At 37.5% G+C, this 72,089-nt stretch overlaps 3 protein-coding genes and 1 pseudogene across 3 annotated transcripts; 3 read left to right on the forward strand and 1 right to left on the reverse strand.

Moving 5' to 3' along the window:
* Positions 1-5,926: 5,926 nt before the first annotated feature.
* On the reverse strand, positions 5,927-6,858 carry LOC122914213 (annotated as a pseudogene).
* Positions 6,859-22,987: 16,129 nt separating this feature from the next.
* On the forward strand, positions 22,988-23,977 carry LOC122914214 (putative olfactory receptor 52P1). Its single transcript, XM_044260844.1, has one exon. The coding sequence runs from the start codon at positions 22,988-22,990 to the stop codon at positions 23,975-23,977; it is 990 nt and encodes a 329-aa protein (XP_044116779.1).
* Positions 23,978-48,344: 24,367 nt separating this feature from the next.
* Positions 48,345-49,310, forward strand: LOC122913546 (olfactory receptor 52N4-like). The gene has a single exon (XM_044260236.1). The coding sequence runs from the start codon at positions 48,345-48,347 to the stop codon at positions 49,308-49,310; it is 966 nt and encodes a 321-aa protein (XP_044116171.1).
* An 8,613-nt stretch (positions 49,311-57,923) lies between these two features.
* LOC122913547 (olfactory receptor 56B1-like) lies at positions 57,924-58,907 on the forward strand. The gene has a single exon (XM_044260237.1). It carries the CDS (start codon positions 57,924-57,926, stop codon positions 58,905-58,907), a length of 984 nt encoding a protein of 327 aa, XP_044116172.1.
* Positions 58,908-72,089: the final 13,182 nt, after the last annotated feature.

Consider the following 72,089-nt stretch of genomic DNA (forward strand, 5'->3'; position numbering starts at 1 on the left):
AAGATAAACTAAATATGAAACTTATAGCCACGCAGAATATAGGAGAAAGGGAACTTAGAGTCATTTATCATTCGTGTAAAGGAAAATATACAAGTTAAATAAAAATTCAAAAAAAAAAAACCAAAACCCTGCAACAACGAATTCAAAGGGAACAGGCACACTGATGTTTATAGCAGCATTATCTACAATAACCAAATTATGGAAATAGCCCAAGTGTCTATTGAATGACAAATGAATAAAGAAGATGTTATCATCAATCTATCTATGTATATACACACACATACATACATATATATACACACATATACATATATACTTATATATTATATATTAAATATATAATGGAATATTACTCACTATAAAAAAGAATGAGATCTTGCCATTTTCAGTGATGTGGTTAGAGCCAGGGAGTAAAATGCTAAGCAAAATAAGTTAGTCAAGGAAAGTACATTATTTCATTCATATATGGAAATTAAGAAACAAAACAAATGAGCAAAGTTGGGGGGATGGGGAGAGACCCAAACCAAGAAACAGACTTCTAACTATAGGGAACAAACTGATGGTTACCAGAGATTAGGTGGGTGGGGGATGGGTGAAACATATGAGGGGATTAAGAGCGCACTTATCATGGTGAGTACTGAGTAATGTATAGAATTGTTGAATCATACATTGTACACCTGAAACTAATATAACACTGTATGCTAACTAACTTGTACTTAAATAAAAAACTTAAAACCAAAAACAAAGTAGGTCTCTTAAACAATTTTTTTCTCTCATAGTTTTGGAAGCTACAGGTCCAAAGTCAGGATGTCATTAGGGTGATATTTTGTCTGAAGATTGAAGGGGAGAGTCTTTCCTTGCCTCTCTTCTAGCTTCTGATGAGTGCTGGCAATTCCTGGTATTCTTTGGCTTGAAGACACATCACTCCAACCTCTGCCTCTTTCATCACATGGCTTTCTCCGTTCTGTTTCTTCATATCCTCTTCCCTTTGTGTTTGTCTGTGTCCATATTTTCTTCTTCTTAAGAAGGTCCCAGTCACTAGATTAGGTCCTACCCTAATCCAGTATAACCTTATCTTAATTTGATTACATCTGAAAAGACCCAAATAAAGTCATATTCTGAAGTTCTCAGTGAATATGAATTTGGGGGACACTATTCAACTAAGTAAAGCATGCATCTGTTCAGACCAATTCCTTATGTAAATAAAATTCTATATATTACTACCTACATAATTATAGAGAAATTACAAAGAAACTGAGCTTCTGTAACTTTATCTGAAAAATATTATTACACAACTTGAGTTAGAGTGGAAGTGGTTCCATGAGCTATTATATATAAAAATACCTAGAATAACTAGCATAGAGCCACTTCAACAGCTGGTATGTCTGCTGAAATTAGTAGGATGTCAGAAAGATAAGACTCTTCCATGCAGTCCTATTCTAGGACAGAACTACCTCAGTCTTATCCCTGGGCTACAAGGATGGTTCAACATTCGCAAATCAATCAATGTGATACAACAAATTAATATGAGAAGAGAGAAGAACCACATGGTCCTCTCAATTGATGCAGAAAAAGCATTTGACAAAATCCAACATCCGTTCCTGATTAAAACGCTTCAAAGTATAGCGATAGAGGGAACATTCCTGAACCTCATCAAATCTATCTATGAAAGACCCACAGCAAATATCATCCTCAATGGGAAAAAGCTTGCAGCCTTCCCATTGAGATCAGGAACAAGACAAGGATGCCCACTTTCACCACTCTTGTTCAACATAGTATTAGAAGTCCTAGCAACAGCAATCAGACAACAGAGAGAAATAAAAGGTATCCAAATTGGTATGAAGAAGTCAAACTCTCTCTCTTCGCAGATGACATGATTCTTTATATGGAAAACCCAAAAGACTCCACCCCCAAACTACTAGAACTCATACAGCAATTCAGCAACGTGGCAGGATACAAAGTCAATGTGCAGAAATCAGTGGCTTTCTTATACACTAACAATGAAAATACAGAAAGGGAAATTAGAGAATCGATTCCATTTATTATAGCACCAAGAACCATAAGATACCTGGGAATAAACCTAACCAAAGAGGTAAAGGATCTGTACTTGAGGAACTATAGAACACTCATGAAGGAAATTGAAGAAGACACAAAAAGATGGAAGACCATTCCATGCTCTTGGATCAGAAGAATAAACATTGTTAAAATGTCTATACTGCCTAGAGCAATCTATACTTTTCATGCCATTCCGATCAAAATTCCACTGGCATTCTTCAAAGAGCTGGAGCAAATAATCCTAAAATTTGTATGGAATCAGAAGAGACCCCGAATCGCTAAGGAAATGTTGAAAAACAAAAATAAAGCTGGCGGCATCACGTTACCTGATTTCAAGCTTTATTACAAAGCTGTGATCACCAAGACAGCATGGTACTGGCATAAAAACAGACACATAGACCAGTGGAACAGAGTAGAGAGCCCTGATATGGACCCTCAACTCTATGGTCAATTAATCTTTGACAAAACAGGAAAAAATATACAGTGGAAAAAAGACAGTCTCTTCAATAAATGGTGCTGGGAAAACTGGACAGCTATATGTAGAAGAATGAAACTCGACCATTCTCTTACACCGTACACAAAGATCAACTCTAAATGGATAAAAGACCTCAACGTGAGACAGGAATCCATCAGAATCTTAGAGGAGAACCTAGGCAGTAATCTCTTTGATATCAGCAACAGCAACTTCTTTCAAGATACGTCTCCAAAGGCAAAGGAAACAAAAGCGAAAATAAACTTCTGGGACTTCATCAAAATCAAAAGCTTCTGCACAGCAAAGGAAACAGTCAAGAAAACAAAGAGGCAACCCACGAAATGGGAGAAGATATTTGCAAATGACAGTACAGACAAAAGGTTGATATCCAGGATCTATAATGAACTCCTCAAACACAACCCACACGAAACAGACAAACACATCAAAAAATGGGCAGAAGATATGAACAGACACTTCTCCAATCAAGACATACAAATGGCTATCAGACACATGAAAAAATGCTCATCATCATTAGCCCTCAGGGAGATTCAAATTAAAACCACATTGAGATATCACCTTACACCAGTTAGAATGACCTTACACTGTTGGTGGGAATGCAAGTTGGTGCAGCCTCTTTGGAGAACAGTGTGGAGATTCCTCAAGAAATTAAAAATAGAGCTTCCCTATGACCCTGCAATTGCACTCCTGGATATTTATCCCAAAGATACAGATGTCGTGAAAAGAAGGGCCATCTGTACCCCAATGTTTATAGCAGCAATGGCCACAGTCGCCAAACTATGGAAAGAACCAAGATGCCCTTCAACGGATGAATGGATAAGGAAGATGTGGTCCATATACACTATGGAGTATTATGCCTCCATCAGAAAGGATGAATACCCAACTTTTGTAGCAACATGGACGGGACTGGAAGAGATTATGCTGAGTGAAATAAGTCAAGCAGAGAGAATCAATTATGATATGGTTTCACTTATTTGTGGAGCATAACCAATAGCATGGAGGACAAGGGGCGTTAGAGAGGAGTAGGGAATTTGGGTAAATTGGAAGGGGAGGTGAACCATGAGAGACTATGGACTCTGAAAAACAGTGTGAGGGGTTTGAAGTGGCGGGGGGTGGGAGGTTGGGGTACCAGGTGGTGGGTATTATAGAGGGCACGGCTTGCATGGAGCACTGGGTGTGGTGAAAAAATTATGAATACTGTTTTTCTGAAAATAAATAAATTGGAAAAACAAACAAACAAACAAAAAAAAAACAACCTCAGTCTTAGCTATTGCCCCGAACTTTATGGTTTCTTACTATCCAGTATCCTCACATGTTTATCCAAGGATTAAATGTTATCATTCTTCTCTATCATTCATATTATGCTGATAACAGTAGAATACTCATTCCTTTATTTGCTTAGTTTTTTTTTGAACTCTGACATGCCAATCGTTATGATGGGCAAAAGTCAGTGCCAGGCCTAAATTCTCTATGTTCCACCCAGCAGTGGGAAATCTGTGTTAAATCTGGTTTATGAAGTACACAGAGGCATAGGGAAGCCACCATAGATTGATTATATGACTCTACTCTGTTTCCTTCCCACAGAACAAACTTTCTCCAACACATCCTTCATAAGAATAACATCTTTATAGTTAAGAATGAATTAGGAAATTTGTTTACTAAGAGACATAAATGGCAGAATAGATGGAAGATAATGATTTATTTCTTTTATTATAGGGGTGATATGATTATCCCCCCTGTTTTGTAAGCATCTTCCTACTCTGCAGGCTAGGACAGACCATGGAAAACTAAAGGAAAAGGAATATTTAGGACTGAGGGCTCTCTCAGTCAAGGTAACATGAAGTGAAGATGTTCTTAAGATCTATAGATGAGCGAGCAGAACAGGGTACAGAGGAGATCAGGAGTGGTTAGAAGTCCTTGTTAGGTTTAAAAAGTACATACACAGCTCTTATCCCCAATGTCATATATTTTTAAGAATCTCAAGCACAGGGATAGAGATTTAAGAAGGATTTAGAAATTTAGGATTCTTTTTCCTGATTTCGCAGTCAATAATCACAATTGTTTAAGACTGTGCTAAAACTGTGACTATCTTTTTTTAGATTATTTATTTATTTATTTATTTGTCAGAGAGAGAGAGAGAGAGGGAGAATGGGAGGAAGAGAGGGAGAGAGAAAAAGCTGGGGAAGCAGCAGGCAAAGGGAGAATCACGCTTCCCACTGAGGAAGGAGCCTGACGCGCGGCTCTATCCCAGGAACCTGAGCCAAAGGCAGACACTTAACTGATTGAGCCCCCAGTGGTCCCCAAACTGGGACTATCTTATTTTTTAGTATTTCTTACCCTATGAAGTCATTTTAACTTTTAGAAATAGAGTTACAAATGGGGTAATTCCTGCCTAACTATCCAATCTTTTATTTGGCTTACTACATTATGCAATCGACCCTATGATAACTATGTATTTAAAAATGATTGGATAGAAATCACTACAATGCTTTAAGTATTTCAGCATAGCAAATTTTATTATATAAGTTGGTCTTTGTGGATGATCTAAGTCATAGTGGAGTATCACTTGAGGAACAGGTAGTTTCCTGTTAACTTATGCTTTTTTTTTTTTTTTTTTTTTTAAGGATAAGTTCCTGGTCTCAGAACTTCTGAATTAGTCATCTGGTTACATGTTTTCCCTTGCAATGAAACCTTCTGTGATATGCATTTCAATAGTCCCCATACTCTGAGTCTGTAGATATTTTTCAAGCTCCTTCATTTTTGTTATAAGCATCCACATCATGGCAATCATCCAATTGGTATTGTGAACATGTTTCTTTGCCATTGAATTAAAAACAAATCTTATTGAAAAGATCAGTTTCCTAAAGAGTTATTACACGTTAAGGTGGTATCCAAATATAATGAGTATATCAGGTCTCTTTCAGTACTAAGATATTCTTTAGAAACAGAATTAAAAAAAAAAATAGAAAATAGAAAACCAAAGCAAATACAAACTTTCCACCTAGACAAGGAAAGATGACCTTGGCTCATTTACAGAAAAAGCTTGTGTGTAGCTTATGAACATGAACACAGATGTGAAAGTCATCAGGAGACCCATGCTGCAAGAGGACTCTTATTGAACAGACATAGAAAGAGCCATCTTGGCCTCTTCCATTTTAGTTCTTAGTTCAATGAAAGCACAAACATATTGGTTCTTTATTCAAACCAGAACAGAACATGCCAGAACATAAGAAACCACCCTACACAAACACTCTTTCAGGTCTATTTGTTTCACAGCTTATTTAGAGATACAACTAGGTCTTAGATATTTGGGCAAAGGCAATGTCAGTGGTCCTCACTGTTAGTTAATTTACTCTTGGGTATATTTTTTATGCTCACAGCCTATGCAGGTCCTCTGCAAAGGCATTTGGCCACCTTGTGCCTTATTTCCTTCATTTTTATGCCATAGATGATAGGGTTGAGTACTGAGGGTAAAAGAAGTTATAGATTGGCAAGGAGAACATGAGCAAGAGGTGGGATATTGTGATCTATGCAGCGGGTAAGAGATGAAAAGAGTGCAGACGCATAAGTGACAAGAATAACAAAGAAGTGGGCTGAACAGGTGTTGAGGGCTTTGCAGATAACATCTAGAGAGTTGAGATGTACCACAGCCTGTAGGATGAGTCTGTAAGAGAAGCTGATGAGCAGCAAATCAAGTCCCACCATGAGCAGAATCACAAAGAACCCATAAATATGTTTAGGTCTGGTATGGCCACAGGCCATTTTCACCACAGCCATGCGGTCACAGTAGGTATGAGGAAGACCATGTGGCAGAATGTCAACCCTTGAAATAGAAGAAGCATGGGCAGAATAAGAATCACAACTTTGACTAGGACCACCAGTCCCAGGCGTCCAACTAAGGTATGATTCCAAATTGTGTTGTAGCATAATGGCTCACACACAGCCATGAAGTGGTCAAAGGCCATTGCATCAAGTAGGGCTGATCGTACTACAGATACTTCATGGATGAAAAACATGTGGGTGAAACAGGCATTGGCAGGTATGTCCTGATCATTGAACTAGAAGAGGTAGAGGAGCTTGGGCAACAGAGCCAGGGTAGTTATGAGGTCAGTCACCATCAAGGCTAGGAACAGGTACATGGGGCTGTGAAGTCTGGGCTCTGTGACAGGCAGAAAGAGAATAGCACCATTGCCAATGAGAATAGCCAAAAGCATTGAGGAGAAAGGAAGAGATAACCACAAGTGGTGTGACTCTAAGCCTGGTATGCCCATCAGAATGAAGGTCAGAAAGCTGGAATGGTTGAATATTAGCATGGTATAAACTGTTGGTGGTTGTTAAAGCAAGTCTAGATGTCTACCTGTCAATGAGATATCTATGGTGTTTTGTTTATACGAGTTTGGCTTTTCATGACTTGCTGAGATGGCACTTAGAGAAAGATGGAAAAATACCTCTGGGGTCATGGAATCTGCAATCTGGTTTCATGTATATCTGTAAGCAACTCTATTGTTTTCACACTCATTTCTTTTTGAGCTGAGCTTTAGGATTCTTTTCTATATAGAGGGTGTTGTAGTGGACCTTTACTCTTATCTGTCCTGGTTCAGCAATTCTACACTTCAAAATTTTTTTCTAGAGTCCTAAGTAAGAATAGAAGATGGAAAAATCTGATACATGATCCATGATCTTCTCATTGGGAAGCTTCCCAATTAGAGAAGAAATATGCTTACTTACCCTTTGTTGCAGAAGAGCTGAGCTCTTGGGGGAAATTTGCCTCGAGTTTTTTTTTTCTTGCTTTTTATGTGTTGTCCCTCTTTTGGGGATCCACACTCTCTGGTCATGAACCTGTTTCTCCTTCTGGGGTCCTCTGCTTTTCAGACAATATATGAAAGATATATTGTCTACATAAGGACACCATCAGATGGCTGCTTCCCACTAGCTCTCAAGTATTTATGCATTCAGTGAACAGTCCTTTGAAGTTTTTTGCATGAATTGTGCATCTTTCTTTCATTTACAACTGGCCCTCATTCATGTATATGTTGAATTGCCTTTATTTTAAGATTTTACTTATTTATTTGACAGAGATCACAAGTAGGCAGAGAGGCAGGCAGAGAGAAAGTTGGAAGCAGGCTTCCTGCTGAGCCGAGAGCCCAATGTGGGGCTCGATCCCAGGACCCTGGGATCATTACCTGAGCCAAAGGCAGAGTATTTAACCCACTGAGCCACCCAGGTGCCCCTATTGAATTGCCTTTGATCCTGAGGCATTTACTTCAAATTAGAGCCCACTGGCTCTTTTATTCTTCAGTTACTATCATGAATTAGTAGAATTTCTCTTTCCTTCCAAAGACCTGTAGACACTCTAAGCAATAAAGCAAAAACCCTTTCCACAAACACCTACCTGTGTTGTATCTATTTTTTTCATCTCCCACATGTTGTCCATTTCATCTATTTTTTAGGCTATGTATCCAATTTGTGCCTATAGCCTCTACTCACAGTCTCACATTTTAGGGAACTTAACATAATCATGTAAAATTATATTTAGAAAGTCCCTTGAGCTGTTGTAGTCATGGAGATGATTAGTGATTCCTATAGGAAGTAAGTATGCCTATATTTGCATTAAGATGGAAATTTGTATTGGGGCGCCTGGGTGGCTCAGTGGTTAAGCCGCTGCCTTCGGCTCAGGTCATGATCTCAGGGTCCTGGGATCGAGCCCCGCATCAGGCTCTCTGCTCAGCAGGGAGCCTGCTTCCTCCTCTCTCTCTGCCTGCCTCTCTGCCTGCTTGTGCTCTCTCTGTCAAATAAATAAATAAAATCTTAAAAAAAAAGATGGAAATTTGTATTAAACTTAGGCATCTAAAAGGAAGATAATCTTTTTAATAAAGTTCATGTGGGGGCAGGGAGGAAACCGGGACCAATAACATAAAGAGACTTTTTGCCCAAATGAAGTTAACACTGTCACTAGCATTTTGTAGAATATAGTAGATGGAACAATTCTCCTCAGAGAGTAGTCATAAAAGGTGCACTTTTTTTTTTTTAAAAGAGGGTGGATGGGTAAAGGGAAAGGGAGAAAGAGAATCTTAAGCAGTCCTATGTGGGGCTTTGTGCTCAGCGAGGAGTCTGCTTGAGTTTCTGTCTCCCTCTCCCTTGCCCCTCCTCCCACTCCCTCTGTCAAAATAAACAAACAAATAAATAAAATCGTTAAAAAGCCTGATTATACTAAATATTTTGCGTATGATTTGAAAAACTATAGCCCTGTCTCATTCTAGTTCTTGTCCAAAATTTTGAGTTCATTCATTACTATTACTCTTGTTTTTATACAATCCCTCATTAAAGACAATCCCTGATTAAAGTTTTCCTTTGCTTTTCATATAGGTGTCGACCACTAATTGACTAAAAACCTGTTCCCGCAATTATACTACTCTCTAGTCCAACTGACTTTACCTTTTCCAGTGAGACTTCTCATTTACACCACCACCATTCTAGCCAATACACATTTTGTTTTTACTTGTACCACTAAAATAATCTCCTCACTGATCTTTCTACTTCTCTTTGGCCTACATATTGCTTATTGCCTGTAGGGTGGCCCTATTATCTTTAAAAACATAAGTTACATGATATTATAATCTTCAAAAGACTTCCTATTATATAAGGAATAAAATAAAAAATCTTTGTCTTGATGTATTAGGCACTCTGAAGTACTTCGATCATGAATACTCACGATACTCATGGTACGCAAAGTGTCCTTTGGCCTCAGCTCACCCCTGCAGCTCCAAGCTTCTACCACTCTCTCCTCTGGATCACTTCACTCTTGACAATTTTGCTCTTCTTAAATAAGCATGCTAAGTTTGCTCCTGCCTTAGAATGTTTCCCCTTGCTGTTCCATCTCCCCACATGCCTTCATTTCACCCACTCCCTGCCTTTATGTGTGTCTGTGAAGATATAATTGCTTCATATATACTATGGAGTATTATGCCTCCATCAGAAAGGATGAATACCCAACTTTTGTAGCAACATGGACAGGACTGGAAGAGATTATGCTGAGTGAAATAAGTCAAGCAGAGAGTCAATTGTCATATGGTTTCACTTATTTGTGGAGCATAACAAAGAGCATGGAGGACAAGGGAGATGGAGAGGAGAAGGGAGTTGAGGGAAATTGGAAGGGGAGGTGAACCATGAGAGACTATGGACTCTGAAAAACAATCTGAGGGGTTTGAAGGGGTAGGGGGTAGGAGGTTGGGGGAACCAGGTGGTGGGTATTAGAGAGGGCACGGATTGCATGGAGCACTGGGTGTGGTGCAAAAACAATGAATACTGTTATGCTGAAAAAAATAAATTAATTAAAAAAAGATATAATTGCTTCTCAAGCTTCTATTTTTAATCATGCTAAACCACATATATCCTGAAACAACCATTTTTCTTTTTCTCCCTGCTATATTCATACTTTATAATCAAAAGAATGGATCACAGTCCTGGCTACATATTAGAAACATCTGAGGGATTTAAAATTTGCCAATACTTAGAAAGCTTAGGGTTATTTAAGTAACAGTGAGAAATCCAATGTGACCTTGATGTCAAGTGCATGGAATTCTGGAGACCTGTCCAAAGTAGACCCATGACTAACAGTTCCTTTTGCCTAAATGCCTTTCCTAAAGCCTAAAATGCTTTTCATATTCCCTTCTTCTTTTCTTGACAAACGCATATCCTCACTTCTCTGCTCTTGCCCATATCTGTGTTCTGTTGTATAGTACTTCAGCTAAATTTCCTTTCTTGAGGCAATTCTTCTCATTTAACTTGCATTTATTAAGTACTCACTGTGAGCCAGGTTAACTTACCGACAGCAGGGACTGACAACAGGGACAGCTTTTTGGAATGCTTTTACCTTAAAAAGCCAAAGAATCCCTAGAATATTTATTTTGCAATTAAACTATTTTCCTCTTTGAAAAAGATACTAAGTAATATTATTTTCATTTTGAAATAATGAAGTCATGGTTGTAATTTTTGGTGGAAATCTTGAAGGTGTGGAGAAGATGCTGTCCTTTTTGTATTAATGTGCACTTTACTCTAGGGTAATGGCTCTATCCCTCTGAATCTGAATATTTCCTTAAGCAATTCTTAATTATGAATTTACATGCATATCCTCTTAATAGACCTAAAATCTGTATAATGTCTCAGTTGTAATACAAAGGATAAAAATAAATTGCAATAGATGTAACAATTGTATATATGTAATACATACATATAGTGATAAGCATATGCATAATACACACAAGTATGTATAATACATATATGTAATAAAGATAAATGTCTTTTAATATGCAATATTAAAATTAAATATAATTAGGCATGACGAGAAACAGAAATCTAGTGAAGTTAGAAGTTAGTCTCTGTAAATTGGACAGTTGTGTGGGGGAGAAAAATAATTTTCCCTTCACCATATTGGGTTCTTGGCTGAGGCATCCCTGAAATAAAAAGATTCACAGGAGAAAAAGAGAAGTTTGATAACATGTTTATCTCCTCTATACATGGGATAGACTGAGGGAGACTGAGGGAGCTGATTAATTCTCTGAAGTGAACCACCCACTGTCTAAAATAATATATTCAGTGAAAGACAAAAGAGGTTGTTGGTGGGTTGGGGAGGAGAGAAGCAGTTATGGGAGGTTATTAGGGAAAGCATAGTAAACAAGAGCAAGGTTTTGGGGGTTTTTGTGTTTTGTTTTGTTTTAAGAAAACTCTGCACCCAACATGGGGCTCAAACTCATGATCTTGATATTGAGTCAGATGATCTACTGACTGAGCCAGCCAGGCTCCCCAAAGAAGGTAAGGTTCTTAATGGAGATTTAAACCATTGTCTTCTCCACTGATAAGAATGTCCAGTGATGTAGAGTCTTCCTCTTCCTGAAACAGAAAGGGAGACCCCAAAATGATGGAGATTTTCCCTTATAAGTGTAAATGTCTCTTGCAAAAGGGTAACTTCCATTCATTTTTTTAGATCTTTTCTTCTGTATGCTGTTTCTTAAAAATAATCAATATAAAATAATTCCTAGGATAAAGAAGCGTGTTTTGGAGTTCTGTTCCCCTTCAGTTGCAAATACAGATTGATAGAGGTTAGTGGTGGAAGGAAATCAAATACAACATGCTTTATTATTGTCACTAATGACTTTACAGTTCTTGGTAAAGTCCTGAATAAATTAAGGTAGAACCAATTTCCTATTACTTCTCAGAGAAATTTAAATTTTGTGTTTGTGTGGTTGGACTTGGCTCTCTATGTGCATCTATTTCTGAGAAAAGCACTCCCCCAGATGGCTTCTATCTCCTTAGCCTGGGTTATATGATGAAAACACTTGGAGTTACCATGACTTCACATGAATTCAGCCTGAATACTGAAACCAAGCTAATACAACTTGCCTCATGTACAGAGCCATCCAGCTGTACCACTTTAGAATTTGTCTAACTGAAGTAGAACTGAAACAAAATTCATGTTGCTCTAAACTGTGCTCATTTCCTACTGCTACCATAGAAGAAGGCTAGTAGGCTCAAGACAACATAAATCTGTTGCTTTATAATTACAGTGGTCAGGAGTCCAGAAGGATCTCAGCGGGTGAAATCAAAATGTCATCAGGGAAACCTTCTGGAGGATCTAGGAGAGAATCGGTTTCCTTGATTTCTCCAGATTCGAGGGCACTCTCATTTCTTTGCTTTTAGTTGTCTTCCTCCATCTTCAAACCCAGCGAGAGAGAGTAGGTCCTTCTTCCCTGTAATCTCTCTGGTTCTCTCCCTTTGGCTTTTTTTTTCACTTATAAAGTCCCTTTTGTTACATTGAGCCCATTTGGATAATCCAGAATAATCTCCTCATTTCAAGGTCAGCTGTTGATCAACCTTATTTCCACTTACAACTTTAATTGCCCTTTGCTCTGAAACCTAAACTATTCCAAGGATTAGGACTTAGACATTTTTTAAGGGTTTGGGAGCATTATTCTGCTTAAACCATTAAGTTTTGGGTTGCTTTGTTGTACAGCATTATCATGACAAAAGATATCTAAAGCTAATATACTTTGTTTAGTATTTAAATTTTGGCATAGATAATAATCAAGAGATTTTAGAGTTTCTCACTGTGTAGAACTTTATCATCTCTGCCTTCTGTCCACTAAATGCCAGAAGGGCACAATCCTCATTCTCACTTGAGACTCAATTAATGACGTAAATTTAGCATATATTTTTCTTACACACTTTGTTTCTTTAATAATTATGAATGAGCTATTAAAATATATTGTCTGACTTTATATATGTGTTTAAACATAGAAGGCTTACCGTATAATGTTTTCATGCAGCATTTTGCATAATTTAGCTCTATATTTTATCTGTAACACAATAGTCCATCCTTTTAATATAATGCAACTTTTAAAAAATTTTCATGTGAGTGTTTTTTTTTTTTTTTTCAGGAAACAAAGTGCTCCTCTTTTTTTTTTTTTTTTTTTTTAAAGATTTTATTTATTTATTTGACAGAGAGAGACAAGTAGTCAGAGAGGCAGGCAGAGAGAGAGAGGAGGAAGCAGGCTCCGGGCTGAGCAGAGAGCTCAATGCAGCACTCCATCCCAGGACCCTGAGACCATGACCCGAGCCGAAGGCAGCGGCTCAACCCAGTGAGCACCCAGGCGCCCCCAGAATGCTCCTTTTAATGTACATTTCAGTATTATCAATGAGTACAGATGTTGTGCATTTAGACAATTTCTTTTTTTTAATTTTAATATTTTGTTTAACTGAATCTATCTAAAATTGTATCATTTCGATGTGTTATCAATTTACAAATTTTTTCTTTTTTCTTTTTTTTAATTTTCAGCATAACAGTATTCCTTGTTTTTGCACTACACCCAGTGCTCCATGCAATCCGTGCCCTCTCTAATACCCACCACCTGGTGCCCCCAACCTCCCACCCACCCCCCCGCCCCTTCAAACCCCTCAAATTGTTTTTCAGAGTCCATAGTCTCTCATGGTTCACCTCCCCTTCCAATTTCCCCCAAATCTCTTCTCCTCTCTAACTCTCCTAGTCCTCCATGTTATTTGTTATGCTCCACAAATAAGTGAAACCATATGATAATTGACTCTCTCTGCTTGAATTATTTCACTCAGCATAATCTCTTCGAGTCCCATCCATGTTGCTACAAAAGTTGGGTATTCATCCTAAACGCCATAGTGTATATGGACCACATCTTTCTTATCCATTCGTCCACTGAAGGGCATCTTGGTTCTTTCCACAGTTTGGCAACCGTGGACATTGCTGCTATAAACATTGGGGTACAGATGGCCCTTCTTTTCACTACATCTGTATCTTTGGGGGTAAATACCCAGGAGTGCAATTGCAAGGTCATAGGGAAGCTCTATTTTTAATTTCTTGAGGAATCTCCACACTGTTCTCCAAAGAAGAACTCAACACACACAAAACAGATAATCATATCAAATAATGGGCAGAAGATATGAACAGACACTTCTCCAATGAAGACATACAAATGGCTATCAGACACATGAAAAAAGGTTCATCATCATTAGCCATCAGGGAGATTCAAATTAAAACCACATCGAGATATCACCTTACACGAGTTAGAATGGCCAAAATTAGCAAGACAGGAAACAACATGTGTTGGAGAGGATGTGGAGAAAGGGGAACCCTCTTACACTGTTGGTGGGAATGCAAGTTGGTGCAGCCACTTTGGAGAACAGTGTGGAGATTCCTCATGTGAGTGTTTTAACTTTTGCTAACACAGATAAAGAACAACCTTTTACTGTCTCCTTTTACAAGAGGTTTTCTGCATTAGTGTCTTAATCAACATGCTATAATATACCTTTTGTGATAATAAATGAGTTACAGTTGTGCTGAGTTATTGATCTCAGTCCTTATGCCAGCTGGGAGTGCGGTATGGGTGGGAGTGGGGTAGGAATAAGGGGCTTAGGATTGGGGTTGTGGGTAGGAATGGAACACTATCATAGAGGTTGCTCTGCCTCCAATTTTGAGGAGCCTCATTTTTTATACCGTAGTGTTGTAATTTTTCTTTTCTTTGACATTCCATGGTATTACAATGTTGGCAATATCGAACAATGTAATATATACAAAGAAACAGTGTTACTTTACTCAAGTATATGCATACTTTCACCTTTACTACATCCTCTTAAATTTCTCTCCAAAATATTTCTGTCATTTTGCACATTCATCCACAATATTTGAGTGTTCACTTCTCTGTATTCTTACTAGCACTTAGTGTGGTTTATTTTTGTTATTCTGATGCATGTGAAATGGCATCTAATTAGTATTTACAGTTGCATTTTTCTGCTAAAAATTTATTAAACACATGAGCTTTGTTTCTGTGTATTTTTCCTGTTTTCTTAAGTGGTTATTAGTCTCTTTAAAAATTGATTTGGAGTTATTTTTATTTTATGTTTATGAACATATTACCCCACATATTTTTCAATATTTTTCAATACTTTTCTTTTAACCTATTGAATGTTACTATTCCATATCATGCTAACATAAATTATGAAAAAGTGAACTGTATCAATTGTTTTGTAGGCCCAAGGCAGGTTGTCCCCAAGATGTGCCATTTCAGCATGCAGATTATGCAGATCTGAAAAAAATGAAAGCCTGGAAAACTCAAGAAGAAACTTTGACCACCCCTACAACTGCCTAGAAGAATTTAGGTAGAAGACCTGCTTCAGAGAGAGATATCACCATAATTAAATTTGATTTCTCCTGTTAACCTGTCTCATGTCAATTTGATTCTTAGTCCAGCTGTAAAAATCCTGGAAGGCAAAGTAATTTATTCTTCTCCCTGCCCAGTGTCATTTATGATATGTGCATTTTTGTCTTACTTTTCTTAATTGCCCAGGATCATCAAGATGTAAGCCTGCACTATTTTAAGAAGTTAAACCATTAGAATGTTTTTTGTCTATGGATCCTGAAATGATCATGTCATTATGTTTTAAAATACATTTTTTTTATTAAAAAGATTATTTATTTGAGAGAGAGAAAAAACAAGCAAGCAAACAAACATGAGCAGGAAGGAAAGGCAGAGGAGAAGCAGACTCCTCACTGAGCAGGAAGCCCATTGTGGGGTCAAATCCCAGTACTGGAAGTCATGACCTGAGCTGAAGGCAAAGGCTTAACCAACTGAGCTACCCAGGATTTCCAGTTTAAAATATATAAATACCCAACTCCAACTACTGATGAGTAATCCTATCCTTTCTGATTAATGGCATATATGCCAAATAAATGTGTGGGTCTCTTTCTGGGCTTTTCATTATTTTACAGTTGTTATTTAATAATTTGTTATATCCAATAGATCAAGTCTCTTCACCATGTTATTGCAAACTTGGTTATTAAATTTTTATTTTTTCATGTAAATGTCAGTGTGTGACAAGTTCTATAGAATTCCCTTTGGAATTTTAACTAGGCTTACATGTAATTTATGTATCCATTTGAGGAGATTAGACATCTTTAGGGTGTCAAGGCTTTCATCCAAGATCGTGGCATGGTATTCTCTTTAATCACATATAAGTAAAATATAAATATATAGTAACAAATATAAAATTCATTAATAATCTCTTACATTGCTCCATAATTTAAAACATTTTTCCATCTATGCTGATTTTGTTTATGACAATTTTGTTGCACTCTCAATAGGCTACAAATTTTCTATAGAGTCTCTTAATTTCTACACATATACGAATACTTGCACTTCTTATTCTGTTTATATTTTTAATATTTTATTTATTTATTTGAGAGAGAGAGAGAGAGAGCACAAGCCAGGGAGAGAGGCTGAGGGAGATAGAAAGGGAGAAGCTGACTCCCTGTTGAACAGGAAGCCTGCCATGGGGCTCAGTCCTGGGACCTGGGATCCTCAGCCAAAGGCAGGTGCTTCACTGACTGAGCCACATACTTTTATTATTAGTTTTCTTTCTGATTGCTTGGTTGTGACCTCCAGGACAGTGTTCATTATGGAAGAAATAGGGATACTAGTGGACTTCTTAGTAATTTTTCTTTAGAAGCACTTACAAATGGTTCCAAATTTTCATGATTTATTGTATACGTCTAATTGGTTTGCCATTACCTGACACCACTTGCTTCTCATTATATTTTATTGAAAAGTGCATAGTTGGTCTAAAATTTCATGCCTATTTTCATTAGGTTTTTGTAGTAACATCATCTAATACTTTTTTATATTTGCTATATGTGATCTATGTCTTGTTTTCCATTTCTAATATTTATTTTATTTTTCTTTTCCCAACACTCCAAATTCCTGGAAGATATGCATCAATAACACAATGAAATAATAAAACACATTAGTTTCTGTATTAGTCAAGTTTCAATCAGAAAAATGTAACTGAAAACAGAAACAGAAAAACATAGTGAAATTATAAATGTAGATATAGATGTAGATACTGATATAGTTCTATTCAGGAGAATGGCTATTACAGTGCTTTTTTGGTCACAGTAGGCAAGAGCCGCCCCAGGCATGGACTGAAGTTGTTTTCAACAGTGCAAGTCTCTCTTTCTCCTTGGAAGGTCCAAGCCCTCTTTAAGGCTGTCCAAGTGATTAAGAAAGGCCCACTCGGGTTAATTCCCCTAACTTAGAGTCAACTGATTGGGATGTGTTGGTATATCTATGAAATCCCTTTACAGTAGCACCTATATGAGTGTTTGAATCACCAAGAGGTGCACGTGTGACACAACGTGGCTGCTGCTTCCTTCCTACCTTTTTACCTTCGCTAAAGACTACTCCATATGGAACATGCTAGAATGGGAATTCAGGGAAATGTAGCTTAGCCTGCCCAAGCTGACATACCACAATGCTATCATAGGTTCCACAGAATGTACCACCTGGGACTTTCCCCAGAACTTGCCGACTTGTTTTTATTTTTATTTTTTCCTTTTACCTATAGGAGTGTGATGAATCGAAGGCTTCCTGGAGGCACTTTAAGCTGTAGACAAATAAGATGTTTCAGGGAATGTTTCTGTAAGAGGAACACTGCTGCAAGCCTGCACTGCTCTAGGTTTTTAAGGTGACTTATTAAAGATGTTTGTGGTAGTTGCACTGTCTGATAGAACCCACCAGGAGTGCAGACCACATAGCAATTTCAGGAGAAACACCCCATTGAAATTTAAAACAAAAATTTTAATATTCTGTTTCTTAGAGGAATGATTCTTAAAATGGGATCTCGTGGCCAGTTGCATCAGCATTAATTGGAAATCCATCTGCTCCAAATTAATTGAATCAGAAATTCTGGGGGTGTGGACTAGCAAGTTATGTTTTAATGAGAGCTACAGGTAATTCTGAATCACACTGAAGTTCAAATATTGCTGGCTTAGAGAGTCTCGGGAGCTAGGATCAATAGTATGCAGCTGACCAGAATTTAGATCTGGTCCAGTTGTGGGGATTGCCCACAGGAAGGATAGGTCCATTTCAATACAGTGTGATTAGCGGAGAAAATGACCAGAGGAGTATTTAAGAAGGTGACAAGAAGACCAAGTCCTGCAGTAAATTGTGAACAGAGACTATAATTTTGCAAAGACAATTTTTGGAAGTCTTCCTGCATAATCTGGGGTCCTAGATCATAGCTGGGGCTGGTTTTCTGGGAAGTGGTATTTAAGATACTTGTTCATGATCTGAAAGAGGTTTCTGATACATGATGGAGTAAAGTATATGAGGGTTGAGGCTATACCAAATAAACTCTCTGTATTTGGAAGTCTTGGCCAAGAGTGAATTAGACCCAGAAAAAACTAGGTTATGGATTTAATGCAAAGAAACTCTCTGACAACAGAGTTTACTGAGATAAACACAATGAATATAGATTCTCAGCAAAGAACACCAGGAGATATAGGTTTGGTAATATTTAATGTATAAGTCTTCTTAATATAATTACCTCATTTGGTAAAGAAATGCCTTTGGTAATACACATCTTCTACCCATAAGTGCAATTTCCTATTGAGTTCCATTACCAACTTGCTACATCTTGCATGGATAATACAAAAAAAAAAAAAATGACAAGACATCTTACAAAGCCAGTTGTTCTGCATCTGCATAACAATCGTCAGTCTAGGGACATATACAGTAATAGTGGAGTCCCATGAAGGAGTAAACATAGCAGACAGGCCAGGGATAATCACGGAGGGTAAGAAGGAAAGCATGTCCCAAGGTCCCTGGGGAATGGCACTGCATTGGTAACAGAGAGGGATTCAGATCAGATACCCACAGTCCCTATAGCCTCAGTGCTTCTAAAATGTTAGGCACCCTTGGATAAATAGTGCCAGCACTAAGATGTCAAAACAAAACAAAGAGAAAGTGCTCCAAGAGAGTAGACTGCAAATATTTTTTCCTGCCTCTTTAACAAAAGCCTCTGCCCTCACTTCTACATTCTCATCTTGTCAACCAAAAGACAAAAGCTTAGCTGCTCAATTTCCTAGGGAACATAAAGGCTCCCTGGATGACTCCAGGCATAAATCCAGGGCAACCCACTGAAATCTCTGGGGTTCCTTTAAGATAGGTTTCATCATTATAACAACTTCTCAGCTCAACATTCAGATAGTTGAGGGTGGAAGATTAGTAATGCTCTTTCAGACTTCTGACGATGCTTCCAAACTGCTGTGCCTTCTCATTTCTGCTGTCCTGGAGGCAGGTGAGTTTGGGCTAAGGAAAAAATCTGAAAAGATATTTCTTAGCCCTCAAGAGAACTCTGTCTGTGAAATTGGTAGATCGGAAGTTTACTTCAAAGCAGGGAGGATATTTAAAGACCAGGAAAGGGGATTCTGCTGAATAACATCCTTGTGTGGTTTGAATTAGAGTTGTAGTTAACAATCTTCCTATAATAGAAGTGTTAGTTTTGCATTAGGCCAAAGAGAAAGAGGAATGAAGTAGGGAGATGCCAGCAAAGGAAGAAGCAAGTAATATATTAGCCAGACCAGGGAAATGGGAGGTGTTGTGGAGAAAGTTCAAGACATTTACTATGATATTCCTAAAATCACTAATAAGAAATAATTACCCACTAAACATTTGAGAGAAATGTGTGTACCTAGTGAAATAGACAGACAATGTATCAATACCAAGAAATTGGACAGAGGAATCATTGGGACTTTAATGATTACCTTAAATGTGTTCATGGTCAAGTGTTCTAAAATGATTGCTTTGGGCTTTTTCATGGCCCAGTGTTCTCACTAGGAAGAAGTAGGCATGTTTATCTGTGCTCTTCTGCAGACCAAGTGACAGCTTTTGGTCTGTGGTGCAGTTTCAGATGTGGAAAGTCTTCTCTATCCCCAGTTTTCTCCCCAAATTGTGACGTTCGAATTTTTATCTTACTGAGAGCATTGGCTTTAATGACACAGTAAAAACTGGTTTAGAGACTAAGTCAGAGGAACAGGTTCACATTGAAGTGTGAGTAACAATGGTCATACATATTTATCAACATCATAAACTATTTAATACAAGAGATGCTGTGAGACTACAGACTCATTCCTGTGAATTGGATGGGGCGATGAAGAACCTGGGTTAGTTATTAAGAGTGCAGAGCCCTGTGAAGGGGTTGGTGTGCATAAAGTTAGAATCCCTTAGAAAGAAACCACAAAAACTGCAAGTAATGTTCACTTACATCCAGCCATTTAGGAGTCAATCTAATCAAGTGATATGTGGTAATCTGTGTTCAGTCCAGGTTCTACAAGAAAAAAAATCCATAAAGCATAGAGTCTGATACCTAACTAACACACAGAAAACAACCTCACTGAAGAATCATTAAGTTAAACCTTCTGGCTATGCGTGAGTGAATTTGTGAGGCAGTTGAAAACTGTAGGGATGTCTGGCAAAAACTAAGTTTGCTGGGTGGTGTGGTGAGCAAGGCTTTGCTGCTTGTGCATCTGACTCCAGCTCCATTATCTATGTTGAGCCATTCAGCTTAGCCAAAATCCACATTAGCTCATCAAGCAAATCTGTGTCATAAAAAACAGTGCTGGGTATGTCCAGGTTAGCCAAACGCAGCCAGGAGAGCTATTTTCCAATCTCCTAATGATTGCCATGTGAACTCAGAGGGCACACAGAAAAAATTATAAAGAACATTTATTTTATCAGCAAGCTTGCTCTGCAACTGAACAGTTCTCATGACATAAATGTTCATGCGAGGACTAGATTTGGATGGCTTAGGAATCAGTGTGAGGATTCTATATTGGATAGGAGATCATTTTTGTCTGAAAATAAAGGCAATGATAATAGTAAATGACATTTATTGATATCTTCTATGGGCCACAAACTGTTTCAAGGTACTTTTAAAGTTTTTCATCAACCTTACAAACTATTATTATTATTATTATTATAAAAAGAGGTCAAAAATTTATAGGATCTTAGAGGAAAATTAATTAGTCCAAGGCAGCACTGACAGTAAGAGGCAAATACAAGGATTTGTTTCCAGTTTCATGGATTCCAATGTCTACACTTTTTTTTTTAACCACCACAACTTTCTGCTTTAAAAACTCCAAGTTCCTGTGCTTCCAAAATATCCTACCTCTTCAAAGAATATGCCAAGACAAGCATGAGGTCTCAAAGTATTCTTGCCTAATATTAGGTGGAGAAATAACACAAATCACATCAATAATAGTCATATTTTTAGATAAGCTCAAACTTTCACCTTGATATGTTTTTCCTTAGGGACGATAAGGCCCTTGGTCAAATTGATCAGAAATTTAGATCTTTGCAATCTTGGCCCTTTTAGGCATAAGCTCACAGAACCCTGTGACCAATGAGACTCTTGTATGCACCTGCTCATAAAACTATGTTTATATCCCTTCTGTGGAAGTTATGTGGTTTATTGGCCCCGAACTGTGATTAGCATAGCATTTGTCACCAACCTCCCCTCCTTCTGTTAGTCTTTATTTCTGAAAACAAATAGTTGATTTTGTTTACTAACAGGTTTGGCTTATCTGGTGGTATCTTTTTCTTTCTCTTTTTTTTTCTCTTAAACCTAGCTAAATGGTAATGAAGCATCTTCTGTGCAGAAGATGAAACTTCCCTGATTTTTTTCTCCAGTAATTATGCTCTTACAGTATCTGGTCCATTAAGGAATAGGAGAGTTTACTTCTGTTCTCTTCTGACATATACACAACAGGAGCAAGAAAGAGTTGTAACAAGGACTCAATTCCCATGTGATAATTGTTTTCTAACTACTCAAATATCCTAGAATCAGTGGCTCTTTTGGTATTGATTATTCCAGTACCGGTTATACAGTTTCTAGAATAGGGATCATTAAAGATGAGGCTCACATTAAATATTTGTGGTTGAATATATAGAACAAATTTCTGGGCAGTAAAGTTCTTATTCCTGTTTTGAAAACTTCTAGTTAAAGTGCTTTCTCATCTTTTGTCTTAATGACAAGATTTTTGTTTTTATCTCATTACCATCATGATTTCAAATGTTCTGCATGGTTTCTCCAACTTAAGTACTCCCCACAATAGGCTGTATCCTCTTAGGGAGGGGAGGTATGGGGAATGTGGGAGAAAGAGTAGTAAAAGATTTACTTCAACTGAAGATGAGACATCGCCATCTAGGCATGAGTCAAAGTAGTTACAAAATCACTTCTTGTGATTGGTGGAAGAGTGAAATTGAGGATTTGGCTACATCCTTTCTTTGACATCACCAAGAACCACAGTCAGAGTGTGAATGAAGGTTTAACCCAAGAAGGACTGTAAGAAGTTGGAAGTTTCTGTTTCAGAAATAGGATGAAGTCCAAAAAGGGTTTACTTGAGCATCCTGGGAGGTGGAAACTAGACGTGTGAAGGTGGATGGATTATCTTACAGAATTGCAAGTGTAGGTTGATCAGGAATATGTGAAAATTTCTCTTGATTAGTGGAAGGTATAGAAACAGCCATGATAATAATATCAGAAACAATTTCCAAGTACTGGGTCCCAAACCAGAATCCATTCTAGGTTGAAAAACAAGAAAAATATCCAACTCCACCCAGTGAACTGTGTGGGCAGATTGTGTTTTGGACTAACAGTCCCACCATATCTTTTCCTGTACTTCAGAAGAGTATGAGTGACTGAGTGTGTGTGTGTGTGTGTGTGTGTGTTATATTACTGGGAAGAATGGATGAAGTTCATACCTTTCTTTGACAACAGTAGACTTCAGCTAGAAGACAATTTTGATTTCTTTAAATGCCTGTTTGAATCTTTTTTTTCACATTAATGTATTTTATTTAACAAGTATTATGTATAAAGTACTATTCAAAGGTCTGTACAAATATTAACCAATATAATTCTCTTAACAGTTCTAAAGGACTTTATTTTTATTATCCTAATTTACAGTTGATAACATTTGCCTAACATTTATATCTAGTAAGTGTCACTCAAGGCTCATTCATGTCCCTGTCCTGTGTTGTCTCTTCAGGTAGTGTGAGACTGTGTGGGGGTTTCTGACCAGAGAAGATGCTCAGAGCCTTTGTCCAGTCCATGGAGTCTCCTAATCATACTAATCTGGACCCTTCTGTTTTCTTCCTCCTGGGCATCCCAGGTCTGGAACAATTTCACTTGTGGCTCTCACTCCCAGTGTGCTGCCTGGGTACAGCCACAATTGTGGGCAACATCACCATCCTGATTGTTGTTGCCACTGAACCAGCATTGCACAAGCCTGTGTACTTGTTCTTATGCATGCTCTCAACCATTGACTTGGCTGCCTCCTTCTCCACAGTTCCCAAGCTCCTGGCCATCCTATGGTGTGGATCCGGACACATCTCTGCCTCTGCCTGCCTGGCACAGATGTTCTTCATTCATGCCTTCTGCATGATGGAGTCTACTGTGCTGCTCGCCATGGCCTTTGATCGCTATGTGGCCATTTGTCATCCACTTCGCTATGCTACTATCCTCACTGACACCGTCATTGCCCGAATTGGAGTGGTAGCTATGGTGCGGGGCTCCATGCTCATGCTTCCATGTCCCTTCCTCATTGGGCGTTTGAGCTTCTGCCAAAGCCATGTGATCCCCCACACATACTGTGAGCACATGGCTGTTGTGAAGCTAGCATGTGGAGACACCAGGCCTAACCGTGTGTATGGGCTGACAGCAGCACTGTTGGTCATTGGGGTTGACTTATTTTGCATTGGTCTTTCCTATGTTTTTATTGCACGAGCTGTCCTTCGTCTTTCATCCCGTGAAGCTCGGTCCAAGGCCCTGGGGACCTGTGGTTCTCATGTTTGTGTCATCCTAATCTCTTATACACCAGCCCTCTTCTCTTTTTTTACCCATCGCTTTGGCCACCATGTTCCACTCCATATTCACATTCTTTTGGCCAATGTTTATCTGCTCTTTCCACCTGCTCTTAATCCTATGGTATATGGAGTTAAGACCAAAGAAATTCGGGAAAGGGTTGTGAGAGTGTTTCAAAGAGGGCAGGGAACTGGGGTCAAGGTATCTGAGTGATCAAGAGGTATAGGAAGAACTTAGTCCAAAAAAGATTTTCAAGATTAAATAATCCTCAGTATTCGAGACTGGAAAGAGGTTTTAGTCTTGCACTAATGTCCTTCACAGTACCTCCTAGACTATTTCCAGGAATAATAAATCACAGAGGAGGTCAAATTAGTTAAGCATCCTTAACTTCCATCCCAGGAAGTATAGGTTAGAAGAGACTCTGCGTAGTCATAGGAACTTCTCTCACTCTCTGACACTCTCCTAATCCAACAGGTATGGGTTTCTAAACTCATACTTCACAATATAGCTGTTGTGTTACCATCTGCAAGGATCAGGAGATAGGACATAGAGCCACAAGTTAAAGAAAGTAGACCTGCCAGGTACTTACATGCTTTTGGATAAAGGTTGTATTTTCTCCATTAGCACTTGAAACCAAAAGAGGAGAAGGACTCACCAATACCCACAATATTAGCAAATGGGAGAGCTAGGGTTTGAAACCTAAAATCCTCTGGTACAAAATAATAAGACATCTACAGATGAGAGTATAGGATAGGTCAGGAATAGCCCTTCATTTCTAAATTTGGAATATTCATCCTATAGATATATTCTTGTCTCTACACTCTAGGGAATGAACTTAATTCCAGATGACCTGGATATTATTCCCTGAAAAGCAATGTCCAAATATTCTTACACATTCTTACAAGGGCCTCTCAGAGGTCATTGACTTCTATCTCTAAACTTACAAAGGACAGTCACTTACACAAACCAATAGATGAGGCCATGCATTCATCCATTTATTTAGAAGGAAAAGAGAGTCACCCCATAATGCCAGGGAAAGGAGATACAAAACCCCCTGCTGGAAATTCATAGACCCTTTCTCTCTTGAAGAGTATCAGTCCTGAAGGTTGAACATCGAAGACCAGCTTTTTAAAGCTTTCCTCCCAAGAATATGAATGTTTTGACTGTGATACTTCACAGAGGTGGGGATAAATAATTTTGAAATATTACAATTGAATAAAATATGCTGAATATTGTCTGTTTTTCTTTTTTTTTAATTTTTTAAATTTTTTTTATTTATTTTTTTTAATATTTTATTTATTTATTTGACAGAGAGAGATCACAAGTAGACAGAGAGGCAGGCAGAGAGAGAGGGAGAGGGAAGCAGGATCCCTGCCGAGCAGAGAGCTCGATGTGGGACTCGATCCCAGGACCCTGAGATCATGACCTGAGCCGAAGGCAGCGGCTTAACCCACTGAGCCACCCAGGCGTCCCTATTGTCTGTTTTTCAAAGGAAAGAAAATCAATATGGTGTTCTCTAGGAGGATTGTCAGTGTGGGTGGTACTGATTTAATTAATTTTTCATTCTAGTCCTCGAATTGAGATATTTGTAACAGATTTTTAAGAATTTAGGCAATTCTAAATACTGTAGTTTATCAGCTGACTTTCAGTTTTATACTTCAAACTTATAATCTTGCCAGCATACAAACCCTACACCCCAACTCTGGGAAACTTCTGTACTTCTGTGTTTTGAGTTCCTATACTCAGTGTGGAGCAGTTCTGAAGAAAAAATATAAAGACATGCAGACTCCAAACACTGTTTGCTCACAGTTTTGGATATTAAGTAGGAACCTGTTGCTACATAGCTATACTTTTACCTGTTGCATGGTTTGAAATAGTTAATGTTTATCATTTTCAATTTTCTTTTTTTAAATTAATTAATTTATTTTCAGCATAACAGTACTCTATTTTTTCACCACACCCAGTGCTCCATGCAATCTGTGCCCTCTATAAAACCCACCACCTGGTACCCCAACCTCCCACCCCCCCGCCACTTCAAACCCCTCAGCTTGTTTTCATTTTCAATTTTCTTATATACTTCTGCCCCTCATGGTTGCCAGAGTCCATTCATTTCTATTCTGTAAAGGAAAATGACACTATGAGAAGTATACACCTCAAATTCTAATCCTCCTGTTAACTTTTGACATATATAGGCATTGTTTCCTCCTTTATTACTGTACATATTTATTATTAATTATTTTTTTCTGATCAAGCAAGCTTCATAAAATATACTCTAGGGAGCTCAGACCATCACTCACTTCTTCTAGTTCTTATTTCCACAAGTGTTCAAATTTATATGCACATTGATCCAACAACAAAATTTCTTTTGACCTTTTTTATGCAAGTTTCTGAAAAATAATTTTGGAACTAATTACTTCTGTTTCCTTGACTCCAATCCCTTCCTACATTATAATCTGATTTCACCATAAGTTAAAGTTTCCAGTGAAACATTGGCCACCAAAGCCACAGGTAATCTTTTCTAACCAGACTTCCTTACAACACATTGTATTATTGACCATACATCCTTCTCCAGAATCTCTCCTCTGTGACACTGTCATACCACCCAATCCTAGCTTTTCTTCCATGTCAATAATGTTTTCCAAGAAATTATATTAGGTTAAAAAGGAAGCTTCAGTGAGGTCCATAAGGAAGAAATAATTTTAAAAATTCAAGACTGAGGGCAATGAGGCTAGAAATTAAAAAAATAAAAGTCAGTATCTTTAGCTAGTCAGCACCTATAAATTCAAATGTCATTGACATATCCATTTCTTCAATAAAATAAGTGCAAAGGTCCTGAACATAAAGTTGTCCTTGGCATGACAGAATGAAAACTCTATGTGAATTAAATAAATAATAATAGAGTGTCATAGCTGATTTATGAGCAATTATATTTATTGTAGTATTTTTATTAAATAAAAAAGACCTGGATATCAAATGAAAGAAAAAATATTTAACTAAATTCTATACAGCTATTTAAAATATTTTAGAGTCTTAAAAACCTTCTTTTGGAAAAACATTTAATATGCTAGTATCCATTCTTTTTTTTTTTTTTTTAGACGTTACTTGAAGATTTTTTATAATATATTCAATGCATAGTTTTTTGTTTTTTTTAAATTAAATTTATTTATTTTCAGCATAACAGTATTCATCATTTTTTCACCACACCCAGTGCTCCATGCAATCCGTGCCCTCTGTAATACCCACCACCTGGTACCCTAACCTCCCACCCCCCCGCCACTTCAAACCACACAGATTGTTTTTCAGAGTCCATAGTCTCTCATGATTCAACTCCCCTTCCAATTTCCTCCAACTCCCTTCTCCTCTCTAACTCCCCATGTCCTCCATGCTATTTGTTATGCTCCACAAATAAGTGAAACCATATGATAATTGACTCTCTCTGCTTGACTTATTTCACTCAGCATAATCTCTTCCAGTCCCGTCCATGTTGCTACAAAAGTTGGGTATTCATCCTTTCTGATGGAGGCATAAAACTCCATAGTGTATATGGACCACATCTTCCTTATCCATTCGTCCGTTGAAGGGCATCTTGGTTCTTTCCATAGTTTAGCGACCGTGGCCATTGCTGCTATAAACATTGGGGTATAGATGGCCCTTCTTTTCACGACATCTGTATCTTTGAGGTAAATACCCAGGAGTGCAATTGCAGGGTCATAGGGAAGTTCTATTTTTAATTACTTGAGGAATCTCCACACTGTTCTCCAAAGAGGCTGCACCAACATGCATTCCCACCAACAGTGTAAGAGGGTTCCCCTTTCTCCACATCCTCTCCAACACATGTTGTTTCCTGTTTTGTTAATTTTGGCCATCCTAACTGGTGTAAGGTGATATCTCAATGTGGTTTTAATTTAAATCTCCCTGAGGGCTAGTGATGATGAACATTTTTTTCATGTGTCTGATAGCCATTTGTATGTCTTGATTGGAGAAGTGTCTGTTCATATCTTCTGCCCATTTTTTTTTTATATGATTGCCTGTTTTGTGTGCATTGAGTTTGAGGAGTTCATTATAGATCCTGGATATCAACCTTTTGTCTGTACTGTCATTTGCAAATATCTTCTCCCATTCCGTGGGTTGCCTCTTTGTTTTTTTGACTGTTTCCTTTGCTGTGCAGAAGCTTTTGATTTTGATGAAGTCCCAGAAGTTTATTTTCGCTTTTGTTTCCTTTGCCTTTGGAGACATATCTTGAAAGAAGTTGCTGTGGCTGATATCAAAAATGATTGCTGCCTATGTTCTCCTCTAGGATTCTGATGGATTCCTGTCTCATGTTGAGGTCTTTTATCCATTTTGAGTTTATCTTTTTGTACGGTGTAAGAGAATGGTTGAGTTTCATTCTTCTACATATAGCTGCCCAGTTTTCCCAGCACCATTTATTGAAGAGACTGTCTTTTTTCCACTGTATATTTTTTCCTGTTTTGTCGAAGATTAATTGACCATAGAGTTGAGGGTCCATACCTGGGCTCTCTACTCTGTTCCACTGGTCTATGTGTCTGTTTTTATGACAGTACCATGCTGTCTTGGTGATCACAGCTTTGTAATAAAGCTTGAAATCAGGTAACATGATGCCCCCAGTTCTATTTTTGTTTTCAACATTTCCTTAGCGATTCGGGGTCTCTTCTGATTCCATACAAATTTTAGGATTATTTGCTCCAGCTCTTTGAAGAATGCCGGTGGAATTTTGATCGGAATGGCATTAAAAGTATAGATTGCTCTAGGCAGTATATACATTTTAACAATGTTTATTCTTCCGATCCAAGAGCATGGAATGGTTTTCCATATTTTTGTGTCTTCTTCAATTTCCTTCATGAGTGTTCTGTAGATCCTCAAGTACAGATCCCTTTACCTCTTTGGTTAGGTTTATTCCCAGGTATCTTATGGTTCTTGGTGCTATAGTCAATGGAATCGATTCTCTAATTTCCCTTTCTGTATTTTCATTGTTAGTGTATAAGAAAGCCACTGATTTCTGCACATTGACTTTGTATCCTGCCACATTGCTGAATTGCTGTATGAGTTCTAGTAGTTTGGGGGTGGAGTCTTTTGGGTTTTCCATGTAAAGAATCATGTAATCTGCAAAGAGAGAGAGTTTGACTTCTTCATTGCCAATTTGGATACCTTTTATTTCTCTTTGTTGTCTGATTGCTGCTGCTAGGACTTCTAATACTATGTTGAACAAGATTGGTGAACGTGGGCATACTTGTCTTGTTCCTGATCTCAACGGGAATGCTGCAAGCTTTTTCCCATTGAGGATGATATTTGCTGTGGGTCTTTCATAGATAGATTTGATGAAGTTCAGGAATGTTCCCTCTATCCCTATACTTTGAAGCATTTTAATCAGTAACGGATGCCGGATTTTGTCAAATGCTTTTTCTGCATCAATTGAGAGGACCATGTGGTTCTTCTCTCTTCTCTTATTAATTTGTTGTATCACGTTGATTGATTTGCAAATGTTGAACCATCCTTGTAGCCCAGGGATGAATACACCTGGTCATGGTGGATAATCTTTTTAATGTGCTATTGGATCCTGTTTGAGAATCTTAGCATCCATATTCATCAGTGATATTGGTTTGAAATTCTCCTTTTTGGTAGAGTCTTTGCCTGATTTGGGGATCAGGGTAATACTGGCTTCATAGAAAGAGTCTGGAAGTTTTCCTTCTGCTTCAATTTTTTGAAACAGCTTCAGGAGAATAGGTGTTATTTCTTCTTTGAAGGTTTGGTAGAATTCCCCAGGGAATCCATTGGGTCCTGGGCTCTTGTTTTTTGGGAGGTTTTTGATCACTGCTTCAATCTCGTTACTAGATATCGGTCTATTCAGGTTGTCGATTTCATCCTGGTTCAGTTTTAGGAGTTTATAGTTTTCCAGGAATGCATCCATTTCATCAAGGTTGCTAAGCTTATTGGCATATAACTGTTCATAATAACTTCTGATGATTGTTTCTACTTCCTTGCTGTTGTGATCTCTCCCTTTTCATTCATAATTTTATGAATTTGGCTTTCTCTCTTTTCTTTTGGATTAGTGTGGCCAGTGGCTTATCAATCTTATTGTTTCTTTCAAAAACCAATTTCTAGTTTCATTGATACATTCTACTGTACCTTTGGTTTCTACCTCATTGATCTCAGCTCTAATCTTGATGATTTCCCTTCGTATGTGTGGAGTTGGTTTGATTTTTTTTGTTGATTCTCCAGTTCTTTAAGGTGTAGAGAAAGCTGCTGTGTTCTGGATTTTTCAAAATTTTTTTCCAATTTATTTATTTTCAGAAAAACAGTATTCATTATTTTTTCACCACACCCAGTGCTCCATGCAAGCCGTGCCCTCTATAATACCCACCACATGGTACCCCAACCTCCCACCCCCCCCGCCACTTCAAACCCCTCAGATTGTTTTTCAGAGTCTATAGTCTCTCATGGTTCGCCTCCCCTTCTAATTTACCCCAAAGCACATACCCTCCCCAGTGTCCATAATCTTACCCCCCTTCTCCCAACCCCCCTCCCCCCAGCAACCCACAGTTTGTTTCATGAGATTAAGAGTCACTTATGGTTTGTCTTCCTCCCTATCCCATCTTGTTTCATGGATTCTTCTCCTACCCACTTAAGCCCCCATGTTGCATCACCACTTCCTCATATCAGGGAGATCATATGATAGTTGTCTTTCTCTGCTTGACTTATTTCGCTAAGCATGATAGGCTCTAGTTCCATCCATGTCGCAAATGGCAAGATTTCGTTTCTTTTGATGGCTGCATAGTATTCCATTGTGTATATATACCACATCTTCTTGATCCATTCATCTGTTGATGGACATCTAGGTTCTTTCCATAGTTTGGCTATTGTGGACATCGCTGCTATAAACATTCGGGTTCACGTGCCCCTTTGGATCACTACGTTTGTATCTTTAGGGTAAATACCCAGTAGTGCAATTGCTGGGTCATAGGGCAGTTCTATTTTCAACATTTTGAGGAACCACCATGCTGTTTTCCAGAGTGGTTGCACCAGCTTGCATTCCCACCAATAGTGTAGGAGGGTTCCCCTTTCTCCGCATCCTCGCCAGCATCTGTCATTTCCTGACTTGTTGATTTTAGCCATTCTGACTGGTGTGAGGTGATATCTCATTTTTTTTTTTTTTGAAGTTAAGGTTTTTATTCCAAGAATTAAAGTTTGGTTTAACATTGTAAAATCAATCACTATAATTTATCACATTAATAAAGGGCAGAAACCACGTGATCACATTAAAAAGATCAGTTAAGGTAGCAAAAAGATTTAATTAGTACATTATAAAATATGCATGTTCACGAATGCTCGTGCACACGCACACGACTCATCAATCCTTTATTTCCTGTGTGAATTTTCAAAGTTTTAGCAAAAAGAAAATCTGGACCCTAAAATTTGTATCCCCTTGCCAGAACAGAGTGGATGATGTTGGGGGCAAGGTATTTAGTTAAACTTTGGAAAAACTGCCACTTTTGATATGATCAAAAAGAAAATTCCAAGTGAAACGATGCCTGTTTCCTCAGATAAATCCCAGGAAAGTGATCAAATCCAGAACAGAAATGGCAGCAGGCACGTGTGTGCAGGCAGCTGTGAAAGAGTCTCAGAGTTTTTCTACCAAAGGAAACTTCCAGTGAAGGAAAACATCCCTCTGCCCCGGGAGTCACATGACCATGGTCCAAGGCCAGTTTTTCAAAGCTGGTGTGGTGTGGTCACAGGTGCCGTTTCTCCTGTACCCTGAAAGGCAGCACAGCCAGCTGAGGGAGAGCTGCACAGTGAGACAGGAAACCAGAAACTGTAGTCCTCTGTGCGGACTGACAACCAAAAACCAAACACAGTCACTAAGTCTGAGCATGGGCACCATGGATACAATTAGCTTAGACAAGTCACTCGCCATCCCCCCCCTAAAATCTTTGGAAACCTAGACATAACTTCGAGCTAGGGTGGTGGGCATCCCTGAATTGACTGTTATCTCTTCAACTCCAAACCTGTTATGTCTCCAACTCCAACCACGCCTCATTAGAGAAAAAAACAATTAAAGGGAAAGCTGTGTATTTCATCTACCTAAGTTGATGAACTGCTAAGTGAGCATTCTGGGACCAAGAATTTTGATAGGGTAAGGGGCCCGAGTTATGGAAGTCCCTATAGAACTTCAGTCTTCAGTCTTTTTTTTTTTCAATTTATTTATTTTCAGAAAAACAGTATTCATTATTTTTTCACCACACCCAGTGCTCCATGCAAGCCGTGCCCTCTATAATAGCATGGAGGACAAGGGGCGTTAGAGAGGAGTAGGGAATTTGGGTGAATTGGAAGGGGAGGTGAACCATGAGAGACTATGGACTCTGAAAAACAGTGTGAGGGGTTTGAAGTGGTAGTGGGGTGGGAGGTAGGGGTACCAGGTGGAGGTGATATCTCATTGTGGTTTTGATTTGTATTTCCCTGATGCCGAGTGATAGGGAGCACTTTTTCATGTGTCTGTTGGCCATCTGGATGTCTTCTTTGCAGAAACGTCTGTTCATGTCCTCTGCCCATTTCTTGATTGGATTATTTGTTCTTTGGGTGTTGAGTTTGTTAAGTTCTTTATAGATTTTGGACACTAGTCCTTTATCTGATATGTCGTTTGCAAATATCTTCTCCCATTCTGTCAGTTGTCTTTTGATTTTGTTAACTGTTTCCTTTGCTGTGCAAAAGCTTTTGATCTTGATGAAACCCCAATAGTTCATTTTTGCCTTTGCTTCCCTTGCCTTTGGCGATGTTCCTAGGAAGATGTTGCTGCGGCTGAGGTCGAAGAGGTTGCTGCCTGTGTTCTCCTCAAGGATTTTGATGGATTCCTTTCTCACATTGAGGTCCTTCATTCATTTTGAGTCTATTTTTGTGTGTGGTGTAGGGAATGGTCCAATTTCATTTTTCTGCACGTGGCTGTCCAATTTTCCCAACACCATTTATTAAAGAGGCTGTCTTTTTTCCATTGGACATTCTTTCCTGCTTTGTCAAAGATTAGTTGACCATAGAGTTGAGGGTCTATTTCTGGGCTCTCTATTTTGTTCCATTGATCTATGTGTCTGTTTTTGTGCCAGTACCATGCTGTCTTGATGATGACAGCTTTGTAATAGAGCTTGAAGTCCGGAATTGTGATGCCACCAACTTTGGTTTTCTTTTTCAATATCCCTTTGGCTATTCAAGGTCTTTTCTGGTTCCATATAAATTTTAAAATTATTTGTTCCATTTCTTTGAAAAAGATGGATGGTACTTTGATAGGAATTGCATTAAATGTGTAGATTGCTTTAGGTAGCATAGACATTTTCACAATATTTATTCTTCCAATCTAGGAGCATGGAACATTTTTCCATTTCTTTGTGTCTTCCTCAATTTCTTACATGAGTACTTTATAGTTTTCTGAGTATTAGATTCTTAGCCTCTTTGGTTAGGTTTATTCCTAGGTATCTTATGGTTTGGGGTGCAATTGTAAATGGATGGACTCCTTAATTTCTCTTTCTTCTTCTGTCTTGTTGTTGGTGTAGAGAAATGCAACTGATTTCTGTGCATTGATCTTATATCCTGACACTTTACTGAATTCCTGTACAAGTTCTAGCAGTTTTGGAGTGGAGTCTTTTGGGTTTTCCACATAGAGTATCGTATCATCTGCCAAGAGCGATAATTTGACTTCTTCTTTGCCGATTTGGATGCCTTTAATTTCCTTTTGTTGTCTGATTGCTGAGGCTAGGGCTTCTAGAACTATGTTGAATAGCAGTGGTGATAATGGACATCCCTGCCATGTTCCTGACCTTAGTGGAAAAGCTTTCAGTTTTTCTCCATTGAGAATGATATTTGCGGTCGGTTTTCATAGATGGCTTTGATGATATTGAGGTATGTGCCCTCTATCCCTACACTTTGAAGAGTTTTGATCAGGAAGGGATGCTGTACTTTGTCAAATGCTTTTTCAGCATCTATTGAGAGTATCATATGGTTCTTGTTCTTTCTTTTATTGATGTGTTGTATCACATTGACTGACTTGCGGATGTTGAACCAACCTTGCAGCCCTGGGATAAATCCCACTTGGTCGTGGTGAATAATCCTTTTAATGTACTGTTGAATCCTATTGGCTAGTATTTTGGCGAGAATTTTCACATCTGTGTTCATCAAGGATATTGGTCTATAGCTCTCTTTTTTGATGGGATCCTTGTCTGGTTTTGGGATCAAGGTGATGCTGGCCTCATAAAATGAGTTTGGAAGTTTTCCTTCCATTTCTATTTTTTGGAACAGTTTCAGGAGAATAGGAATTAGTTCTTCTTTAAATGTGTGGTAGAATTCCCCCGGGAAGCCGTCTGGCCCTGGGCTTTTGTTTGTTTGGAGATTTTTAATGACTGTTTCAATCTCCTTACTGGTTATGGGTCTGTTCAGGCTTTCTATTTCTTCCTGGTTCAATTTTGGTAGTTTATATGTTTCTAGGAATGCATCCATTTCTTCCAGATTGTCAAAATTGTTGGCGTAGAGTTGCTCATAGTATGTTCTTATAATAGTTTGTATTTCTTTGGTGTTAGTTGTGATCTCTCCTCTTTCACTCATGATTTTATTTATTTGGGTCCTTTCTCTTTTCTTTTTGATAAGTCTGGCCAGGGGGTTATCAATTTTATTAATTCTTTCAAAGAACCAGCTCCTAGTTTCGTTGATTGGTTCTATTGTTTTTTTGGTTTCTATTTCATTGATTTCTGCTCTGATCTTTATGATTTCTCTTCTCCTGCTGGGCTTAGGGTTTCTTTCTTGTTCTTTCTCTAGCTCCTTTAGGTGTAGGGTTAGGTTGTGTACCTGAGACCTTTCTTGTTTCTTGAGAAAAGCTTGTACCGCTATATATTTTCCTCTCAGGACTGCCTTTGTTGTGTCCCACAGATTTTGAATGGTTGTATTTTCATTATCATTTGTTTCCATGATTTTTTTCAATTCTTCTTTAATTTCCCGGTTGACCCATTCATTCTTTAGAAGGATGCTGTTTAGTCTCCATGTATTTGTGTTCTTTCCAAACTTCCTCTTGTGGTTGAGTTCTAGCTTCAGAGCATTGTGGTCTGAAAATATGCAGGGAATGATCCCAATCTTTTGATACCGGTTGAGTCCTGATTTAGGACCGAGGATGTGATCTATTCTGGAGAATGTTCCATGTGCACTAGAGAAGAATGTGTATTCTGTTGCTTTGGGATGAAATGTTCTGAATATATCTGTGATGTCCATCTCATCCAGTGTATCATTTAAGGCCTTTATTTCCCTGTTGATCTTTTGCTTGGATGATCTATCCATTTCAGTGAGGGGAGTGTTCAAGTCCCCTGCTATTATTGTATTATTGTTGATGTGTTTCTTTGATTTTGTTATTAATTGGTTTATATAGTTGGCTGCTCCCACGTTGGGGGCATAGATATTTAAAATTGTTAGATCTTCTTGTTGGACAGACCCTTTGAGTATGATGTAGTGTCCTTCCTCATCTCTTATTATAATCTTTGGCTTAAAATCTAATTGATCTGATATAAGGATTGCCACTCCTGCTTTTTTCTGATGTCCATTAGCATGGTAAATTCTTTTCCACCCCCTCACTTTAAATCTGGAGGTGTCTTCGGGCTTAAAATGAGTTCTTTGGAGGCAACATATAGATGGGTTTTGTTTTTTTATCCATTCTGATACCCTGTGTCTTTTGATTGGGGCATTTAGCCCATTCACATTCAGAGTAACTATTGAGAGATATGATTTTAGTGCCATTGTATTGCCTGTAAGGTGACTCTTACTGTATATTGTCTCTGTTCCTTTCTGATCTACCACTTGTAGGCTCTCTCTTTGCTTAGAGGACCCCTTTCAGTATTTCCTGTAGAGCTGGTTTGGTGTTTGCAAATTCTTTCAGTTTTTGTTTGTCCTGGAAACTTTTAATCTCTCCTTCTATTTTCAATGATAGCCTAGCTGGATATAGTATTCTTGGCTGCATGTTTTTCTCGTTTAGTGCTCTGAATATATCATGCCAGCTCTTTCTGGCCCACCAGGTCTGTGGATAAGTCAGCTGCCAATCTAATACTTTTACCAATGTATGTTACAGACTTCTTTTCCCGGGCTGCTTTCAGGATTTTCTCTTTGTCACTAAGACTTGTAAATTTTACTCTTAGGTGATGGGGTGTGGGCCTATTCTTATTGATTTTGAGGGGCGTTCTCTGAACCTCCTGAATTTTGATGCTCGTTCCCTTTGCCATATTGGGGAAATTCTCCCCAATAATTCTCTCCAGTATACCTTCTGCTCCCCTCTCTCTTTCTTCTTCTTCTGGAATCCCAATTATTCTAATGTTGTTTCATCTTATGGTGTCACTTATCTCTCGAATTCTCCCCTCATGGTCCAGTAGCTGTTTGTCCCTCTTTTGCTCAGCTTCTTTATTCTCTGTCATTTGGTCTTCTATATCACTAATTCTTTCTGCTGCCTCATTTATCCTAGCAGTGAGAGCCTCCATTTTTGATTGAACCTCATTAATAGCTTTTTTTATTTCTACTTGGTTAGATTTTAGTTCTTTTATTTCTCCAGAAAGGACTTTTATATCTCTGGAGAGCGTTTCTCTAATATCTTCCATCCCTTTTTCAAGCCCGGCTAGAACCTTGAGAATTGTCATTTTGAACTCTAGATCTGACATATTACCAATGTCTGTATTGATTAGGTCCCTAGCCTTCGGTACTGCCTCTTGTTCTTTTTTTTTGTTGTGAATTTTTCCGCCTTGTCATTTTGTCCAGCTAAGAGTATATGAAGGAGGAAGTAAAATACTAAAAGGGTGGCAACAATCCCAGGAAAATATGCTTTAAACAAATCAGAAGAGATCCCAAATCGTGAGGGGGGATTTCTCCCCACTCACGATTGGGTGAGGGATCTCCTCTGATTGGGATCTCCTCTGATTGGGATCTCCTCTGATACGGATCTCCCAATCTCTTCTGATTGGGATCTCTTCTGATTTGGGGATAAAAAGAGGTTCAAAAAGAAAGAAAGAAAAAAAAGAAAGAAAAAAGAATTAAAAAAAAAAGAGATTGAATTAAAAATTCAATCAAGAATTAAAAAAAGAGATTGAAGAGATTGGGATCTCTTCCGATTTGGGGATAAAAAGAGATTCAAAAATAAAGAAAGAAAAAAAAGAAAAAAAAGAATTAAAAAAAAGAAAACGAATAAAAAAAGTATAAAAAAGAAAAATATATATATATTAGATAAACTAGTTAAAAAACATTAAAAAAGAAAAGGGTAAAAGTTAAAAGAAATTTTAGCAGAAGAAGAAAAAAAAATGAAAAAGAAAAAAATTAAATTTACTGCAAGACTAAAAAATCACAGGGAGAAAGCCATGAGTTCCGTGCTTTGTTTTCTGTTCCTCTGGAATTCTGGTGCTCTCCTTGGTATTGAAACCGCACTCCTTGGTAGGTGAACTTGGTCTTGGCTGGATTACTTGTTGATCTTCTGGGGGAGGGGCCTGTTGTAGTGATTCTCAAGTGTCTTTGCCCCAGGCGGAATTGCACCGCCCTTACCAGGGGTCTGGCTGAGTGATCCTCTCGGCTTTGCTTTCAGGAGCTTTTGTTCCCTGAGCGCTTTCCGTAGAGTTCCGGAGGACGGGAATACAAATGGCGGCCTCCTTGTCTCTAGCCCGGAGGAGCCGAGAGCCCGGGGCCCCACTCCTCAGTGCGCCCTTAGAGAACAAGCGCCCAGTAACTCCCGTCTGCCTGACCTCCAGCCATGGTCGGAGCCACCGAGCCTGCGACCGGTTCAAGGCAACACCGAGCTGTGAGCTTACTGTGGGCTCTGTCTCTGTAGCTGGCTTTCCCGTTCCAATATCTGCAAGCTCTGCAGTACTTAGACACCCCTGATCCTTCTGTGACCCTGCGAGACCTGAGGCCACGCCGACCCCATGTGGGCTTCACCCCAGTTTAGCCTCTGGAGCGATTTCCCTCAGCGGAACAGACTTTTAAAAGTCCTGATTTTGTGCTCCGTTGCTCCGCCGCTTGCCGGGAGCCGGCCCCTCCCCCCGGGGTCTATCTTCCTGTCGGTTTGGATTCACTTCTCCGCCAGTCCTACCTTTCAGAAAGTGGTTGTTTTTCTGTTTCTAGAATTGCTGTTCTTCTTCTCTTCGATCTGCCGATGGATTTGCAGGTGTTTGCAATCTTTAGATAAGCTCTCTAGCTGATCTCCTGCTAGCTGAAGTAGTCTCAGCCTGCTACTTCTCCGCCATCTTGACTCCTCCCTGGATTTTTCAAATTTTTTGAGGGAGGCTTGGATGGCTATGTATTTCCCCCTTAGGACAGCCTTTGCTGTATCCCATAGGTTTTGGACCAAAGTGTTTCATTCTCATTGGTTTCCATGAATTGTTTCAGTTCTTAATTTATCTCCTGGTTGATCCAAGTATTCTTAAGCAAGGGGGGCCTTTGGCTTCAAGGTGTTTGAGTTCCTTCTGAACTTTTCCTTGTGATTAAGCTCCAGTTTCAAAGCATTGTGATATGAGAATATACAGGGAATAATCTCAGTCTTTTGGTATCGGTTGATTACTGATTTGTAACCCAGTATGTGATCTATTCTTGAGAAGGTTCCATGTGCACTTGAGAAGAATGAGTATTCTGTTGTTTTAGGGTGGAATGTTCTGTATATATCTATGAGGTCCATTTGTTCCAATGTGTCATTCAATGCTCTTGTTTCTTTATTGATTTTCCGCTTCGATGATCTGTCTATTTCTGAGAGAGGCATGTTAAGATCTCCAACGATTAGTGTATTCATATCAATATGACTCTTTATCTTGATTAACAGTTTTTTATGTAATTGGCTGATGCCATATTGGGGTATAGATATTTACTATTGTTAGATCATCTTGGTGGATAATCCCTTTAAGGATTATGTAATATCCTTCTGTATCTCTGACTACAGTCTTTAGTTTAAAATCTAATTTATCTGATATGAGAATCACTACCCCAGCCTTCTTTTGAGGCCCATTGGCATGAAAAATACTTCTCCATCCCTTCACTTTCAGTCTGGGTGTATCTTTAGGTTCAAAATGGGTCTCTTGTAGACAACATATGGATGGGTCCTGTCGTTTTATCCAATCTGCAACCCTGTGCCATTTTATGGGTGCATTTAGACCATTCACATTGAGAGTGATTATTGATTGATATGTTTTTATTGACATCGAGTTACCTTTGAAGTCTTTCTTTCTGTAGATTGTCTCTATATTTCTGTTCAATGCTATTCTTGGGATTTTTCCTCTTTTATAGAACCCCCCTTAATATTTCCTGCAGTGTCGGCTTGGTGGTTGCATAGTCTTTTAAACCTTGCCGGTCTTGGAAACTCTTTATCTCTCCATCCATTTTGAATGTCAGTCTTCCTGGATAAAGTATTCTTGGCTGCATGTTCTTCTCATTTACTGCCCTGAATATATCTTGCCAGCCTTTTCTGGCTTGCCAGGTCTCTGTAGACAGGTCTGATGTTATTCTGATGGGCTTTCCTCTGTAAGTAAGGAGCCTCTTTGCCCTAGCAGCTTTCAAGAGATTATACCTACAATTATAATTCCTCAATTTGACTATCAGGTGTCATGATTTTTTTTGGAATGTATAATCTTGGGTGGAGACTGTTCAGCCTCTAGTACATGAACACTGGTTCCATTCGTGAGATTGGGAAAATTTTCATGAAGAACTTGTTCCACTATATCTTCTAGACTTCTTTCTTTTTCCTCCTCTTCAGGGATTCCAACAATTCTGATTTTGGAACGCTTCGTGGCATCATTTATTTCCCTGATTCTGTTTCGTGGTTTCCAAGCTGTTTGTTCCAGGCTTCCTCCTGATCCTTCCTCTCTATCTTCTGTCTCAGTTACCCTAGCTTTGAGAGAGTTTAGATTAGATTGGAACTCATTGAGAGCATCGTGAACCTCCTCCCTGTTAGCTTTAAGCTCTGCCCTAACATTGTGAACATCCTGTCTGGTCGCTCTCAGCTTGGCCCTAATCACTTCTGTTTGGTCATCCATGGCTTTCTCCAACCTAGCTATTGCCTGGATAATTGTTAGCCTGAATTCTCTTTCCGACATATTGTCTATGTTGATATCCGTTAGCTCTCTTGCAGAAGGTCCATCCTCTGTATTTTTCTTCTGTTGGGCATTCCTCCTCCTAGTCATTTTGGTGGGAGATGACTGAACAGATGTAGCTGGATGTATTAACCATGGTGCAGTCAGGGTGCACCCTGGAAGACTTCTGAGCAATCAGGATTCCCCACCCAAACGAGAGACAAAAGAAAAGGAAAATAAAAAAATAAAAAATAAAAAAAGAGAGAGAGAGAGAGAGACAGGAAAGAAAGAGAAGATGAAAGAGAAGGTTTAGCCCAAATGGGCCCCAATGTAAGATTTATGAAGTAGACAAACAAAAACAGACAAACAAAAAGACTGATATAAGTATATGACAAGAGAAGAAAATATATATATGCAAATAAAGGAAGAACCTCGTCAAAAAGAACCCCAAGTGTAAGATTTATATACTATCAGGACAAACACAAAAACACAGAAACATTTGTGGAAGAAAAAGATGGGAGAGTTGTTATAAATTCTCATTGTGGGCGAGGAAGGTTGTTTTGATTCTTCCTGGATGTATCTTGATATCTTTGTTAAGGGACTCAACTTTCCTAAGATAAAGGGAGATTAAAAATTAGTTTACCTATAGGGGTAGTATTGATTGGGGAAAGGGGATTACTTTGAAGTTTAACTCTATATGAATATTAGAAGATAAAAAGAAAAAGGAATAAACTAGACTAAACTAAACTAAAATTTTAAAAAAGAAGGAATTCAAAAAATAGAAATGGAAAAGAAAAACATAGGTGTAGGTATCAAAAAGTTCAGGTTAGAAGGTTATTACGGAATTTGATGTACTGTACAGCTCGCTGTGATAGTTATTAGGTTAAAAAACTTATATATATATATAAAAAGATGAACCAGAATAGTGGGAATGAATGAAAAATAAAAGTTTTCCTATGAAGTAGTGGTTGTTCTCTTGTAGTCCTTTTTTTTTTTTTACTCTTTTTTTTTTTTTTTCTTTCTTGGTTTGTTTTCTGGGGGAGGGGCCTGCCACATGGGTTTTCAGTCAATGATGTTCCCTGACTTAAGACCTCCCTCCCTCCTCAAGGGGGTGGGCTCTGAGGAAACTGTTGCTGTTTTTTTTTCTTTTTCAGGCTTTTGTTCTCTGGCGGTTTTTATGTTTGTTTTCTCTCACTTACGTTTTTTTTTTTCTCACTTTGACCGCTTTTCATGGTTTTTGTAGTTTTAGAGGAAAACAAACCGCACCCTGATCTCCCTCTCAGAGAGAGGCCTCATTTTGGCTGCGCAGCCTAAATAAGTTACCCCTTGGCCGCTGGCAGAGCAGGTTTCAAGTTGCAGTCCCTGGGGGCGCAGGATCTTTTGCTTGTACCCAAAACCAAGGCAGTGGCAGCTATCTGGGCAGCTCTAGACCACCAGAGAGGTTCCAAGCAGCAATCGCACACTGAGATTGTCCCGCTGGCCTGGGGTTGGGAGTGCCTGGTCTTTCTGGGTCTAAGAGCGCCCGGCTTGTGCGCACCAATTTCAGGGAAGGCTGAGGTTCACGCGTGGGTCTCAGGCTCTGAGAATGGGGTGCAGGTCCGAGACCACCAGGCTGGGCTTTCGTGCACCTCTCTGGGGGGAGATTTTGGTGCAGGCTCTGAAACAATTGCACGTATCAAAGGGCACCTGCTGGGCCTTTATATGTCTCTCAGGGGAGTATCTCAGGCTCTATAGTAGTGCTCTCACGTTCTGCTGCCAGGCGTGGCTCCCATCCCCTCACAGTAAACGGACCCCACGCGTTCTCGGGCGTGCTGTTCGCTTAGGGACCAAGAGCTGGTTTCTCTGCTGAACTCGCTCTGCCTCAGCGCCAGGGGAGGCTGTCCTGGGACCGGGGACTTAAGCCCCTGTCCCTAGCCGTCCCGATTTCCACAATTTCCCCCCGCGATCCTTTGCTCTTTTGGAGTGCTTTCAACCAGTCTCCAAGTTAATGCTGGTCCCCAGACGCAGGGCACTCTCACTTGTATTAGGGGTATTACTTTCCAACTGGTCACCTCTGGTGGATCCCTCCCCCTTTTGTTTATCTTCCGATATCAGTCGCCGTTCCCACTCCACTTTACCTGCCCACTGGCATCTTCTCCCCCTGTAGAGATCCAGACGTGTATAATTCTTGTCTCAGGCTGATTTCATGGGTGATTGGAGTTCTTTGGTAGGTAATCAGCTCACTTTGGGGTACAAGTTGAAAAGGCGCCTCCTCCTACTTCCCCGCCATCTTGTCTCCCCCCACTAGTATCCATTCTTAATTTTAAAAACAACTATATATGTGTAATAATATAATACTCCATTTTTATTAAAGCAATACCTGGGTATATATCCATGTTAATAAATTTAAAAATATATACTGGTAAATGTTACTTCAATGGAGAGACAAACAAATATATCTTAAAAGGTAATTTTATAAGAGTACTTTAATGAAAATGTGAGTAAATCACTCACATAATTCACATAATATCCAACTTGGTTCCCTTGGGGTTTTTGCAAAACTTCATAGAGAAAGGAGCCAAACTTCTGAGGTAATGAAATCATTAGGTTCTATTAAAATATCTCATTTCTGATCTATATCCAGATATCTATCTTCATGCACACACACACATATATTCACATATCTATCTATCTATATACATATATATAATATGCATACATATATATGCACATATAAATTCATATATATATACAAATACATATTTAGGTATTTGTCAATCACCATTTGGGACCCTGGAGGATAGCTTGATTTCAATACCAGCTTATATCTCTGAAGCTCTGAAATGTTCCCTCGGGATATTTTGGGGTATATAACATTTCCTATCAGGCTCAAGTCAACAGTCTTCATATCAAGAAGTTAAGAACTTGCCCAGAGACTGTGATGTTCAGACAACCAAATTCCTGGAAAATTGGACCAGATATATTTTATCTCCTTGTTTTTACTTCCCAAAACTAAGGTATTTAACTAGAACAATATAGGGTTCAGTGACAAGATAATTTCTATTTTAGACATAGAGGTAAAGAGGAAGAAGGATTTAAGGTTGGTACTAACTGCTTTTTTCCACCCCACAAAGGTAAATGTTTTATTCTATTTACCTAGGCTTAAGTCAGAAAGTGATGTAAGACAATGATGCAGGGGCTGTTGGAAATATTTATTCCCCACTTTTGGCATAAAAAATACATTTAGATGTTCATAATGTTCATAACGTTCATAATCTTTATATCTATATAAAGAACTGAATAGGAATATGTGCATTGGGAGTGATGGCAACCAAGAATGGACCAATCCTATGTTAGGGAGTAATGGGAAATACATAAGAACAATCCTAGGTCATGAGAGTCCATATTCAAATTTCTCTTGCTGCCTACCTGCCTTCCCTTTTTTTCTTTAAGTGTCTGATTTTACTTGAGTTAAACTCTGGAGATCCTTCCTTACACCAAAATATATTTTATGTCAATACATATGATGTGGCTTTACTTACCAGGAGGAACCTATTGTCATGTCATAAGAATTCAGAATGGTTTAGTGGAAGGAGGTAGTATGATTCCTGACAGTTGATCTTTGTAATGCAAGGGCCTGATTTATGTTTTGATTGCCAAGGTATCCATTTCAGACAGGCACCTGTTTCAAAGATGCTCTTAGATAAACAACACATTACCAGCCACAGAGCTAACTAGATAATACCCACACTTCCTTTGTTTTACAGATCTCTGGTGATTCTGATAATTGACCATTTGGTTTCTTTTTCTTGCTGTGCTTTAAATTCCCAATCTTACATTTTAAATTCATTTATATAAAGAGTGATCCTGAGATATCCTAGGCTCCACCCTCAAGCTCAATAAAAGCAGAACCGCAGGCCCCCACATACTCCCCTGTCTTCACTTCTCTGTGTGGTCCCATTTGCCATATGATTTCCAGGACTCATAAGTAATAAACTTTTTTCTCTTTCAAAGTTTTCTGATGGTTTCTGCTGAAGGCAGCTTGCAAGTCATCACAAGAATCACAAGGACCAGTCCAACCACAACACTGGTTATCCACAGGCTGAAACCAGCTCACAAGGTGGGGTGTGGGTATGGGGAACAGATCACTGCCAATAGATTTTGGAAATGAGGATTGACAGTGAGTGGTATATAAGGCTGTACTTTATGAAAGATGGGAGAGGTATAGCAATATCCAGAAACACTAACTCTACTCCTGGAACAGAATATCATTAAATTTCTCCAGAAAGATATATTGAATTAGACTGTGGGAAATAATTTAAAATTTTTTAAAGAACAGATTAAATTTGTGATTAATATTGTGTCACTTTGATTTAAACTTCTATCACTAGCAGGGCATTTGTCAAATGAATTGAATCTCTACAGAACCTAAAAATTATTGTAAGAATAAAGCCATTCCTAAATGATTAATATAATCTTTATGAAAAAAGAGCATACAGAAGATTATTTTATAGTAGTTACTATACGGGAAATATTAAGACCTGGAATTAAGCATTGTTCAAACTGTCAACATTGGCTTACATTAAAGATGAAGCTGCAAATGGGAGTAAATATTTAGAACACAGGGAGTTACAAACTGAGGGAGACAGGTGATCATAACAGTTTATAAGTTAACAGACTAAATATATATTTTTTAAAGAGAGAATAATAGTACAGAAGTGCTAGAAGTTCTTTTAAAACATGACCTCTAAGGTTTATATTCCTATAATTGTAATATATTTATCTGTGCTATATATTTAAATTTATATTTTTGTAAATGATATGTGACAGTTCTTTGGAGTGTGTAATGTTGTAAACTCATTTGCAAACAATTTTTAAGTGTATTTAAAACACTGAAGAGGGGTGACTTGGTGGCTCAGTGGGTTAAAACTTCTGCCTTTGGCTCATGTCATGATCTCAGTGTCCTGGGATCCAGCCCCACATTGGGCTCTCTGCCAGCAGGAAGCCTGCTTCCCCCTCTCTCTCTGCCTGCCTCTCTGCCTACTTGTGATCTCTCTGTCTGTCAAATAAAAAAATAAAATCTTAAAAAATAACAAAACACTGATGAACTCAGGATTGCAGTTTTGGTCCTACAGGGGACCTAGTGTTGTGCCCAAATTTTGAGACCCCCCAAAGACGACCACCAGAGTCCAGAGTCAAAGCCAAACAGCAAGGGTCGTTTATTACCAGTTCGAACCCGGACCTCCGTGCACTCGTTGCCGATGACGCTAAGAGGTCCCGAGCTCAGAATCACAACACGTTTTATACACTATTTTTGGGGAGGCAGGGACTTAGCATACATCATAGTATCTTGTAACAAATTGCCACATACCATGGGAAAATCAAAAAGGAACTCTATAATATGGCTGGCGTGCTACAAAGCTGGAAAAGGCTGGGAATGAATTATTGGTTAAGGCAAAGGGCTCTTCAGACAAAGGGTCATTCTTCAAACTAAGTTGGCGCTGCTAGGGTATGTGTCACCTCAGGATTGACCGGGGTCTTCCTGTCAAGCTGCGGGGCACCAGATGGTTGTTATCTCTTGGCCCAGAGCTGGATGGGGGGTCCGAGAGCAGTCATTCTGTTACATCCAATTCTGGTTTCTCTGGCATCAGATGGCTGTTATCTCTTGGCCCAGAGCTGGGGGAGGGGTCCGGGGGCAGCCATTCTGTCAGGTTCAATTCTGGGAGGGGGATGTGTGGTTACAGAGTGTCTATAGAAAGTCTGCTGGTATTTTTCCATCTCCTCATGGGCTAGCAAGCGAAGGTACAGAAGCAGAAATAGCGGTAATGGTTATAATTTAGGCATCTCACTAGATGTCCTAGTCTCCACATAATCCAGACTACCATATTTTGATGATTTGTCTAAATTGAAGATTAATAACAAGTCAGATATGTTAGCTTAAAATCAAATCATTGGCAATAATTTGAAAATGGGAGCTTTCATCAGATTTTAGTGTCAATTTGGAAAGTCTTAATGTAAATACCTACTGTATACTAACAAGTTACATAAGAGGATTTCTGTGTTTCTCATGATTTAGGTTATCAGTATATTATCAAAGATAGAGCAGAATTATCATTGTTAAAACAATCGACTTTAATTTAATCAACTTTAAAGTCATCCTATAACTTTTACCTAGAATTTCTCAAAAAAAAAAAAATTCTGGCCCAATTTTTTTTTCTTTAATTTCTACTTCATCTGAAATTAATATGTCTGCTCCAAATTTTATGTGTGTTTTCTCTGAGGATTGTATATTATTTAACTTTGTTCTTTCGTTTTCTTTATGATATGGACCTCTATACCATACATACATTTTTATAAAATTAACAGATTTATTTCTACTTATATAGGGCCATTTACATAATTTATCCTAATAGCCCAATCAGTGTATTTTATCTGCCTTTTGTCAGTTTAACATTTTATTGATTTATTTAGGAATCCTTTGGTTTCTCTGTTTTATTGATACCGTTTTATTTAATATTTTTATAGTGATTTATGCATTTACATTATTTTTATTTTTAGAGGTTCCTTTTGTGTTTTCCAAATAATAGTAATTAAATGATATTTCAATATTTTTAAAATATTCTGACAGAGGTACTTGTCAGTATGCTATCTGAGAAACATGATGTCCCTATCTCAGGCTATTATTTCCTTAGAAGAATCCTGCTATTCAGAGATTGATGAAGTGTGTCATGATTGGTTCCTATTTTTAGCCCTATCCTCAACTTCCTAAAGCCCACATGCAAAACACATTACTATATTTTTTCTCAAGATATGATATATTTAAAGTTCCATGGTTTTTCATGTTTGTTTTTCTGGAATATGTGTATAGTTATTAATATTTAAGTAATATTGTTTAATAAAAATAGCTTCAGAAAAATAATAACCAACTTTGTCTTTTATAAATGGACACCATTTATCTATTAAAGAACTAGGTGAGTATTAAGCACTAAAAAGAATTTGTTGTCTACATTGATAAATGAATGAATAAAAATACACATATAAAATAATCTATTTGGTTTAAACAATATTTATACTCAAATTCCCTGGAAGTCAGAAAAAATTGTGTTTTTTTTGGCCATTGAAATGTACCTTGAAGAAAAAGGGCAAAAGAAATTAAGACAGGGGAACCCTCTTACACTGTTGGTGGGAATGCAAGTTGGTGCAGCCTCTTTGGAGAACAGTGTGGAGATTCCTCAAGAAATTAAAAATAGAGCTTCCCTACGACCCTGCAATTGCACTCCTGGGTATTTACCCCAAAGATACAGATGTCGTGAAAAGAAGGGCCATCTGTACCCCAATGTTTATAGCAGCAATGGCCACAGTCGCCAAACTATGGAAAGAACCAAGATGCCCTTCAATGGATGAATGGATAAGGAAGATGTGGTGCATATACACTATGGAGTATTATGCCTCCATCAGAAAGGATGAATACCCAACTTTTGTAGCAACATGGACGGGACTGGAAGAGATTATGCTGAGTGAAATAAGTCAAGCAGAGAGAATCAATTATCATATGGTTTCACTTATTTGTGGAGCATAACCAATAGCATGGAGGACAAGGGGCGTTAGAGAGGAGTAGGGGATTTGGGTAAATTGGAAGGGGAGGTCAACCATGAGAGACTATGGACTCTGAAAAACAGTCTGAGGGGTTTGAAGTGGCGGGGGGGTGGGAAGTTGGGGTACCAGGTGGTGGGTATTATAGAGGGCATGGCTTGCATGGAGCACTGGGTGTGGTGAAAAAATAATGAATACTGTTTTTCTGAAAATAAATAAATTGGAAAAAAAAATTAGATGCAAGCAAAGTCATAGGCTAAGAAGAATGGGGAAACTGTACAAGAAGGTAGTAATGGAAACAGATTTTCACACACCCATTTCTGATATATTTACACGAATGTGTAGTTCTTAAAGTGAAAAGAGTGGTACCAATTTTAAATTCTCACTTTTTAGATAAAGAAACTTAAAGATGGCAATTTCATATTCTTTGAAAGAGGCATCTTAAGTGCCAAAGTGCTTGACTAAACTAAGTACAAAATAAGTATTTTTTGTAAAAAACTGGGGGGAGTAAGTTAAGACTTCTTTTTCCAACTTTGAGATAAAGAGACACTCATTTGAGAAACCCTACACTACAATGACTAAAAAGAACTTTGTGTTCTTTCAAATACTGGACGGAATAAAGCAAAATGTAGCATAATCTTTATCTTTATCAATAAAGATGCAATCAAAAATAAAAAGAAAGCAACATAAAAAAAAAAAGAAAAGAAATTAAGACAGTGACTATGACCAAGACATTTTCTCTTTTATCTCTATCTAGGAGGACCCACACATTCTCTAAGATGATTAATGATCATCCTAGCTTGATGATGTTAATGCTAAACCCTTGAAGAAAAAGGGCAAAAGAAATTAAGACAGTGACTATGACCAAGACATTTTCTCTTTTATCTCTATCTAGGAGGACCCACACATTCTCTAAGATGATTAATGATCATCCTAGCTTGATGATGTTAATGCTAAACCAAACAGACCTGACTCCAGCCTCATTCATCCTTAATGGGATCCCAGGACTGGAGGACATGCACATGTGGATTTCCTTCCCATTCTGCTCCATGTATGCTGTGGCTGTGGTAGGGAATTGTGGGCTCCTCTACCTCATCCTCTATGAGGACTCCCTGCACAGGCCGATGTACTATTTTTTAGCTATGCTTTCCCTAACTGACCTTTTTATATGCTCTAGTACAATTCCTAAAGCTCTCTGCATCTTCTGGTTCCATTTCAAGGAAATCAGCTTTGATGGATGTCTGGTCCAGATGTTTTTTGTCCATACCTTCACAGGGATGGAGTCTGGGGTGCTCATGCTTATGGCCCTGGACCGCTATGTGGCTATCTGTTACCCTTTGCACTACTCTACTTTTCTCACCAATTCTGTTATTGCAAAGGCTGGGCTTTCTACCTTTCTCAGAGGAGTGTTACTCATCATTCCCTTCACTGTCCTCACCAAGCACCTGCCCTACTGCAGAGGGAATATAATTCCCCACACCTACTGTGACCACATGTCTGTAGCCAAATTATCCTGTGGGAATATCAAGGTCAATGTCATTTATGGTCTGACGGTTGCCCTCCTGATTGGGGGCTTTGACATCCTGTGCATCACAGTCTCCTACACCATGATCCTCCGGGCAGTGATCAGCCTCTCTTCAGCAGATGCTCGACAGAAGGCCTTCAGTACCTGCACTGCCCACATCTGTGCCATTGTTTTTTCCTACAGTCCAGCTTTCTTCTCCTTCTTTTCCCACCGCTTTGGGGGCCACACAATCCCTCCATCTTGCCACATCATTGTGGCCAATATTTATCTGCTCTTGCCTCCCACTGTGAACCCTATTGTCTATGGGGTGAAAACCAAGCAGATACGAGACTGTGTCATAAGGATCACTTCAGGTTCTAAGGATGTCAAATCCCAGAGCAAATGAAAGGGATTTTTGCCTGGGTTGGGATGTGAAGTGAAAGAATGCTTCTCTCTGTCTGTTTAGGCAGGAAAATTTCCAAGAATAGGTATATGCTTTTTCCAGGTAAGCATGATGAGTAGTTCATTCCCATTAAATTTTCCGCAGAATACCAACGTAATTTTTCATGCCACATCACCCTCCATATGAGTTTTTTACCTCCAGGTTTTCTGTGTAACTTTACCTCCAGGACTCAATAATATTAGGTTCCAAGAGAGAAAAATATTAATAAGAAGCTGGGATAATTATCTAGAAAATTGAATCAAGTGAAGCTAATTATTTGGGGTTAGATGACCCAAATCATTCTTTTTTTTTTTTTTTTACTGTAAGTGGAATTTCCAAATTGATAACTGTATTTAACTCTGGAAAAATATATTACATATTCTCATTATTCACAAAAATCCTGTTTTCTTAGAAATTTTTAAAAGATGAAACTAGAAAGTCTTCTGTGTGTGAGGTGTAAGCCTCTGGGGTCTTATGAGAACCTTGGTGACCTTGTACCTGACCAAGTCTGTCCTAGCATGAGACATTTAGGCAATTGCTTCCTTCCCAACTGGTGGGTTGCCTTTTGTCTTCAAGGTGGCTTTCAAAGAATTTGCAGTTTGGAAGGAGCTATGAATAGCAGTTATGAGACTTATGAAATATATTAATGACAGTTATTAATGACTACTACAAAATACAGTAAATGTATTTCTACAAGTACAGGGCTATGGAGAGCAATAGTTACTTTTCTTCTTTTGAACTGAGAATTGAACTAAGAATTGCTTGAGTATTTTCTGTATAATATCTTTCTAAATTAACATGAAGTAAGAAACTACAAATAATGATGGCTTTTACAGCATTGTCACAGATAGCATAATGAAGACTGCAAAGTTGATTTTTCCTGACCAACTTCTAAGAATAACTTTTCTCTGATGTTGGTAATTTATGCTAATTAATTTCTGTTTTGTTGAAATGTAACCTCAAGTGTTTTTTATTTTATAAAGGCATAAAACAAATAAGTGTTCATCACAAAATCATTCTCTTTTCACATTTTATTTCTATGTATCTTGATAACAGAATTTCTTTAAAGGCTACCAGTATTCATTATCCCTACTTATACATCTTGAAATAATTCTTACCCATTTCTTGTTTTCTTCAGGATATCTTTCATTGTTTCATCAAAATTGCTTTTGTCCTTTTCACAAATGACTTCATATTACTAAAGCCAATGGTCCTTCTCTATGCCTACCTTGGCCTAGCTCTCAAAAATATTGAATATAATGGATTAGTCCCTTTGTATAGAAACCCTCTCTTTTCTTTCTTTGTTTTTTTAAAATTAACATATAATACATTATTTGTCCCAGATGTACAGGTCTGTGAATCACCTGGCTTACAAGTTTCACAGCACTCACCATAGCACATACCCTCCCCAATGTCCATAACACAGCCACCCTATCTCTACCCCACCCCTACCCCACAGCAACCCTCAGTTTGTTTCACAAGATTAAGAGTCTCTTATGGTTTGTCTCCCTTCTGATCCCATATTGTTTCATTTTTTTCCTTACCTACCCCCTTACAACTCTGTGCCCTGCCTCTCAAATTCCTCACATCAGAGAGATCATATGATAATTGCCTTTCTCTGAGTAACTTATTTCACTCAGCTTAATACCCTCTAGTTCCATCCACATCATTGCAAATGGCAAGATTTTGTTTCTTTTGATGGCTGTGTAGTATTCCATTGTGTATATGTAGTATTCCATTGTGTATATGTATGTATGTGTGTGTATGTGTGTATATATATGTGTGTGTGTGTGTGTGTGTGTGTATATATGTGTGTGTGTATATGTATATATATGTATATGTGTATATATATATGTGTATATATATGTATATATATATATATACACATACACACCCCACATCTTCTTTATCCATTCTTCTGTTGATGGACATCTAGGTTCTTTCCATAGTTTGGCTATTGTGGACATTGCTGCTATAAACATTCAGGTGCATGTGCCCCTTCAGATCAGTTCAGATCACTACATTTGTATTTTTAGGGTAAATACCCAGTAGTGAGATTGCTGGGTAGTGAAACCCTCTTTTTTCTTGAATTCTGGAACACATCACACATTCTAAGTCATTCTTCATTCTCACTGAATGTTCCTTATAGTTCCATTTGCTTTCCCATTTCTTCTGAATTTCTTTATACAAGCATATCCCTGGGATCAACTCTCTTTTTGCACTCATTCTCTAGGCATTCCAGTACACATAGACATAAATGCCATTATATGCTAATAACTGCCAGGCTTATTAATTCAGCAATAGACTCATGGAAGCTCAGGTGCAAGTTCAAAGTGAAGAAAACTTCACGATACCTTTTTCTTAATGACATTCTCTCATTTCTAGGTCCTTTCTTGTTTTGCCTTTTGTTTTCATCTTATTTCACTTTTGATCTTCAGGCCATTGACATTCTCCATATGTTTGTCAAATATTCTTAAACATCTGACTATGAAGTCATTCACAAATGCTTATTTTAGAAACATATATCCATTTTATTGCAATAAAATAGTATGTTCCTTACTTTTTACTCAATTATTTTTTAAAAAATACATGTTTCATTTCTTGCTTTTGATTATTTTATGAACTTTATAAACTTTACTAGCATGCAATCAAGACTATTTTCTTAATCATTCCTTGATTGTAAATATCTAAGTTTTTTCACTCTCTGTCACCACAGATATATGATAAACATCTTTACTAACATGTACATATACACACATGCAGGCCTTTATGGAACTGGGGATATTTTATTCAGAATATATACTGTGGCATGAGTTTGCAGAGTCATAATCTCTGCACACTACATTTAATGAAGCAGCCTTAGACTGCTGGTCAACTTTTCAATACAAACAATGGAAGCCAAAAGACAATGAAATGATATTTTTGAAGTGCTTAAAAAACACTTGCAACTTAGAATCCTGGTCTCATGAATGAAGGGAAAACTGAAGGGAGGAAAATCAGAAGGGGAGACAAACCACAGGACTATGGACTCTGGGAAACAATCTGAGGGTTTCAGAGGGGAGCAGAGTGGGGAGATGGTTTAGCCCAGTGATGGATATAAAGGAGGGCACGTGTTGCAATGAGCACTGGATGTTATATGCAAATAAGGAATCACTGAACACTACATCAAAAACTAATGAAATATGGCATGGTGACTAACATAACATAGTAAAAAAAAAAGGAGATAAAATAAATACCTATTCACATAAACAAATGCTGAGAGGAAATACTCAAGTAAGTATGTTATTCAGAATATAGAATAATGATTACCTGATGGAAGCTCAGAATGAAATATAGGAATGCATAACAAAACTAACATTGAAGAAAAATACAGTGGTAATAATAACACCTATTTTATTGGTCAAAAATGGCAAGAGGAACAAAGGAAAGAACAGATGGGACATGGCAAAAAAGACAATACAAACATGGCAAACATGGCAAAACATGGCAAAAATCACATTAATGTAAGTTGACTAAGCAATTCAGCAAAAGAAAAATGAAAAATAAAATACCCTTAGAAACTATATTATTTTACTGCCTGCCTCTCCACCTACTTGTGATCTGTCAAATAAATTAATAAAAAATAAAAAAAGAAACTATATTATTTTAGAAGATATTACATATATATTATGTACATATGAACATATACATTATATATAAATACATGAATATAAATGTGTGTTTATATATATACATCTATATATTATATATTATATACTATATATGTATACATATGTACATATGTATATATATATAGACACACTATAAGAAAAAGCTTGTGTGGGTGTAAACAGCAAAGTAGATTTTAACACAATAAATATTAGGAGTAATAAAATGTAAAATTTCATAATGATTACAATGGCAATCCATCAGGAAAAAATACCTAATTTTGTACATGGTTAATATCATTATAGAAGTATACACACATAAACATACTCACAAAAGATGTGGATAGAATTAGAAGGGGAAATTGATAAATCCACAATGAAATCATAGTTGGATATTTTAACACAACCTCTCAGCAACTGAAGAGCAGAGAATTAGCAAAATACAAATAGTATAGACTATCTGAACATAAGCAACTGACTGACATGCACAGTAAACAACATCCACCAGCTTTAAATATAGTTTTATTTCTTAGACTAATATGAAACATTTACCAAAGTGAACAAGAAGAGGATGTCAAGAGCAAATTTACCCATACATCTGAAAACGTCGATGACATAGGCACCTATTAAAAACACTGCAAGCAATCTAAGAAGGAATGTAAAGTTACAGTGGTCATAGATCTATTAAGAAAATGAATTAGTTATCTAAAATCTCCAGAAAGGAACACTGCACTGTTGATGGAAATGCAAATTGGTAGAGTCACTTACAAACAGTATGGGGGTTCCTTGAAGAATTAAAAATATAAGAATACCATATGATTTAATAATTATGCTATTGGGTATTCATGCAAAGGAAGTGAAAACACAAATTGTAAAAGATATGATGCACCACTATGTTTACTGCAGCATTATTTATAATAGCCAAGATAGGGAAGCAACCTCAGTATGCATCTATAGACAAATAAATAATGAAATGAAGAAGGTGTCACACACACACACACACACACACACACACACCCCACACTGGAGTATAACTCAGCCATAAAGAAAAATGAGATTTGCCATTTGTGACAACATGGATGGACTTAGAGGGTATCATGAAATAAAAAAATCAGAAAAAGAAAAACATATACCATACGATTTGTTTTATATGTGGAATCTAAAAAATGAAACAAATGAATAAACAAATAAAAAACAGAATCAGATCTATAAATACAAGGACAAACTGATAGTTGCCAGAGGGCAGGGGAGTGGGCAACTGGGTGAAATAGATGAAGGGAAGTGGGAGGTACAGGCCTCCAGTTACAGAATGAGTAAGTGATGGGGATAGAAGGTACAGCTTAAGGAACAGAGTCAAGGGTATTGTAGTGGCATTGTACAGTGACACAGAGCAGCTACACTTGTCGTGAGCATAGCATAATGTATAGACTTGTTGAATCACTATGTTGTATACCTGAAACTAGTGTAACATTTTCTGTAAACTCTACTCAAAGGGAAAGAAAAAAAATTAAAGAAAAAAATTTAAAAATAATAAAAGAATTATTCTTTGGTCATAGAAATGATCAATTTTACCTCTACCATAGCTTCTAAATCTATTCGCTTTTCTTCACCTCCACTGCCCATCCTAGTTCAACACCCAGTCATTGCTCCTTTGGATTACTGCTATTCACCTGATCTACTTATATTTATTCTTGCCACATATAATCTGGTCTTGTCATTGCTGCAAGGTCTTAATTCTCCTTAAAACTTCAGTGGTCCCTTGTGATTTTAGCATAAATTTGCTTATAAGTCTCTGGCCTCTGTTATTAGCTCAACAGCTATATATCACATCATATCTCATTTTCTAGCACAGTTTAGGGCTTCAGCCATATTTATCCTTCTATATTACCTTGAATTTAACATGATCCTCTCATTTCAGAATCTTAAAGTTCTTGGAATCCTTCCCCTTCCTCTCATCCCCATCAATCAAACAAACACCCTAGTTAAGACCTACTCTAAGTATCCTCAGTACAAACTGGTGTTTTTTCTGTAAATCCTTCTCTGACATCAAGACTAACTTAATTCCCTTTACTATGCTATCATAACTCTGGGTACTTTTGAATTAAAGCACTTCTCCCACTTCAAAGAAGTTGAAGTTAAAAGAAATGTTAGATTCTTTGTTTAGTGTTTTATTCCCCTGTCCAAATTAGACCACAGTTTCCATGTAAACATGGACCATGACAGTTTATAGATCATTCTCTGCCTACCATATTTTGTAAACACAGAAGAATACCATACATAGTGAATAAATACTTTCTCCTCTAAGTTTTTTTTAAAGCATGACATCATAACCATAGATTTCAGAATCCCTTGAAATGTTGTAGTCAAGAACAATTCAAACACTAATAAAGTTGCTCACTTTTTATAGGACCATTATTGTTTCATAAATGAATGTATTTTTCTGTTTATATGTGATTTCAGGTATTATTGATAGGAAACATCTCTGAATTAATCTCCTCCCCTAACCTATTGGGATTTAATATCCTAGGATTTCTCCTCTCTCTATGGGCTGTTCTCTCCTCATGTCTCTCAGGGAAGTCTGTTATCCTTAGATCCCTGAGCTGTTTACTACTCCCCATAAATTCCAGAGCTTATAATTTTTATGCCGTCTGTCAGCTGAGAACACATCCTCAGCTCATGTGTAAAGCTCTTTTTTCAGTGTTATGTCTTTTTTTCCAGATAGGAAATCCCTGCCATTGCCAGGACCTCAGACTGTGAGTCTCTGCTCATAACCACTTAAATACTGAAACCTTGGCTTCATCACATTGATTAATCCCAGATGTGATGATTAATCAATGTGATGAATTGTATCCTGCATAAGGGATGGACTCTTTCCCCTGTCCTGGCAGGAAATAGAGGCTTAGAGAAGCTTTTCAAGGGGGTAAGGGCTAAAATTAGAGACTATAAGGTTATATGGTGCTCTAGAAGTGATTTCATCTATAAAACAGCTACCAGGTTATTTTCAGGGAGAATATATAAACTGTTTTCCATTGCAGGATCACAAGCCATGTCCTGCTAATCTCTAACTGCTAAAAAAAATATATATTTAAAACACAGTTTCCTTTCCGGGACTTAATTGGTTTGCACTAATATCAGTCAGGGGAAAACATCAAAGATACAAGGCTGTGTCTTTAATAGGAAGATGTGTAATTATAAATGAGTATTTGGCAAAAGTACCAGGTTTCATATAGTCCAGTGGGTCACACACTTCCAAGCTCTCAAGATGGAGCTAGGAAGCTGAAATCCTCAGAATTCTGACCTAATAGTCCAAAGTCAAAACAGCTTTATCTCCAAGATTTTTGTGTCTGTTTTGTCACAATTTGCTATGAATCATTTAGATGACTTTAGTGTTCATCAAATTACATTACCATTGAAGAAGAATGATTTGCTCCATGATTAAGCAGTGCATGTTTATTCAAACATAGAGGTAGCAAGAAATTTCTGGAAAAAACATTTATCCAATTGTGAACAGGAATCATCTTTTGTTGATGATAACATGAGAGTATTTTGATCTTTTTTGGATACGTTTTCCTATATTTAAAAGTAATTATATCAAGAATAAATCCAGGGTGTGTGTGAGTTATATATATATGTATACATATATATATATATGTATACATATATATATAATGAATCACTAAATTCTACTTCTGAAGCCAAAATTACAGTTATGTTAACTAACTATAATTTAAATAAAACTTTAAAAGAAGGAATAAATCCATAACTGCTGCATGTGCTACAAAGGAATCTAAACTTTATTTGAAAGTAAGTGTGAGGGTATGGATTATTTTAAGAAACAGAATACCAGTTTTAGGACAATCAGATTGCTGACAAGAGGAAAGAATCACAGAGAAAGGCAAATAAATATGACCATGTAAGGCTTCAGAAGCAGGGCTCAAGGAAGGGCTGCCTGAGTGAAGTAGAAGGGAGGAAGCAACAGGACAAGGAAACAGTTGTTTACCAATATGAAAGGTTTGTTTGTTAGTTCCCAGTTTTGCTAATTGGCTCCTGAACAGAACAAAAAGTACATGAAAAACAATAAAAGAGTCTAACAAAAGATGAGGCTAGTTTTGAACATGAATCAAAACATACAGTGGCAGTGTCTTCAATATTAGGCACAAGTAATTCTTGTTTATTAATTAAAATCAAAATCATCTTATTACCTGTGCCTAAATCATATATTTATATGCCTTTATAGAGTCTCTAAGACTAAACCAAAAAAAATTTTTCTATGATTTTTTCTATCATGTGACTCCTGAAATTGACAAATTTGGCCCTGAACGTTTCGCTTTCCATGCTATTCTTTTGAAATCTTCTCGAAAGTCCATAGAAGGTAGGACGTAAAAGAAGTTATTCCTCTTCCAATATGTACCATATGTATGTTTGTATATTATTAGAGTCTATGATATAACATTTTTGGAGGATATATAAAATATTAGTGGACATCTATAGCAACTGGGAATGGTGCAGCTATAAAATGCAATCTTCCATAATTCTACATTAAAAAAAATCTCCTTGTTGTTAATAAAAACTTGAAGCACAATTGTGATAAAAAAGAAGACAATCATCCACTTGATTCCACAATATTTCTGAGGAGATGATGAAAGTTTAAAAAACAACAACGACAAAAATCACATATATGTGATGATCTCAAATTGAACTGACGGAGGACAATGCAAATAAGGATTTGAGATCCATGCTGAATCCTCCCTGAATAGTCAACAATGATAATTGCTCCTTGTCATTTATTTTAAAGGCTATAGGGAATGGACTACAAAATGCATTTTGTTACAGCACCAAACTATGGAGACAGTTTAAAAATAATGTTTGATGATAATTCTGCTCAAAGAAAGCAACTTTGAAAACCATTTACTTTTTCTCTTAGGAAAAGATGTCTGCATCTCTGAAAGGCTCTAATAGCTCCAAATTCCAGGTCTCTGAGTTCATCCTGATGGGATTCCCAGGCATTCATAGCTGGCAACACTGGCTCTCCTTTCCATTGGCAATACTCTACCTCTCTGCAATCGGTGCTAACATCCTCATCCTCATCACCATTTGCCAAGACCCTGCCCTTCAGCAGCCTATGTACTATTTTCTATGCATTCTGTCTGTGGTGGACATGGGCCTGGCCACCACCATCATGCCCAAGATCTTGGCCATCTTCTGGTTTGATGCCAAGGTCATCAGCCTCCCTGAGTGCTTTGCTCAGATTTATGCCATTCACTGCTTTGTTGGCATGGAGTCTGGTATCTTCCTCTGTATGGCTTTTGACAGATATGTAGCAATTTGTCATCCTCTTCGCTACCCATCAATTGTCACCAATGCCTTAATCTTAAAAGCTACGGTGTTCATGGTACTTAGAAATGGCTTGTTTGTCATTCCGGTGCCTGTGCTTGCAGCCCAGCGTAATTATTGCTCCAGGAATGAGATTGAGCATTGCCTGTGCTCTAACCTTGGGGTCACTAGCCTGGCTTGTGATGACAGGAGGCCAAACAGCATCTGCCAGTTGATTCTGGCATGGCTAGGAATGGGGAGTGACCTAGGTCTCATAATATTGTCATACACTTTGATTCTGCGCTCTGTACTTAGACTGAACTCGGCTGAAGCTGCATCCAAAGCTCTGAGCACTTGTAGCTCCCATCTGATCCTTATTCTCTTCTTCTACACAGTTGTTGTTGTGATTTCAGTAACTCACCTGGCAGAACCCAAAGCTCCTTTGATTCCAGTTCTACTCAACGTGCTGCACAACATCATCCCCCCTTCCCTCAACCCTATAGTTTATGCACTTAGGACTAAAGAACTCAGGGAAAGCTTCCAAAAGGTGTTTTGTTTGAGCCTAGAAAAGAACACAAGGCACCAAAGACCTTCTGCATGATACACAGGAACCTTGACTTCTTCTGAAATGGATAGTAGAACTTGAAATATGATGGGGAAAGTAAATGCCTTTGGGATATCTTTTTCACTTTGTAAAAGCACCTGAAAACAACATTATAAAACATTCTGAAAAAGAATAAATGAATGAAAATGAATAAATGAGTAAAATGAATAAATGAATAAAAAAACATTCACGGGGCACTTGGGTGGCTCTGTTGGTTAAGCATCTGCCTTCAGCTCCAGTCATGATCACAGGGTGATCAGATTGAACCCCGCATTGGGCTTCTTGCTCATCGGGAGCTTCCTTCTCCTTCTCCTCCCTGCTCTTGTTCTCTCTCACTATCTCTGTCTCTCTCTCAAATAAATAAAATCTTCAAAAAAAAACCCAAACACAGTAGTTCCAAAATATTCTCAAGAGCTGAATATATATGAGAAAAAGAAGGACTTTCTACCAAACTAATCAAATGGAATAAAAAGTAGAATTTATGATTTGTATCTCCCATCTGAAATAAAAAGTATATAGTAATACACACATCCAAGGAAATAAGTGAGTGGGATGTGAGTTACAGATAATGATTGTTTATGATAGTTGTAACTTGGGACCAATGTCTATCTGCCTGAATAAGTGTCTTTCCAATAATGTGCATGCAGAGGCAGGAATAGAAAATATTTCAGATAAGCAAAGCCAAATCAACCTATGATGGAGCTCTGGATTGAATAGGGAAAGATGACCAAACTTGGATAAACAGAATGTAACAGGATCAAATACATAAGTAGGTAAGTAAGAGGGGAGAGAAGACAAAGAGAGGGAAAAGAGAATAAGACAGAGACTGAGAGAGAAAGGAAGAAAGAGAGAGAAACAGAAGCACAGAAGGATTTATCTTTCACTCTATTTGGCTCTCTAGGTCTGCTCTCTGCCCTTTCTGCACCATCTGCACCCTGAAGCTCATTCATATAATGTGCAACCCAGGATCCTTTGTTTTCTAACAGCTGGTGAGGTTGTGCCAAGAGTTTGGGTTTTTTATTCTTCTCCCAGCCTCTGAAGCACTTGCCAGGCTTCTCACCAGTGATAGCTACAGCTTGTATGGTTTATCAAAGAACATTTTTAAAGGTTGTTTTTTTTTCTTAAAAATTTTTTTTTTTTTTTTTGAGAGAGAGAGAGAGAGAAAGCATGTGAGCAGAGTGGAGAAGCAGAGGGAGAGGTAGAGAGAGTAGGGACACACCCAGTGGGTAGCCCATTGCTATCTCACATCCCTGGCATTATGTCCTGAGCCAATATCAAGAGTCAGACACATAACTGATTGAGAACCAGGTGGGATCTAAGAACATTTAAAAAAAATATTCTCTCCCTTTCAGGACAAGGAAGTGATCAAGTCATTGCATTGGTCTCCAGGAACCAAACAGCTACTATTTTTTTCAACATCCATTTTTGTTTCCTTAACCTCCCCTACAACTCAGTTAATGGCAACTTCATGAAATTCTCCTCAGATTTACATTTGTGTGTGCCTTTGGTTTCTTCTCCAGGATCCTGACTGACTCACAAGCTTTACCTACAGAACCATTTCTTCTGTGGGGAGGGTGAGTGGGTGGGATGCAGATTCATAATGGACAGAAATAAAGAAGTCTGTAGACCAGGATACAGATGCAGGATATTTATCCCAGGGAAAATCTTGCCCTGAAAATGTTCTTGTCTTTTCCAAGATGAAGAGCAGAAATAAGATTTACCCTAATAGCGTGAATTTCCTTATGATCTGGGCTAGTTTCCCCTGAGTTCATGATTAGAGAATTTCATTCAATAGTTGGCCTATTCTCTTGATTATCTCTGGAAAAATGAGGATTAATTTGGGGTATAGGCCTACCACATGCTAACAGCTCTATTGCACACTGTATGCTTTTATTCATCTTCCAGTTATATAAGGTATATAAGGTAAATTCTATCAGTTCTCAGGTATAATGAAAATAATGTGAAGGATCTCCCTTATTAATCTGGCTTCCTGCACAAACTTGAATTCATTTATTTTCATTTAAAGGCTGATAAAGAAAAAAATACCCAATGTCCTATGGACTCAAAACTATTTTCTTTTTTTTTTTTCAAGTATATAATACAGTATTTTTTTTCCAATTTATTTATTTTCAGAAAAACAGTATTCATTATTTTTTCACCACACCCAGTGCTCCATGCAAGCTGTGCCCTCTATAATACCCACCACCTGGTACCCCAACCTCCCACCCCCCCGCCACTTCAAACCCCTCAGATTGTTTTTCAGAGTCCATAGTCTCTCATGGTTCATCTCCCCTTCCAATTTACCCAAAAGCACATACCCTCCCCAATGTCCATAACCCTACCCCCCTTCTCCCAACCCCCCTCCCCCCAGCAACCCACAGTTTGTTTCGTGAGATTAAGAGTCACTTATGGTTTGTCTTCCTCCCTATCCCATCTTGTTTCATGGATTCTTCTCCTACCCACTTAAGCCCCCATGTTGCATCACCACTCCCTCATATCAGGGAGATCATATGATAGTTGTCTAACTATTTTCTTTAATGATGAGTATTTCAGGACAAGATAACAAGATATATATGTGTGTGTGTGTATATATATATATATATATATAAATAATATAATATATTATATATAATATAAATAATATAGTTCAAATATATGTATGTATATACATGTATATACATATATTTGAACTATATTATTTATTGTATTATATATTTGAACTATATTATTTATTGTATATACTATAGTATATATATATGAAAGATATAAGAAGATGCTGTTTCTATTAAATAAGAATGACCATGATAAAGATGATGTTCAGTGAAACAAAACAGAAATGACATGTTATTTCAGCAGAGATAACCTGAATATTACAGTTGAACAGAATGGCAAATTCACAAATTTATTCAAGAACCACCAGTTGGAAGTTTACAGACAGAAATGAAGAGAAAAAACTATGAGAAGAGGTAAGAAGGGAAGACCGTGGATTTCCAAAATAAGCCATTCTGCTCTGTCACTGTAAGGAAAACCACAACAGATGCCAAGATTCAGAGGGCAGAAGTTCTCTGGGTCCACTGGTCATACTACTTTTGGGCCAGATCAGGTCCCCTGTGACAGTCCACGCTGAGCAGCTCTGAAAGTGGTGTTTAGCTAGCTTATCTTCAGAGAAGTTGTCCGTGTCTGGTGGCATTTTAGCATCATAGATGTTCTTCAAATGGATGGTATGGCTCCCACTGACATATCTTTTTTTCTTAAATTTTTTAAAATTTCTTTTCAGTGTTCCAGAGTTCATTGTTTATGCACCACATCCAGTGTTCCATGCACTATGTGCCCACCATTATACCCACCACCAGGCTCACCCAACCTCCCACATCCCTCCCCTCCAAACCCTCAGTTTGTTTCTCAGAGTCCACAGTCTGTCATGGTTCATCTCCTCCTCCAGTTTCCCCCAACTCCCTTCTCTCCATCTCCGCATGTCCTCTGTGTTATTCCTTATGCTCCACAAATAAGTGAAACCATATGAGAATTGACTTTCTCTGCTTGACTTATTTCACTCAGCATAATCCCTTCCAGTCCTGTCCAAGTTGATACAAAAGTAGGGTATTCATCCTTTCTGATGGAGGCATAATACTTCATAGTATATATGGACCATATCTTCTTCTTCATTTTTAATTTCTTTTTACTGTTCCAGGATTAATTGTTTATGCACCACACCCAGTGCTCCATGCAATACATGCCCACCATAATACCCACCACCAGGCTCACCCAACCTCCCACCCCTCTCCCCCTCCAAAACCATCAGTTTGTTTCTCAGAGTCCACAGTCCCTTATGGTTCATCTCCCCTTCTGATTTCCCTCACTTTTCTTTTACTTGTCCTAATGTGCTCCATGTTATTCCTCATGCTCCACAAGTAAGTGAAACCATATGATAATTGACTCTCTCTGCTTGACTTATTTTACTCAGCATAATCTCCTCCAGTCCCATCCATGCTGATACAAAAGCTGGGTATTCATCTTTTCTGATGGAGGTATAATATTCCATTGTATATATGGACCATATATTCTTTATCTATCCATCTTTTGAAGGGCATCTTGGCTCTTTCCACATTTTGGTGACTGTGGCCATTGCTGCTATGAACATTGGGGTACAGATGGCTCTCCTTTTCACTACATCTGTACCTTTGGGGTAAATACTCAATAGTGCAATTGCAGGGTCATAGGGAAGCTCTATTTTTAATTTCTTAAGGAATCTCCACACTGTTTTCAAAAGTGGCTGCACCAACTTGCATTCCCACCAACAGTGTAAGAGCGTTCCCCATTCTCCACATCCTCTCCAACTCTTGTTTACTGTCTTGTTGATTTTGGCCATTCTAACTGGTGGTATCTCAATGTGGTTTTGATTTGAATCTCCCTGATGGCTAATGATGATGAACATTTTTTTCATGTGTCTGCTAGCCATTTGCATGTCTTCTTTGGAGAAGGGTCTGTTCATATCTTCTCCCATTTTTCTGATGTGATTACCTGTTTTGTGGGTGTTGATTTTGAGGAGTTCTTTATAGATTTATAGATCTTGGATATCAGCCCTTTGTCTGTTCTGTCATTTGTGAATATCTTCTCCCATTCTGTGGGTTGCCTCTTTGTTTTGTTGACTGTTTTCTTTGCTGTGCAGAAGCTTTTGATCTTGAAGAAGTCCCAAAAGTTCATTTTTGCTTTTGTTGCTTTGGAGACATATCTTGAAAGAAGTTACTGTGGCCAGTGTCAAATAGGTTACTGCCTATGTTCTCCTCTAGGATTCTGATGGATTCCTTCCTCACATTGAGGTCTTTTTCCATTTAGAGTTTATCTTTGTGTATGGTGTACACATGGTCAAGTTTCATTCTTCTACACATAGGTGTCCAATTTTCCCAGCACCATTTATTAAAAAGACTGTCTTTTTCCCAGTGTATATTTTTTCCCTGCTTTGTCGAAGATTATTTGACCATAAAGTTGATAGTCCATATGTATGCTCTCTACTATGTTCCACTGGTCTATGATCCATTTTTGTGCCATTCCCATGCTGTCTTGGTGATCACAGCTTTGTCACAATTTGTTATGTAGCTATAAGAAGCCTAAACTTTTCAGGACTTTCTTTTTTAGATTGCCATTAATAGTCCCCATTTTCCTCCCTTAAACCTAATCTCTTTTTTTTAATTAATTTCTTTTCAGCATAACAGAATTCATTGTTTATGCACCACACCCAGTCCTCCATGGCAAACCTAAGCTTTTAAACCAAAGGCCATGCCCCCATATTCATTACCATAGCTTGGTGACTAGAAGGTTGTCCTTAAACAATAATCAAATGAAGAGATGAAACAATACATGAATAAAAGAAGAAATTAGAAAAAGAATCAGTGTGTAAATCAAAGAAATTCTCTGCTGAAGAGCTTTTGATCTATTTCTCCCCAGGGCAGTGGGAGAAAAGGAAATATAAATCGGTGATAAATATTAATTCCTAGTTTTAAGTAAAAATAACAGGTGTTCACTTTCATTCTCTACCTTCCTGTACATACATGTTAACACACAAACACACACGTGAGATTTTTCACTTATTCGTATATCCATATTTGGGCACTAAGAATGGAAATTTCTTGCTTTTTTTCCTCCTCCAAGTTGAGGTTATTGGAATCCCTACACCAACCCCTGTGGAGAGTTTCCAGTACTCTGGAATATTCTCTTGGGGCACATGGCACAATTTTTCTTTTAAAGTCTCAGTGCAATAATACAGATATCAGGGAAGTTTTGGAGGTTGGCTCTGCACATACACATTTACACTTGGATTGAGATTTTCCTTGAATGAGATCCTAAATACCTGGACCAGACTGCATTCAGCTTACTCTTTTGCTATCCAGGAAGTAAGGTATTAAAGATGTATAGAGATGTACAAAAGAGGGGATAGTTGCAGGATTTTTTTCTTTTTGGTAGACAGTAAGATAGAGTGGAGAGGAGCTTTGAGTATGTATCAATTACTTATTATTTTTTCCAGAAATAAAGCTTTGATTTCATTCACACAACTTGAAGGCAGAAGTATTGTGTGGGATTGGGTGTTCTCCTTAAATATGTGTTTCCAAATATGGCATTAAAATTCAGTATTACGTTATTATGATTATGATCATCTGTATTATTTCTCTAACTGGGAATCCTTATTCAGTAGTGGAGGAAGTTAGAAATGAATCACTCCCATGACAAGGAAAAATGAGAGAATAGTTAGAAAATTGTTCTCCACCATTAGATCAATGACCAGATTCTTCTTGCTTCTTTCCTGTCCTCCCCTGATGGTCCTCTAAATCACTGTGTAATTGTCCTTGATTATTTTCCATAGATACTGAGCTGAGACTTTATTTCCTTGACTTTGGGTAGCAAAAACAACATGGAGAAAACAATACTCATATGAAAAGAAAAATATGGATGTAAAGAATTGAAGATGGTCTAATGCAAAAACATGTTTTCTTATATGTAACAGTGAAGAATGAGGATAGAGAGCAGATAATATCAAAATTGTATTTTATTAGCTTGGTGCTTGTCATGTGTTAATATTACTATTCCAGTAACCTTGTCTACATGCTAGCATAATATAAATCAAACTTATTTGTAAAAGAAATTGAATTCTGATGCATCAAAATTATTTTAAACCTGTTTTGAAAAAGAAAACTGCTTAAGTTTGTGGCTAACATGTTGATCTTTAACTTAGATCTTGGAGAGTTTTGCAAATACATTGAAGACGAGGCCTAAATTATTATGTAAACATAAAGCCAGTTTTAGTGACTACAGCTATGCAGATAAAAAGGAAATTGAGGAGTATAAAGAGAAATGTTTATCTAGTGTCTCTAAAAAAAAAATCCTTCAAAAAAGTGCATTTGTAATCCCAGAAAAATATTTTCAGTTTTTAATTTAGCGGTACTTAATTTTTTTCTTAATTTCTCTCCCTGCTTCTTTACATGGATATAGTGTTAAAATGCAGTAGAGGTAAGGAAACATACTTGGATAAAAAAAAATACTATCTTTTTCTCAAAACCAAGTAGTTCTTTCCATGCAGAAATCAAGACACAGAACTAATACTGTCCACTCTGGTTATGAAATTTTAACTCCCAATCTGTGATATTGTATTGTACACCTGCTATTTACAATACAAATATATAAACCAGTAACTAAATACCACAGTTAAGAGAGACTGTTCAATGCATGAAAGAGAAAGGAAAAGAATAGTGATCCTTATTGACTAGCTTATGTTAAATTATAATAACTTATAATAACTTATTAAAAATCATTATACAAATTTTTATTGCAACTATAATTGTGTATGCATATATATTGTTTGAAATTTATATTTCTCTTAATTATATATATGTAATAAAACTCAGAAAATATAATGTTAACTATAAATATAAATTGTGAATTCAACAAGTCTAAAGATAAAAGCTTTTGGCAATTCCGGCCTTCAAAAAGAAACCTATTTTTATATTGCAAAGGTCATGTCTTATACTTTTTTTTTTTTAAAGATTTTATTTATTTATTTGAGAGAGAGAGACAGTGAGAGAGAGCACGAGCGAGGAGAAGGTCAGAGAGCGAAGCAGACTCCCCATGGAGCTGGGAGCCTGATGCGGGACTCGATCCCGGGACTCCAGGATCACGCCCTGAGCCGAAGGCAGTCGTCCAACCAACTGAGCCACCCAGGCGTCCCATGTCTTATACTTTTATACAAAAGAAAATTAACATGCTACTTGAAATTCCAAAGCTAAAAATTTTAAATTTCAAATTCATTTAAATAAATAGAAAATTGCAAGTCAATTTAACAAGCTGCCATATGGTTTAAATGTGAATCTGAGAAGTCCATTTCAATCCTCATTAATACAAACTTTCCCTTTGTATTAATAAAGTGAGAAAGTGAATTTAATTGTTTTTATGGCTTTGAGTATAAAGAAAGCTTATGAAACCTGGAAACGAAACAATCTGATGCAAAATGGTTTACTTACACACTATCATGATTTTTATTTCCCCATAGTGATTTTGACCTAAGTGTTTTACTGTGAGTTCTCTTTTTCTGATATTAATATATTCTCCCTAATTCTTTGGTATCCTGCTTACCTTAAAAAATGTGTGTGTGTGTGTGTGTGCACATGCACACCTGTGTGTATGTACAGTTTTTAAACATTTGTGTATGTTTTTCATTCTGATATACTCTTTTGTACTGCATATATAATTTAAAAATAATTTGAATTATGTTTAAATTAATGGATATTTTATATAATTTATATTTACTGAAAAAATATATTTGTTTCACCTTTGTTATCTTATTTTTTCTTTCCATTTTCATTGTATTTTCTTTGTTTTCCTCCTCTATCATGGTAATTCTTTATCTTTCCCAATAGTCGTAGAGATGTCCTGTATATTTCCTGTAGTAGATTCTTTTATGTGTTCTGAGTAATAATATATAGGTTACAATTTACTAATTTATAAAATTCGTGTATAAAATATTATATATTTGTTCGTTCATTTATCCATGTTATTTATTTAAAATATTACTATCTTTTATGTACCAGATGGTTTGCTAGACACTGGAGACATAACTGTAAATATAAACTGCCCTTAATATCAATAGTTTCAATGAAATTGGAGAATTTCCACATTTAAATAGATTTTTATAGTATTGTGAAATAGATAAAATGACATAATAATTCTCCAAACAAAACAATTTTTTACCTCTAAACATGGCTACTTGTCACTATTATCATATCTAAGGGACATTTGGGTCTTCCCTTGGGTTTCCCTTGAAGAATGAATAATGATGAGCTCTATTTGAGGGCAGGCCTCAGAGAGGAGCAATAAAAGGACTGAGGACTTTTTATTCCAGAACCAAGAATATCAGTCAGATGTGAGTAGGAAACAGAAATAACAACAGGAGAGAACACTGTCTTTTCCATTCCCATCCTTCAGAATCCTATTTATGCTTCAGGTCTGAGAGCCCTTGGTCTTTTCTCTTAGAAGGTTCTCCTGAGACTAGGCTGGACTCATAGATATTTCTATGATACCCAATATAACTCTACCATTACAATGACACGAGAAGAGGTCATTGAAGGGCATGCTTATGTCCATGTTCAACCCTTGTTTCCTTTCTATTCCAAATCAAGTTACCTTTTGACAAAGCTGATTGTCTTTTGGTATCATATGTGATACAGAATTTTCATGTGACTATTTTCCCTATTTGATGATGATGATGTTAAGAAAGTCATTTTTTTTTTAATGGAGGAGAGAATTAATATTTCCTTTGAAGGAACACAGAAGAAAATTTACTTAGTGGAAAATTCAATTGCTTTTCATGATGTTAACTTTTGTAAACTCCCAAATTTCTGTCAGTCTGAAAAGAACATACAAATATAGGTATAGAGCACTTAAAATGTGGTAGTATATTTTACCATGCTATCTCCTTCATTTTCTCAGCAATATGTTTTCGTTTGTTCTTGATGCATTTTAATAGACAGTTTTCACAATTGCATCTTGAGAAATTCTCAAACCTGAAACTTATATGCCTCATGACTGTATGTAAAAAAAGAATATTCACAGCACTTCAAAAGACCTCTCTACATATGCTTCCTTCCAGTTTCCACTCTCTCCCACCTAGGGAGAACACTCTCCTGTTGCTAACAGCACAGATTAGTTTGATCCATTTTTGTATTTTATATAAATGGTATCAAATATGACATACTATTTGGTGTCTGCTTTTTAAATTAAACAACGTGAGATTTATCCATATTGTGCATGCAGTTATGATTGTATTCTCATTGTTATCTAGAATTTCATTGTGGGATGAAACCAGATTTTATTTGCCAATTCTAATATTAATGGACATTTATGTATTTTATGGGGTTTGAAAACTAATATATTACAAGCATGTTGCAATAAACATTCTCATTGATATGTTCTGGTAAAAATAGGTGCACATTTTTGTTAGGAATGGAACTCATGGCCATGTACATATTCATCATTACAAGATAAGCCCCAAATAATTCAACTCTATAATCATACCAGCAGTTGTTCCATATTTTTGCCAATACTTGGTATTTCTAGTCTTTTTCATTTGAGTTATTTAGTTTGATTTACACTGCTATGTCATGAGAGATGCAATTTCCATTTATTTTCCTAATGACTAGAAAAGTTGGTGCCTCCTTACATGTTTATTGGTATTTTTTTGTTTTTCTTTGGTGACATGTATAAGTAATCAGTCCCTTCCCACCTTTTTTATTGTTATTGTGGGAGTATTTCATATATTTGATATGAAATTTTTGTTGACTATATTCTTTGCAAATATTCTCTCTTCATCTGTGGCTTGTCTTTTTACTTTTAGCAGTGTCTTTCAAATAAAACTTAACTGTAGCATTTATTCCTTTTTTTAATGAGTAGCAATTTTTGTGTTCTGTTTTCAAATCTTTGCCTACTCCAAATACCAAAGAAGATGTGTGTTTTGTATTGCATATTTAGCTCCAATATTTTTCTAAGACTGCTTTTGTGTATTACATGATTTAGGGAACAAGGTGTTTCTTTTCTCTCCCCACATACATCTATTGAGTCAGGAATAATTATTGAAAGTGTCTTTTTTTTTTAAGTGAGCTCTATCTTGATCTGGGGCTTGAACTCATGTCCCTGAGATCAAGAGTCACAAACTCTGCAAACTAAGCTAGCCAGGACCCCTGGAAATGCCATTTTTGTTCATAATCTGTTTCTTTTGTCATAAATTAAATGGCTTCATGTGTATTTCAGTATTTGGTTTCTGAACTCTATCTCTTGTGATAGTATTTTTATCTGTATTAAAAGGATAAGTAATCTATTTTTTAAAGGAAGTTATATAAATTGTCTCCATATATACATTTAGGAATTACAAAGATGAGATTAAAATTCATATATTTTACCAACACACTACTTTTATTGTACTGACCTGGTCTTAGAGACACTAAAAGAGCAAAGACACCTCAAGGAGATTAAGTAAATTACAAAATTAACTCTAGGGTCAAGGTGTTCTGTCTAATAAATTGAGGGACTTTCTAGCATATTAGTTGACAAATTTCTATGTAAAGTGATAGGCACTTTTTCTAATTTCTGGTCATTGTAGGATAACTGGGAAGGTGGTTAATGGAAACCAACTGGGTTGTTTGGGAAACGTGGCCAGAGTTCCTTTCCTTTCAGGAAGCAGATATCTTCCATAAATTACTTGTTGTTGAAGTTCACTAAATGATTACCTGCCATTGTAATCAGCTTCCATCTCTCATTGATTCCTATTTAGCTTACCTGTTGAGCTCACACTATAGTATCTCAAAGTTTTCCACATCCTTCTTCTGACCTCTCTTATGGGGATAGGCTGGGTGGTGGAGAGTATTCTCATGAGGGGCAAGATAAGTCTTCTGACTTTCTCACAGCTTAGTAAGTCTTCCAAGCACCACAGAGTTTACTCCTGCGCCTCCATATTCTTGTGAATTCTTTGTTATTTACTGTCCATTATCAAGGAATTCCCTATTTGATAACTACAGGAGTCTTTATGAGCTAGCTCCTGGGCAAATGTCCAGTTTATTGTTTGTTCCCTTCATACCGGTGCATTCTCAGACACTTGATTGTTTCTATTTCTTTTTGTTTGCTTGCTTGTTTTTGTTTTGATTCCTATACTTTAGCATATTGACTTTTTCCCTCTGGAATTCCATTTATGAATATATCTCTCTTACACCTTGTCTTCCTTCAAACTGGATAGCAAATACCTTCTCTTCATCATGGTCCTTTCCGACAATCACTAATGCCTCCTCCAAACACTCCCAAAGTGCACATCCATTTTACTAATGTAGTGCTTATTTCAGACCTTGCACATACTTCTATTACACTTTTTCTTATGTTTCTTGTGATTATTTGTGTGTCCTTTGGTCTCTCTATTAAACTCTGAATTCTCTAAAGGATGAAACTGGGTCTGTTTCCCCATATCATCCCATTGAAAGTGCTCAGTAAATAATTATGAGAAAGGAATAGATTAATGAAAGCATGAGATGCCATTTATCTACCCTCAACATTTAGTTAATTTGAAAATTAAGTTTAGTTGTTAGTACAGAATTTGGGATTAATGAATTTTTCTCTTGAAAAAAATGAATTTGGTGTGTGGCTAGAAATATATTTTTTTTCCAATTTATTTATTTTCAGAAAAACAGTATTCATTATTTTTTCACCACACCCAGTGCTCCATGCAAGCTGTGCCCTCTATAATACCCACCACCTGGTACCCCAACCTCCCACCCCCCCGCCACTTCAAACCCCTCAGATTGTTTTTCAGAGTCCATAGTCTCTCATGGTTCATCTCCCCTTCCAATTTACCCAAAAGCACATACCCTCCCCAATGTCCATAACCCTACCCCCCTTCTCCCAACCCCCCTCCCCCCAGCAACCCACAGTTTGTTTCGTGAGATTAAGAGTCACTTATGGTTTCTCTCCCTCCCTATCCCATCTTGTTTCATGGATTCTTCTCCTACCCACTTAAGCCCCCATGTTGCAAAGCGGAGAAAGACAACTATCATATGATCTCCCTGATATGTGGCTAGAAATATTTTAATTTTCGTTTATATTAGCTCCCACTAGAACCCAAGTAAAACAAGTCCATTGTTAATGTTAGGGAAAAATGTAAACCAAGTGAAAAGAACAGATGAGTGTAATAAAAAGTGGGGATGTCAACATCTTATTGAATCATAAATATTACTGGAGTAACTAGCATAACTGAGGAAAAATGTATCCTTGCCTTTAATAATAATATGAAGTTACTATTTTTTTCACTTACTTGTTTTCGGTTTTGCCACAGATACCAGATAATCTCAGAGGGCAATGTGTGAAGGAAAACAGGAAGACTGGTGGAAAGAAGGAGAGAAATGATTTGTTACCATTGATAGATTCAGTATGTGAAGCAACATTAGCTGCTCTCTAGGTTTAATTGGAAGTTTATTCTGAATATAAATGTAAAGCATCCCTATAAATGCATATAGACCAGGTAAAGGACAAAAATGAGGTGTCTTGAAAGAGAAGAGTGAATTAAACATTTTACTGAGTTGAGAGACTCTAAGCTCCATCAGGGAATAAATGATTTTACATTTACAAATGCTTTAAAGAGTACCTTGGTAATATAAA

The sequence above is a fragment of the Neovison vison genome, chromosome 7 (genome assembly GCF_020171115.1).
Source record: "Neovison vison isolate M4711 chromosome 7, ASM_NN_V1, whole genome shotgun sequence".
Lineage (NCBI taxonomy): Eukaryota > Metazoa > Chordata > Mammalia > Carnivora > Mustelidae > Neogale > Neogale vison.

What these genes read in the sequence shown, in the direction of transcription:
- LOC122913547 (XM_044260237.1), top strand. Translation starts at nt 57,924, where the DNA reads ATGTCTGCATCTCTGAAAGGCTCTAATAGCTCCAAATTCCAGGTCTCT.
- LOC122914214 (XM_044260844.1), top strand. Translation starts at nt 22,988, where the DNA reads ATGCTCAGAGCCTTTGTCCAGTCCATGGAGTCTCCTAATCATACTAAT.
- LOC122913546 (XM_044260236.1), top strand. Translation starts at nt 48,345, where the DNA reads ATGTTAATGCTAAACCAAACAGACCTGACTCCAGCCTCATTCATCCTT.